We start from the raw sequence: 72,089 nt of genomic DNA on the forward strand, positions 1-72,089 counted from the left end.
AATATTTTTAACCTAGCTTCGTTAACATCGATGATATCGGCGATTAAAAATGATGCTCCTCCTCATCCCCCTCACCTCATACACGCCGACGCGCCAGAAAAAAAAAGAAAAAAAAAGAAAACAGGCCGGGCCTGCACCCCTGCACGCCCCATCCATGACATGAGTGGGCAGTGAAGTCTGTGGGCTCACCGAGACTGCCCACTGACGTCATCAGAGTAGGGGACGCACGGTGAGGTGTCGCCCTAATCGGTTGCCAGCTACTGCGATCAGAGGTTTTTCAAAATTATTTGTAAATTATAGGGTCCACGCAGAGCATTTTAATTTGACTCGGATACCCACAAAGACTACCTCTACAGATCTGTTGCACTAGAACAGGGGTTCTCAAACTTTTTTGCTTGGAGGAACACCAAAAGCCTTCAATAAATTCCAAGGACCCCCCCCCCCCCCCCCACACACACACACACACACCCCGCTTTCACTTACCAGCAATGTTGTCGAGTGCATTTTTGCAAAGAGAGAGTTGCAAAAGTTGAATGTTTATTGCACCGATTAATACAAATACTAATGTGATGGGTGGTACTGCTTCCCTTTTTAGAGCAAGTCAAAGTGTGGCTCAGCAGCACTCAGAGCCAGTCTCATATCAGCTGCCGGGTCAGGGACGGTGAGGGTTCTCGCGGAACACAAGAAGACAGCCCGCGGAACCCCTGTGTTCCGCGGAACCCAGTTTGAGAACCCCTGCACTAGAATATGACCATAGAATTCACTTCAGGGTCCCGTTAGCAAATCTGCAGACACCATCGATGCCAGAAGGAGCTGCCCTTTTTGTTTGAATCAAAGCACCTGAACTCACACCTAAACATTCTCCTTGGCGTCAACCTTCGATGAGAGGCTTAAGAAAATTGAACACCAGATTTATCGTTATTTGCACAGCCAAGTTACAAGACCTAGTATCAAGGCCTGCTTGAAAGAAGCTGAATCTGCCAAGCTTGCAAAGAGGCCTGCATCTGTTGAGTACGAAGCTGCGCATCTTCTACTGCTAGCCCTCCTGGGTGATTAAAGGAACTTCTGCAGGACGATGGAGGTAACCAGATTTTTTGGTAAAATTTTGTTGTTACTACTGTTTTGCAGTATGTTTCTATAAGCGGAGCACAATATACAGGTTACATTATTCATAACTCGTATCTATGCTCGATCATTCATGCTTCGCCGTTTACACTTTCTTTTCTAAGATTTTGCTTGCTGACAAGGGTAGCAAATTACAAACAGCAAAAATTATGCGCTGATGTACCAAAGGCATATATGTCTACGCATGTAGACACGCTTTCTTTTTGATGCAAGTCTCTTTGGCCACTTCATATAGGTTGTTCATGCAGTGTCATTCCCACGGTTGTTTCAGATGGCTGATTGTGTCTGTTACATATAAACGTTTCCTGACTTAAAAATTAGGTGGTTCTTATTCTGCATTTGCCAGGAAACAGTATACGATTCTGGTGATACACCATATACCCGTTGATCATTACAAAAGGTATAGGCCTCTCCATCGGCCGAGGAGGATGTCGAAATGCTCCACTCTGGGCTGTTGCAAACCGGTTCCGCTGTCATTGTGAACGCGTTACCCCGGGGTGTACACAACAGCCCACCCAGCATTGTGGCGACGCCCAAGGAGCGCTCATTGGAAAGGGCTATACCACTGGATGCTTGGTGCATACAGGTAGGAATCTGTAACAAAGAACTTACTGTATTGAGGAAAAGACTAATGCAGTTGCCCAGGAATCCGCTATCCACGTTGACAGCGAGCCGGTGTTCACTGCTACCCGACCTGTTTGACCTTTGAACTGATGTTTCAAGCTGACCCCGCCTTCTTCATTGACTACCGTCAGCAGACTGTACTGTTTGGAGTTCACACAACGGTAAGTATCTAGTTATCTAGGTTTAATTCAACTAGTTATCTACATTGTATTCTCTTCGAAAAGACGGCCCTTGCATGGTAAAAGCCGTATGATTGACCATATATCACCTCTGAAAGTTGAGCTGATTGCCTGTTTTCATTTGTTGTGCTACATATCTATTGCCAGTTCTTACTAACTCTTCTTGTAAGGCGGCATGAACACTTTATGTCCCTGAAACTGGTCGCTCACATTTGGGAAGTATTGAAAGTTTTTTACACCCAGGTGCTCTTAACATGTGAAGTATACAGAACACGAGACAGAGCACGCAGCAAGCATAGACAAACACAATTATGTGGAATAGCATGCTTTTGGCAAACGTTTCCTAACAGAACATCTATTTTCCAATTAGCAGTCGCTTTTTTAACGCAAGAAAATATTAGAGATAAAGGTTCTGGTTGTGTGTGTACTTGATATGTCTGCGCAAGCAGTGTGTTTTACGCATTTGTAATTGATTTGGTTGTATTTTGATGTTGACTATCTATCTCGAGTCTTTACGGCTGCGCTTCACAATAACAAATATGCAGACGCGCAAAGAATAGACTCGTTTCAGTTTGAGTAATATCTCAATCTGTGAAAACATTCAGCTTTGCAACAAACTGTCACTGTTCTTTCTTTCAGGGCAATTGCCAAAGTGAACCCGACTAAAGAACAAAAATCGAAGGTATCTCGACTGATTGATTCAGGAGTATGCCTTTTAATTCAGTCCTGATGGCATTAGCCAGTCATTCTATTTCAATAGAGGCGAAATGCTGAATACCCGTGCGCTGTGCGATGTCAGTGCACGTTAAAGAATCCCAGGTGGTCGAAATTACCGGAGCCCTTCACTCCGGCGTCCATCATTAAACATCCAGACACCATAAAATTTTTACGCACAGACTTTCTCAGAGTGAAGTTCATGGAACACCTTTAAACCTCATGAAATCATACTTGAATAATTGGAACCAATCTGTCTATATAGTAAGTCATCAGACTTCTTTCTTGCCGGTACAAAATGGTGGGCCTCAAGGTAGCATTCAGGGCCCGTTGCTTTTTAGCGTCTACATGAATGACATCGCCCATATTGATGTTACTGTGAAATTCATTATATACGCCGACGATAGCAGTATACTCATCTATGGCCCTGGTGTAAACAATTTAACAGAAAAGTGCAATGCAGTACTTACAAGACTGCAGAACTCGTCCTATTCTAATTGTCTCCAAATCCTGCAAATGGTAAGGTAATAATTTTCCATGCAAGAAACAAGCCAGCTCATCTACCACACGTTCTTAATACGCAGGTCAGGAAGTTCAAATTGTAGATAAGCACAAACTCCTTGGGGTTACCTTCTCAACCCACCTGAGTTGGGACTGGTATGCAGATAATATACGCAGAAGAAAAATGATTCGCTATCATTGCTAACCTTCCTTATCTCTCTCCGACGTGAATTGCTCCCAAGAATTACAAAATAATGCGCTTCGAGCATATCTATGTTTTTCAATTTTTGTGCTTGTTTTACCATTCTTCTCCTGGCTCTAGGAATTTTTTAATAAGTACTGCGCATTTAAGGTCACCATCAACTCAAATCTGCATCTAAAACACCGACGTGTGGTTTATACCATAGTTTAGAAATAATTACAAACTGCAAGCGCTAGAACACAACTTGCCGTCTGCTTTTAATCGGTAGCAATCTCTAGATAATGTTACCCAAAATTAGGTTAAAATGTACTTTGTTAATATATGCCGCCGCGGTGGCTCAGCGGTTATGGTGCTCGGCTGCTGACCCGAAAGACGCGGGTTCGATCCCGGCCGTGGCGGCTAGAATTTCTTTGGAGGAGAAATTCTTGAGGCCCGTGTACTGTGCGATGTCAGTGCACGTTAAAGAACCCCAGGTGGTCGAAATTTCCGGAGCCCTCCACTACGGCGTCTCTCATAGCCTTAGTCGCTTTGGGACGTTAAACCCCAGAAACCAAACCAAACTTTGTTAATATATAGCTGGGTTGCACTACGTGCCTATGTAAACTGATGTTATCACACCTGCATATTAAGTGTTCATTTTTGTTTTTTCGCTCTCTCTTTTCCCCTGCAATCTTGCAATCGACTAAGTCTGTCTGCATTTTCTTTGGTTTGTATGAATTGAGACCTATACAAGTCTGTTAAACATGTTCCTAATATCTGTTCACAATTTCACGCCGCTTTAAATATTCTTGTGCTAATCACATTGATCCAGTTATGGGCGTTTCGTCTTCTAGTGCCATTTGTAGGTTCTTGGGCCCAGTCAAGCTGTTTTACCGCAGCTTTTCGCCCTAGAATTTCTCCAGGATGTATAATTTTTTCCCGAAAAAATAAAGCGAATGGAACTGAAAGCTTTGGAACATACAGCTTTCGTGGCGATGGCTTAATCCCTAGCACTGAAACGAGTGAGCAGGTAACGAAACGCACAACTGCTGCCGCTATTGCTGCTGCTGTTGCTGCTGCTTTGCATGGTGCCTGCCGTTGTTCGTACCAGCTGTGTTGGAGAATTTCGAGCGCGGGGTACCTTTCCGCTGCTCAGCGATCAGACCGCAGCTCTAGGCGCCATTTTGCGGATTGTTGTCGCGTTAACGGCCGAGGTCTGTGTTCGACTTCGATAAACACGCCGGGAGGTCTTCGAACGCATAATCAGAACACCGTGCCCCGTCCTCTATTCCGGTCGGGGGCATCGAACTGCGCCTTCTCTCGCGCTGTGACATTACGATATACCATCGACGGCGCGAATGTTATCGCTCTTGTCAAAATACTTTTTGCACACACAGACAATCAGGGCGTCCGAATGAAAATCCCGGTCTCCTGCCGTGGCGTGTTCCCTTTCAGCACTCCGGGCTGTTCTACATCAGCAACTAATCCAAGGATAATAACAACAAATTTTCTTCCTACTGCCGCCGACGAAGCTGTGCGGTGCACACAGATCTTCGGCATCCGTCGTTGCGGCGACACTCAGCCCGCCACACGCACCAAACGGAATGAATTAACTGTTTATTGAGAGAGGAAGGCCCGTTGCCGTTTGTTAGAAGAGTTCGGTATTTAAGGAAACAAGCCGCATAGAACAAAGTACGGAAATTGCTACTATATCATCGCGCCATATGACACCAGTGACGGCTACCTTCGTTGCCATTTTTTTTTTGTTCCGATACCGCTCTGCAATCGCTAGTCCTGCGGCGGGGTCACCGCTGGCAGTGCACGAAGCTCTCCCATGCGTTCCGCGAAGGCTTTGTGACCAGTCGAGGTACTGAAGGACTCTGGTATGGCTGATAGCCCTGCATGTGCCATCTGCGAGTATGACAAGACTATGTCCCACATTCTTTGTGACAGTCCTGCCTACAGTGCCGAAAGGCAGTCTCTCAGCCGTGCGCTGGAGCGTCTAGATCCACGCCCGCTGACGGAAATGAAGATTTTCGGCCACTGGCCGCGGCGATCGTCGGTGGTGAAGGCCTCCAAAGCACTGCTCGGCTTCCTGCGAACTTCTGGCCTGCATGATAGGCTGTGACTTTAACGAACGCTGACTTCTCAGAGTAACTTCAATTTTTTGCTACTCTCCCTTTCATTTTTTTATCCCCTCACCCCTTTCCCCTTGTGTAGGGTAGCAAACCGATTATTCTTCCGGTTAACCTCCCTGCCTTTCCTCTTATTCCTCCTCCTCCTCCTGGTCATAATTTGTATATTGAGATGATGATTGTGATTTTTTTATGGGGCAAGGGCATCTGGGGCCAACGAGCGCCATGGGACAAGGTTTTTCTTCTCCTCAAGGCTGGTCAAAGACCCATTTCCCAAGCATTCACCCTAATGAAGCCGAGCACCAGGCCAGGGAAAGTTGGTTTACATAAGGAACCGCCACCGGCTTTGAAGTGGAGAGGACAATTCTTTCTTTGGGCACCTTTTCACAGGAGAGTTTCAGCGACTGCTAATATGAACGATCCAGGGAAGCCTGCTGTCAAGAGACGGGAAACCTGATCGTTCAAACTATCTCCCCTTTATACGCGGCGTGTGGCAACCTGAATAAGCAGTTCGTAGTAGCGCTCGTGAATAACGTGTGTCTTCTTGCGTCCCTCGTCTGGTTTTTGCTTTGAATTCATCCCATTAGCAGTCCACACTGTCCTAAGAACTGAAATTTCTCCTGACACAGAAGGTCCGTCAGCGCTTGCTACAAGGTACTCGAGACACAGACGGAAACACTTTCGTGGTGTTCAGTAGTAACTGTTCAGCCGATTTCAGATCCGTCAAGTGTTGAACGCGGATTGCGTTGCTTGCGACCCTCGTCCTATTCGCGGTTACCGCGGTACGCTGCGGCCAGCCTGAAATGCAGGCACATGCGTCGCAGGTGGTCTTCGCTACTACACATCTAGCTAGGGCCATCGGCCGCTTGTCTGGTCTCTGGGGACCCATGACGCATAAGTGCAGCGTTTAATCGTTCATGTGAACTCAAAACTAGTCATCTCTTCTTTGCGCTTCTTGATAACCTTTGCTTTCCTCCATGACACCAACCGGCGAGCGTCGCTCCTTGAAAATAAAAGCTGCCCCAGGCTGGCCCATTTGGCCCGGAGGAGAGAATGGCACGCTCAAAAGTTCACCTTCAAGACGGAAGTAATGCTCGGCATAGCGCATATCTGGGACCAGCTGAACGTTGGGCACACTACATCGCACGCACCACGCAGAGAATGGCCCGAAAGTTTCCAGTACGTGATGCCGAGAGAAATAGGAAAGCCTCGAAGGAGATGGCAGCTTTCACGAGAGGTTGTTATGGGCCTCCTTCGAACCCAGCCGCCGGCATTAGCTGAGATATAATGGGTCGTCCTCGGCTGTACGTTTCTTCAACGTCCCTGGTACGATTTAAACATCGCAAGGACGAAGGCCAAAGGAGAGAGCAGTGGAAAGGAGGAAACGCACAATACAGCGCTGAACTAACAACTAACATTTATTTGGCGCGCTATGCGTATAAATACACTTCGGCACCAAAATAGAAAACAACGCAAAGAGCTTATTCATGCACCCGGATCCCTGCAAGCCAACACAAGCTAAGATGTGCTATTCAGGAAGCGAAGTTCTTTTTGTGATAAAGATACTGATGGAGCACTTACACACGTATCACCATACTTCTTGATACTCGAAGCCTAATATCAAGAAATGTGGTGATACCAAACCTATATGGTGATACTAAAGCTAATAAACCGTTGCTACCATACAGTTCCGCGCGCTCGAAGCTTGTTAAAAGAGGAATTGTCATGTCAAGCTTCAGGAGTGCACTTATCAAATCCTGTCTACATCAAACCGAACGCAGCTTTAGTAACCACGAAGAGAGGCCTTCTGCTTGTGGCTATCCGCTTCACGTGCTTTCTTCTGTGGCCGAAGTTTTTTTGAAGAAATTGAAGTGCTCCCGCAGTTATGAATGTAAAACAAGAAAGCGAGTAGCAGCCAATCCCTATATACACAAGATATCACATAATTTGAAAAGTTTTGGAAAAAGAGTCGTAGTGGATGTTGTTTTTTCGGCCCCCGTTAAGTTATCAAGCTTGTGCATGCGTGTCAACAACCCAGGAAAAACTATCCCCGATTGCCCGAAAAATCATGAATGCAAATTCGTGAAGTGTCAAAAAAATGGCGTGTATTCCATTCCTCTAACTAGTAACAGGTTTTATATTGGCCAGACAGGACAATGCTTAAATGATAGGCTCAGGCAGCACCCCAACAATGTTGATAACAAAGAGTCTCGTAACCTCAGCATGCATTGCCGTGAGTGCGATTGCTACCCACGGTTTCATTTTTGCCGAGTTGTTGCTAGGAACAAAGACCAGCTGTGTCGTGAAATAATCGATGCTTCGAATATCAAGAAGTATGGTGATACATGTGTAAGTGCTCCATCAGTATCTATCACAAAAAGAACTTCGCTTCCTGAACTGAACATCTTAGATTGTGTTGGCTTGCAGGGATCCGGGTGCATGAATGAGCTCCTTGCGTTGTTTTCTATTTTGGTGCCTAAATGTATTTATACACACAGCGTGCCAAATAAATGTCAGTTGTTAGTTCAGCGCTGTGTTGTCCGTTTCCTCCTTTCCTCTGCTCTCTTCTTTGGCCTTCGGCCTTGCGCTGTTTCAATCACACCATGCATAACCAACTCGCCCATCATTTCGTGCTTTCAAGATTCAACGTCCTTGTTCGCTTTCTGCTGCTCAATTATACGGTAATGGGTAATTGAGAAATATATTTAGAGACTTTTAGTTCAGAAGCCGTGTGAGAAACGTCGGTGTGGTCTGTGCTGGTGGATTGCACAGCAATACAGACATTACCCACAGGTGCGGAGAAAAGCAAATGGAACAAGCTATTGGCTGCTAATATTTTTCACGCGTTGCTTATCATGGTATGGGCTTGCTGGTAGTGGACGCTAGAACGCTTTCTCATGGACGAGCAATGATGATTCATTTCCCATAAGGCAGGCGTGGATGCAATTAGAACGGAATAGCGCTCTCCGTTTGAGACCATTAGTTAGTATACGGGAGGTGCGGAGTTCGATCCCCAGTGCCACCAGGTACCCACCGGTGATGTAGTGGGGGCAAGCTTTTCTTGGCCTGGTGCTGGGCTTATTAGGGGTTTCACCCCACCTTGTGCAAGGAAAAATACCTTGCGCCTTCACGGTGTTTGACCAAAGCTACCTTTGCGCCATATAAATTCAACATCCTCATCAATTAATTAATTACAAACACTCATCAACCTTTTAATTTTTGGTTTTAGGACGCAAGATTCTACCGCCAAATTTAAGGCCGTCAACATCAAAGGCGACCTCAGTTTTGAAATTTTCTGATTCGGCAATCTGATTCGAATTATTGAGCGTGAAAGATACGTTTTTTTTATAGCTCGCTGAGTTGGCTTTTCCGCATTGCCTATTTATAAAATGGCGTCGATTTTCGCGATAGTGTGCTTGAAATCACGTTAACTTTTTCTACATCATAAATACAATGCGCGTGTAATTGCGTGTGTATCTTCTATGCTAGAAATGTGACCGACGCAATTTTATCGACTTCTTTGTTTACTATTCGTCTTTTATTTGCACTCTATCACGCGCATAATGTCAGCGTTGCTTTACGATTCACCTGCGCAGACAGCGAGGTATCTCTCACGGTTTTTATTAAAAAAAAAAAGTCTGTAAAGATCAGGCAAAAAGATTCACCCGGTATATTATTGTCTCCCTAGCAGTGGTCATCGCTTTACGCGACAGAGCAGATGAAGATGGGTCTTAACTTCCCCCGGCGGCATTTTGATCGTACATTTTCGTTCGGTCGTATAAAAAATTCAGGGGCACTTTGACTGTCTAATGTGCGTAGAGGCAAAAGCGTTTTCCGCGCCACTTTGACTGCCTGTGTGGCACTGGATGACGTCACACACGACGATGACTAATTACTAAGTGATGTCAAATTAATAATCAATTGTTAATTACTGATTAATGACTAAGCACTAATTAACTGATAATTAATGACGCTTAAGCTTCGCCTTTAGGAGCGGCACGCGACAGCGTGTTGTAGCGCTGCCAGGGAGCCCACGGAACGCCACCACCCGTTCGGCGCGATGCGTTGCCCTTTGAACGCAACGCTTTTTGAGGAAAGGAAATGGCGCAGTAATTCTCTGTCATCTAGGTGGACACCTGAACCGCACCGTAAAGGAAGGGAGGAAGTGGGAGTGAAAGAAGAAACAGAAAGAGGGGTCGTAATGAAGAAAATGAAAATTGTATTCGAGGAAAGGAAATTATGCAGTAACTGTCTCACATATCTCGAGACATCCAGAGGAAGGGAGGAAGTGGGAGTGAAAGAAGAAAGAGAAAGAGGGGCCGTAATGAAGAAAGTGAAAATTGTGTTTGAGGAAAGGAAACTGCGCAGTAACTGTCTCACATATCTCGGTGGACACCCGTCAAAAGCGAGACACCTCTGCTGACAAGCTTCTGCTGACAGCCTCCTGTCGACAACGATGAGGCATTAAAGGTTTTCGCCTTAAAACATATGTAAGCTTACCGGTTCAGCGCATTAAACCGCGAAAGCTGATTGGCATTAGCGGCTGTGATGTCTGGAGTGGCAGGCCCATTTGGAGGTTTTACAAGCGAGTGCCCGGTTGGGCGTGTCGCGGGCTGAGTTTTGGCTTTTATACTCTCACGCGCATACTAGGCCTTCCGCTTGCAGTCTTCGGTTCGATCGTGTTCCCAGCGCAATTCAAAGACTCTTGTGCCCGCCTGTACGAAGCGATTAGTCTATTAGTCCATACAATTAGTCCATACAAAAAATTGGTTTTGGTTTGAGGAAAGGAAATGACGCAGTAACTGTCTCGCATATCTCGATGGACAACCGAACAGTGCCGTAAGGGAAAGGAGGAAGATGGGAGTGAGTGAAGAAAGGAAGAACGTGGTGCCGTAGTGGAGGTCTCCGGCTAATATTTTTGACCATTTGGAGATCTTTAACATGCACTGACATCGTACAGTACACGGGCGTCTTTTGAGTTCCGCCTCCATAGAAACGCGGCTGTCGCGGTCGTGTTCGTATCTGGGTACTACGGCTCAGTAGACGACCGCCTTAACCACTAAATCTATCCCTTCCGTTGATTTTGAGGAAAGGAAAGGCCCGTAACTTGTTCACTGGGTCAGTGGGCACCTCAATCGCGCTATGAGGTGGCGGTGGTGTCCAGCTACTAATTGAGGCAGTTATGCCCCTTTCCTATTCTCGGAACCAACGCAGGATTTAGACTACGTTGATTTTGTAGAAAGGAAAGGCGCATAACTAGCTCCCTGGTTCAGCAGACACCTCAATCGTGCTTTGAGGTACAGGGTCAGTCAAAAGTTCCAAGGCCACAGGGTTTGCTTTTGACCAGCATAGTCGGGCAGTTGAGATACCCTCGAAGCTCAATATATCTGTAGAGAATAGAAGAAGGATCGTTCTACCATCTGAGAGAACCTTGATAGCTTTATCAGAATCTTAAGTGCCAGGATATACCAATGAAAAGCGGACCATGTGGCCTGGGAACTTTTGACCAACCCTGTACGTGGCAGAGGTGTCCTAGGCAGAGGTGTCCTAAAGAACTTAACGCGTAACGCGTTACACGGCTGCCGTAGTACCCCCTGAATTGCTTCTACTAATGGCTTGCACAAAGCTAATACATCTTTCGTTGTAAAAGCAGCGAGCGCAACGCGCTGTCGGTGGTGCAGCCAGGCACCCCACGCCGCCGCAGCAACACCACAAGGACGGGTCATGCCGCCCGCGGCGAGAGGACCGAGAAGCCGGTGACCTCTCGGAAGAAGAAAAGCGAGTCGGCAGCGTGACAGCAAAAGAGAGGAAGAGGCAGGGTGTCGTGTGCGCCGTGACAGGCGGCCTTTATTGAGGAGCGCGGCGTCCGGACGACGCGAGGCCGCGCGCGCAGCCGGTGTCCGCCGGTCGCGCACCTCGAATGCACGAAGAGGGGCGTCGGCGGAGCACCTTCGGGGCTGTCCCGGCGTCCGCTTGAGGGTCAGCCCGTCATATGCTGGCTGCGCACTGGGACCCCGCGCCGCGCGGCCACCGGCAGCCGCAGTCGGCGGCGTCACGTGACGATGGCGCGGTGATGCAGGGTGATGGAGACAGCGTGCGCGTCTCTACACAGTGATGACGCGTAGAGTGCGGCGAGCACGCAACTGTACAAACCCGGAAAAATAAGGAGGATAGAGAGCGAAAGAAGGGCGGGAGAACAAAGGCTGTGCAACGGCTCGCGTGTTGGTAGGAGAGCAATTTTGCGCCGCCGAAGGAGACGGCTTTAGGCTATGATTTTTCCGTACTCCCAAGAAATGAGGTGGGGTTAGGCAGCGTGACACTACTGCGGCAAAAAAAAAAAAAAAAGCAGGTGCTGAGAAATACTAGTTCGGCTCTGGCTTCGATTATGAGAGAGCAGCTACTTTTCTGCGTGCGCGTAGAAAAAAACAAAATGAACGAGAAAGCCAATAGTTCACCATTTGTCAACTCACTCAGCTTCGCTTTCCTCAGGGAACCGAGTGAAGCCTTGGTCAAATGTTTACAAAACAGGAAAACTTTCGCAAAGTGCACAACTCCTTGTGCAACTACTTGGTTCCCACAGCGAATTCTTGCATGCTACGCCACAGGGCAGGAATAACAAATATTCATCCTCCTCTACCAGCTGGCTCTTGGAAATTATCGAACGCTGCGGTGCCGCACACACAGCTGGCAGACCTAACGAGAAGCTCGCCGGGCGACACAATATTTATGATGAAAGCCCGAATCATGATGCAAAACGCACCTCAGAGCTGGGGAAATAATTCTGCCGGACCGAATCGGGGAGGACGCTTACACGAAGCACAGCCTATTTTTAAAATGGCCTAGTCTTGGGCTACATTACAGAGTTCAAAGAGTCACTCAGTCGTGATTAGGAGGTAGGAGAACGCGAAGGAAAAGCCGCACGAATGAGATGGCTAGTCCTGGATCGGCGGCAGCGATCCAGTGTTGATCAGGGCCTCGATGTCGTCGGTGATGTTGGCCGGCACAAAGCTCGGTTCGTAGCGGCGGAGCGGAGTGCCATCACGGCCGACGAGGATCTTCTCGAAGTTCCAGCGGATGTCGTTGTTGTCCTGCGGCGTGTAGAATAGCCGGTCCCGCGGGCGGAACTTGGACACAGGCGATGGGCATTGACACTGCGGGAACGGAGAAAAGGGACGCACAATTGTCAGATGATATGGCGGCCGCATCCAAAATCAGAACACTATGGTTAGAGCAGTTGGGAATCTCCCCGTGTGGCACAGGTATCAAAATCAGTCGCTCTGGCTGGGCAGAAATTTGAAGTTTAGGAGATTGTCACGCCACTTGCGGCGTTCAGATGAAGTGCCGAAGGTTGCTCAAAAGCCGCGAAGAAAGAAAATTCACAGGGCGCCACCATTAGTTGCTTGCTCAGGTGAACAGGTGGCGCCACAATCTCTTAAATTCCAAGACCTGACCAGCATTTTTGCTGGACCATTATTCGGAATCGCGTATCTGGCGAAGAGACGCTGGAAAGGGACGCTGGAACCGAGGATCCTTTTTGTCGAGGATCCGCCTCGACAAACGCCTTTACCCTCCCCCTCATCCATCACTCACAGTGCCGGAGGCTCGCCTTCTTCGGCACGTTCAAATGAATGCAGTCATCACCCCGTCTCGCCTCTTTCTCTATCGCTATCGATCGGACCCTTCCTGTCCCAACTGCCCCTGTATCTATGCAGACCTTGCCCATTGCCTCTTCTATTGCCCGGCTGCTCAGCAGTCGGGTTCCTTCCCCCCACCTTCTTTATCAATCACCACCTGGCTCGACTGGCTTGGCGCTGAAGGGGAGGAAGAACAGCGACTTCTGGTCGCCCAGGCGGTCGACATGCTCGGCCTGTAAATTTTGGCCGAATAAAGGTCTTCTACTACTATCTGGCGATAATAGAGCGTCTGTGTGTGTGTGTGGGGGGGGGGGGGGGAGGCGGTGAAACTTTATTTTTATTTCTTTTTCTTGCCCATTCTACTCACTGTCGACAAAACGGTGACTGGCATGCGACTCCACGTGTTACTACCATCCGGAGTGTTACTCGTAGGTGGTCAGTGGTCAAGAAGAAAGGAGAAATGTAGTGAGACGAAACGGGCGAGTGCATTATTCGTGCGCCCGCACGGCTGATCGCGTCGACTCTGTTTTCGGGAGGGCGTCGATCACACGCACGCCGGATTTTGCGCCCATTTCTCGGTTTTATTCGTATCCGTGCACACTGTCGTCTCGCCTGCTCCTGCGTTCCGCTCGCACTCCTCAACGCGTCCCTCATTATTCTTTCACACTGGTAACTGTATGAAGGACTTTCTCCGGGGATAAACGCAGCTCCATGATGTCAAAAACAAAAGCTACACCACCTGCAGTACAAAGACAATATAACCAAGGTAGCCATACGCTCTTCCTGAAATATTTCAGCAAAGTCCTATGGGACACCGGTGGTCGGTAGCAATGACGTGAAGAGTTGTTGCACGCTTAGAAATTGCAGCCAGGCAAACCACCCTGTACTTTCTCAACACTTTATGAAGTTTATGTCACGACGACATAACTGTGAAACCAGTTCTGGGGTCTAATCAGATAACTTCTGATGCTGAGTCTAACGATATAGCTGAAAAGACGAAACCATGCGAAATAGAGACGCGCCCGCGAAAGGGACTTTCCCAAAGCGTTCACGTTTGGATGAAGGGGGACATTTCCACGACTTTCTAGAGCGAATAAAAACCAGATGCTTCCTTTTCCTCAATAAAAGCGAGTTTGAAATATTGTCCGAAGGTAGTCATTGTGCACTACAAGGTGAACTCAACGTTGAAATAAAGGTTAAGCAATTCAAGGGAGAGAGAGTGAAGAAAAGCCTAGCCACACTGGTGTCCAGTGTGGCTGCCCTATACACGCGGAACAAGTGCAACGAAATACAACAGTCAGTTACAGTGACACCTTGTAAGTGATAGCTGATTGCTGTTGATGAAAAGCAGGGATCCCCTTCGTATTCGAATTTCCATTCCACAATTGTACACGCACTGTTCTCTATGTACTGCCGTGCCAGCCCGCCGGGCGAAGTCCCAGACTGATCTGACTTGGCAATATCTTTTAGCTTATCTTTGCGACAGACTGGGAAGAATTATTGTCTTTTGTCTTTGCACAATATATCCTCATCGTTGGAAGGACCAAACTATGCTTTCTACAGCCCGTTGTGACAATACGTATATCTTTAAGCACTTAGGTTTGCCGTCTTTCGAAACTATTTTTGATCAAACAGTTACTCCAAGACATTGAAATTCAGAATTCTTTTGAATTCTGAATTTAGAACGAGGTAAACGTCTTTCAAAGCGACACGCTGCGCACAACGTTGATGTACCGCGGCGCTGAATCAGGTGCGGACAACTGAGGAGGCGTGCCTACGTGCGGAAATTTGCAGTAGCTTTCCGGATGAAATCCTCTAAATAGACTCTAAAGATTAGCCCAGAAAGTTGCAGTCATTTTGATATATTTCTTGTTTTTTTTTTTGTCTTTGTGCCGCAATGTTAGCCGTTACATACTTTACGCGCGATTATGGGCGTTGTGCTTTTTTTTCCCCTCTAACCCTTACTGATTACCTAACGTTAATTTTACGCGATTCTTATGAGTTTCGTAATCTTTGGTGCTTACGATACTATCTGTGCGTTCCATAACACTGCACTTTCTCCTGTATTCCTGCTTTTGTTTTTGCTGCATTTAATCTATTCTTTTCCATACAAATGAAGCTACTTGTTCTTCATTCCCTGTGCTCAAATTAACATGTAACACTTAAGAGTGCGGTGAGGGGCTAGTTGGTACGACATTATGAGAACAAATAATAACTGCGCAAAAAAAGGACGGGACAAGAGAAAGAGAACCACACGGGACAAACGTGCTGTCCCGTGTGGTTCTCTTTCTCTTGTCCCGTCCTTTTTGCGCAGTTATTATTTGTTCTCATAATAACACTTAAGTCTGATTTTTTTTTCGTTCCGTGATTTCTTAAAGGACTGGTGTTCGTTTCTGCTGGTTTTCTCGGCGTCGTGTAGCCGATTTTGCCTGGCTTTGTACCTCAAGCCATTTTAGGCCTATCGCTGATAATGCAATTACGGAAACTGCCGTAAGGCATTATTATTACCGCAGATTTTTCCACGCTCTGCACTCCAGCTTTAATCAATGCAAACACACATGTTCCTTTTCAAAATTTCGGCTCGACGCTCATTGCGCCGTCTATTCGTGTGAGCGGCTTCGTCTGGCGCCCGTCATGGACATTCCGATTCGCAGCGCCCCGTGCGGGGTCAAGGATGGAACGTACAGAGCAACAAAAATAAGGCAATCTTATCCCAGAGAGCGCGATAGAACTGAGCTCAGTTTTCGCGAGTTATTTTGCAAGCATCCACGGAGAGACAGAGAAGAAAAAAGGGGGAGGGAGAAACCACGGCTGAGAGACTTGACGGCGACTCTTGGGTTGTGGCCAAAAACTGCGGGGCGTACAAAAACGCCGAAGCTTGCGTTCATTAGTTTCTTACTAAATGTATCGACGAACTGCGCGCGTCGAAATCCAGAGTATGATGGAATCCCGCCCGGTTGGTAAGAACCAGAGGAGAAGAAAATCGGTCGAGGAAAGTTTGCCGACAAAAACTAACGGAAGGCGTCGGCTCCCATCGCGACAGCCGCGGTCACAGGTCCGTGAGGCGGTTGCATGCACAGCAGAGCGTCCTCACCTTGAGAAACTCGAAGAGCGGATGCTGCGCGTCGCCGTTGACATCCAGCTTCTGGAACAGCGGGAAGTTGGGCTGGAAGTCGTTGCCCGGCCGCACGTAGCGGATGCCGTTCAGTATCTCCTCGCCCGAGCCGCCCGGCTCTTGCTGTATCGCAAAGAGAACAACAAAAGAAGGAATAAGTGACACGTGAGTGTGAACACCATCAATACGGACAATTAAACAAACCAGCCTGTTCACCTCTGCTCGCGGGTTGTGATTTCGTTTTTCAGCGCTCTGACTGAAATGAGCTTAATTCAATTAAAATGACGCTCTCTCTCTCTCTCTTGTTTTCTTTTTTTTTTTTTTTGCAGCGTGTTTTGCTATGAGCAGCACGGTACCTGTGCGAGTACCGTTCTGCTCACTGGGTTAGTAACATAAGCGTAGGCCCTCCATTTTCGTTAAAGCCGGGTTTCAATCCGTCCTTGAGCTCCGCCAAGATTTAACAAAAGCCGGGTCGAAAAATGCGCCTTCAAGGAAATGTAATTTGCCAGTACGCCAAGCTGATGGCATCGTACAGAGACAGGCGAATGTCTTGCACTTAAACCAGGGCGGTGTGGATAAGCAATGAAAGTACGTTTCAGGAGCGGGAGGGCAAAATACACGTACTGATATCAGGAATCATTATAGTAAGCGCTACCCATGAACGACGTCTTGCTCCAAAGCTCTTGCTGTTAGAAATTGCCGCTGTGATGTTGGATGAGTATGGTATTGCAATGCCTAACCCAGGCAGGTAGGTCTAGCACACACACGGAAATGACGGCCACGGGTAACGTAAGCGACGAAATAATTGTAATAAATGAGAACAAAGAACAAGTAGTTCATTAGTAAGGTTTCTTTGGCGCTATGATTTCAGATTGCATAAGAACATGACAAGCAAAAAAAAAATAGCATTTTCTGTCCCACTCAGAAACAAGCGTTAATAGTCAGGTGTACTTCTGAAAAAAAATAAATAAATAACCCAATTTAACCCGAATTATTGAACTGAAATAGTGCCCGAATTTCATCCCCATATTTCCGAAAAAAAAAAAAAAAAACTCCTGAGAACGAAGGGACCTATGCATGCTTCACAAATACGGTTACCGCATTACGAAATTAGTTTGTCTCTCGCGCAAACACTTGGAACTGTGTGCGCTGCGCCTTCTATACAGGCTGGGCGTGCCCGACATGTTACCCGTTATTCACAGGCCCATGGATTTGGAAGGGGTGAAGGCCAGGAGATGCGTGTGGACTTGCATGCGTTTGACTCCGGCATTTCGGCGTGTTCGAATTTACCGCGTCATCAAAAGAATATATAATATACCCGCCAGTATAAGAGCGCTTCCGTGCACCCGAGTTGACCAAGCGGGAAAGTAAAAAATGAGCACGGCGCACGAAAGAAGTTTCTCGGATGCTGACGTCGGTGACGCAAATAAAAAAAAAAGCTGGAGAATTTACTGGCTGTGAAGCGATTCCCACGAACCCTTCTCCATCTGGCCAGTAGTATAGCGGCCACTGCAGGGCCGGAAACGCCATCCCAGCTCCTACACGAACTTCGCCGCCCCTAGCCGGCAGGAGGGCACTGCTGGAGTCATTGCACTGAGCCCTCGCGTCATGCTTAAGCGCTTGTAAATATATTTCATAGAACTGACTCTGGAACGGGTTGACGTATTAAACAGAGACCACCTCGACCGTCCTAGCCGCATATACAGCACCACCAACCTGCTACTGACCGTTGCACGCGTGACCATAGACGCGGAAAACGCTGCTAGCACTCCCGGTGTCCTTGCTAAGGCAGCCGTAGTTAACTACGACGCTGGGAGGAAAACGGCAGCTGCACAATCTTCGCAAACTCACCTGCTGGCGTTCCGTTATTTCGCACTTACTTCCCTGAATGACGAGAGACGCGAAAGAAGGAAGGTTACGTCAGCTACAGTATGGACGACCAAAGAGTTATGGTGGGGCTGCATTTTAATAGAGCACTAACATCGCCGCTGCTTGTTTATACTTGAGCTTGCGGCAGAGCGTTTATGCCGCCTTGCACGTCGGCAGGCATCCTTTTGCCTAAGCGGCCTTGCTTTGCGCAATGTGGGCAAAAGGGGTCGGTGCCCGGCGTGAGTTCTTCATGCGCCAGGGACAGAGGAATATGCGCTGGAACCGCCGTTCACACCGAGAGGCCCAAGGACCGCAAAGGAAAAAAAAAAAAAATGTTGAGGCCGGACGGGGTCACTCGACTGCTCGTCACCGTAGAACTCTTTCCACGAAGCGCACTTGAGTTTCCCACTTGAGAGAGGAGACTAGACTAGCGAGACACTCTCTGCCTCCCTGGCATCCGTCACGTAAGAAATCGCAGCGAATGGATTTCGAATACCGCTGTCCTTGCTGAATATTGCTCTCTCTATCGGGTGTATGGATGCGAACTAAGCCGCGGCTGCAGTGCGTGCTAGCGTGCTAGGACAGATAGCGTGCTCCTATAGAAGATAAAGGCATCAAGATGGAAGATACGAACAGAGCGAACACAGGACGAAAAGATGAACGACACAAGCAAGAACTCATTTATTTTGTAGGGCGGACAATAAAAAGTGAACTTGCATCTAGCGGGATGGGGGTTGTATATAGCACAATGTTACATGCCTTTTCAAAGCGCAAGCCTGAATAAGGAAAGAGAAGGAAGCCTGACTCGGCCGACGAACATTTGGACAATGGGAGTTGCCTTCGCCTGAGCGAAGTCCCATTGTCGAAAAGTTGGTGAGCGGATGGAGCCCGCCCTCCCTTCCTTTGATGGTGCCCCCTTTCCGCTATTTTACTCTACTGTAAATCTTTGAAGACATACGAATACACTGGATCAGTTGTGCCAACATTCTTGCAAGCAAGGAAAGAGTGGGTTCACAGGAACACGCTCGCGCTGACGCACGAACACTTCAAAGAGTTTCGCGGAGAACTTGCGTCACGATTGCTATAGGCCATCACACGGCGCCGCCTCGGGGGTCGCATTCACACTCCCCCACCCTCTTCTCATATCGCGTCTGCTTCGACATAGGTACGCTATTTCAACCGGCCCGTTTATCGGGCACCCCCCAAACATGAAAGGCGCTAGGCATCAGCTGCGTCTGTTCGGTGCCGTATATGAAGAGGCAATCGAGTATCCTTGCTGCGTCTGCGACGATCGGCTATAAAGACACGAGATAGGTATGGCATTCGCAAGAAGCGATAGCAATGACTTGTGTCCTTGATGCACTGGGCAGTGGGAGCACGTCAAGCACATACGAGCACCTCTTAAATTTCACCGGACAGCCGATAGCATGTTTTGGACCGCCAGTAGAGAGCCCATTGAAGTGCTTCCAAGGACGATAACCTCTCTATACGGCGCCTTTTTTCGATATTTCAACGCGACGTGGCATTCGGTACCGCCTGACTTTCCGAAATGAGCCAGTAGGCTTTTCCACTCAGGGCGTGCGTGAAATTGTGTAGTAGTATCAATTAAACTATGGAAAGGGCGCATCAGAACGTAAAGTATCTACTCTTCGAACTGCATTGAACAAAGTGAGCTTTTTGGTTCACTGAAATAATGCTTCTGAATTAGGGATCCAAATATCGAGAAAAATGGCAGTTGTTCAACTGTATGTTACACGATAATGTTAGTGGCGTGGTCAATAAGGGAATTTTCTTTCCGCCCCACCTTGTTACCAGGCAGCTCCACACGAAGTGGACGGCCGCTATGTTCGCAGACAACTCAGTCACAAATAAACTCGAACTTCGGAACACTTCAAAAAGAAAATACTCGTATTCCCTCTTTTCGCGCCCACCTCAAAGCGCCTCTCAAATCGCGCACCACATTCGGTAATGGTGTGGAACGTGGGCAATTCCCGACTAGCTGAATACATGTTCAGGGCACTTCCTCTCCCCTCTCTTCACGCAATTGCAGGCTGCGTTCTGGTAACTAATAAGCATGCCAGCTGATCTCGAAAAGAAAAAAAAAAGAAATGTTATTCGGCGTAGAGAATGACGTGTGGAGAACGCGCTGCATGTTCAAGGGACGCAGCCCATCCGTTCCCGTTCGCCTCCAGGAAACGAAGGCGCATGCTTTAACGACAGCCGAGATATTTTATCTCTGAGTCACGGCTCAGTCTCGATTAGAAGAGGAAACGTGCTCTGGACGCTTTGGTAATGAGAAACGCTCGGCTATCTGCTCGGCAGTTACTCCGAGTCGGGGCTAGCTTCCACAACGCACCTTATTACGCAAGCTGAAAAGAAGTGGAAGAAAGATCCAGAGACACGTGCTTGTTGACGTGCGCACCCTAGCTGGCTGGGAACGGGAAGGAGAGAGACAGGAAGGAAAAGAATAAAGTGACGAGGCGTCAGAGGCTCGCATGTCGCAATCTAGAACTGCTTCGTGCAACAGCCGCCTCAGCCGTCGGGCCGCTTCCGAGAAGACCCGGGCGCCCGGCGGCTGTACGCTGAAAGCGAGGATCGCCGACAGACGAAGAATATCTTGACACGATCGTCGGCTAATCGGCCAACCGGCCGGCCACGCCGCCCTCTGCCAGTTCGGACAGCTAATTGCTGTCCAAGGGCGCGGTCGCGCTAGCTGTATTTTCCCTCCTCACAAGGCGAGCGTGCCAGCGTTCCGAGCGCGTCGTCCGGAGAACTGCGGCATTGATTTGTTTTTTTCTTTGTTCACTCTCTCTTTCGTCTTCAACCCTGTCTGACGCCATCGCGGCGTCCAGATGACGTCTCTTCTCGGCCGCACGCATTTCCTAGTCCCCGCGAGCCGGCTGGCGTGTAAGCCGGCGCGGAAAATCATTAGCAGCTCAGTCAACACTGCTGTCGGCGTCAAACTTGTGCAAGGCGCTTGGGCTGCGCGCAGCGAAATGAAGCAGAAGCTGAGAGTTGGGTAACGCCTTCCTGCACATCTGCGGCTCTTCTTTTTTTTTTTTTTTTTTGGGGGGGGGGTCGGGGGGGAGGGAGGGGGGGGGGGGGCGCAATCGTTTCCTTTGCCGTGTATCGCTTTGGATGGGGCAGGGCGCCGCTCGAGCGCTCTACGCTGGTTTGACGTCGACTGCATTTCTTTCCTTTTTTGTCATTCATAGCATCCAGAGCATTCTATGAACTCTGCGCACCTGCTGCTCAAACTTTAGAATGCCAAAAGGACGGTGATACACGTTAAGCACAGGGTAAGCTTAAAATCGCGCAACCGAGCCACCGCGTGTCTCTATATGCTCGTAAGGGCCAAAAATGCATCGCTTTCTCCAGCAACTGGATGCGACGACGCTAGAGCGACGGCCGACGAGTCTTGCAGCTGAGATCACTAGCTTCGGCTCAATCCATGGAAGTCGCTGCCGCTGCAATCACGAACAAGTCGTCCGCCATGAATCGTCTGCCGATTCGGCATCTGCTGCACGTATCACACAAAAGCGAGGTAAAACTATCATCGCTGGAGGCCGATACGCAAAAAAAAAAAAAGAAAACGGAGGGTACGAGAAGAGCATATACGTCCTGCGCCCTTCTATACACGTCTTGTGCCTGCGCCTTCTTCGCTGGTTTGCATCACATTCACGCATCAGCTGCCCGGCTCGTAAGCCCAGCGACACGTCGCATAGCATGCCTCTGCAATTGCTCCGCATGAACAGAGAGCAAAAACAGCCCGAGAGGAGACCTGCACAGCTGCCACAGCAACCTATACTGCACATTGCCTCGAGATCGCAATTCATCACATACGACCCACATTCGGTGGCCTGAAGGAGCAGCCATGAACTGTTCGCCGCACCTGATCGCCGGGAACAAGCTGTAGAGTGGCTGCACTGCATGATGAGGCTTGCGTTACGCTACCGCTGCTTAATACAGGAGTAGGTCGACATATACAGACTCGGCATTTTAGAATTTCATTTAACGTAATAAAAAAAAAAAGATTCACGCTTGGAGGCAGAAATAGTTCCACTGCAGCGCTACCTACGCGGGCAAATAAATGCGAGTGTAAGATGAGTAAAGATGTACAGTCTTTGTCAAAAGTAACCCGGCTCCATGGTTTGCTTCTCATTCGTATAACAGAGCCCTCACGGCTTCCCTAAAAATAAAAAAGTTCTTTGAAGGTGAGAGCAGGGGTTCTTCTTACCATACAGAGATTTCGAGCTTGAGGGCTGGCACAATAGCTTTAATATACGACTGAGAAGAAAGACGTGCAGCCTGGTTACTTTTGACAAAGACTGTACAGTCGCGGACAAAATAATATGAACCGCTCTTCCGCGTCCCAGTTCTTCCCTAGTGCTGCGTAACGGGAAAAGAAAAGTTTGCTGCGTTTACGCAAAAGCGTACAAACGGCCTTCCCGCGCGTGTATAATCATCAAGCGCTCAATAATTCTCGCTAGACGCGACTCGTCAGAAGAATTTCACTGCCCAAACGTGGTCCGTATCATAATCTCCGCGAGATGCGTACGAAACAACGCTAAAAAGAGAGAAAAGTTAGTGTGAAGAGAAGACAAATTAAGAAGGAGATATGTGCCAGCCGGCGCTGAACCACTGTGTGTTCCCAGATAAGAATTAATAGACGCAACTATAAAACCTGCGCATTACGTGGAGTCGCCAGCTGCGCGGAAAGCCGACGAGTGTATAGAAGGAATATTTTACGGAGAGGATGAAGCAACGCTTTGCGAGAACCGCGGTAGAGCGTCCTTGGCGAAGAAATCTCCCACGGGGCGACGTAAAATCCCTGCACTGGAAAACAACGCCGTGGCGGAGAGCTCCGCGATAGTTAAGTCACGCGGAACTTAGCAATCAGACCAAACATGTGCTCAGTGCTCCTGCCTTCTTCCCGCTCACCCTCGCCCCCGCTTTCCCGCGTACACTTGATGAGCGCGCTTTGAATGAGCGCGCACTCATTTCGAGCGCGCACTTGCGACGGCATCAGGCAGGTTGTTGGCATAATAGCCCCATTCACCGCCTCTGTTTTTAGAGTCAGCTGTCGTGCCATTTGCGCTACGGCCGGCACGGAACGTTTATGCTGTCTCGCTCGTGAAATAACCGCAGCGAAAGCGCGGCTACCTTCAAGTCTAAAAACATCTGCTCGGCAGGATGCGAATATATAGTGTAAAGGTGAAAAGCGAGCCGTGTAGGATCCTCGTGCAGACGTCAGAAATGGGCTGCGAACGTCAGGTTTGGCGTTGCGACAGCACCACCAACTCCTTAGAGTGCCTTCAATGCCATCGGTCGCTAGCTGCGGCGCGCCTCACTTTGAGTGCGTCACAGAAGTGTGTCGTGGTTTCTTCTTCAGCGTCCTCGTAACTGCCGCGGCTCTCTCGACACCGTGAGGCCTAATCAAAAACTATCGCTACCAGCGACCGCAGAGTGCGCTGATTGCTTGCGCGGGGTGCACCGCATGGCCGAGGTTGCGACGTTTAAAACGCTGACGTCTATGCACGGGCTTACGAAGCTTGTGAGCGTGAACTTGCAGCGGCGTTGAACGGCACACGACAGCCCGTTTCTATGGGCTCCATTTTTTACCAAGGCAGAGTTTCTGTCTGCAGAGGTTCTGTACGCAGTAAGGAATGATGACACCTTGGCAGCACAGATCCACAGCGTTGATCATAAAAGAAGACAACAACAACAACAACAACAACAAAAAAAAACGTTGAGACGTCACCCAACCACGCAGGGGCAAATACGTATAAGGCAGAGGTACGTTCCTTCATTAGTGCTACGCACTTGAAATGACCCGTCCTTAATAAACATCTCAGAGTGCTTCGATCGCTTCGGGCATTAGAAACGGTGGAGCGTGTCTGAACGTGCGGGATCTCTGTTGCCCCAAGCGCGAAACAAGGTGGCAAGCGGAAGAAAGTCTTTAAAGATGCTGGCGGGGCCCCCTACGCCGTCAGAGAAATTGCACGCCTCTACTACCGGTTTAATTCAGCTACGCGATTGCCTCAGACCGAATCGCCGAATGTGCTTATGCAATATAAGTGCATGAAAGAACAAGGTCGCGGCGAATCTGATAAACCAGTACAGGGCATCATTTAGCCGCTCCTGTAGCTGCGAGTCTTGATGCAGCTAATACAGCTGTAAACACAAGAGTGACCCACTAGCCAAGATGGCGCATCGTGGTCAACTATTAGGCGCCAGATAACTTGTTCTCTGCTACAGGTTGCAATACTGACAGAAGCACAGCCTATGGCCGGTCTCAATTTAGCTTTGTAAACGAGGTAAAGATGACGCGGCTTTCCTGTTAAAGGGCTTTTTACGTGACGAAGCAACTCTGTGGGCTCCGAGGTTCGCCGTAGTGGAAGCCTCGGGGTTAATTTCAATCCGGAGTCCAGGACATCGGGATGGAATCGGGATCGAATCCACGAACTCCTGCACCGTAACCTAACGCCACAGCCACTGACCCACCGCGGCAGGTGAAGCCATGGCATCTGGAAACGTGTTTCACTGGAAGGGGACATGTCGGTAACTCCTTCATGTGGTATACAAAAAGATCCAACTGTAATTCCGATGGCTATATAGCGGCAGTATGCGATGGCGCACAACATGTGGAAAATATGACAAAGCAAAGCTGACAAAGCAATAGCGACCGGACACCATACTGCACTTTGCGAACGAGTTTCGCCTCGGACGTAATATTTTGCTATCGCCGACAAACAACGCGAAATGCTGCAGCTTGACACGCGGAAGCCCATTGTCGAGGCGAGCCCGCACCGGAGATCGATGCACTGTGCACACACAGCGAAGGCTATACAGACAGTGAAATGGACGATTACACGCGCAGCTTGAAATCAACGCGACTAGGCGGTGACAATAGCGCATCACTGGCAGACACCGCAAGCAGCATACAAACACTCGAGCGCTACTTCACTCTGTTGTTTCATGACAGACTGGCCTTGATCTGCGCCGGCCTTATCGCAGGAGTGGAGGCGCGCTTGGAGAGGTGTTTGCATTTGACATACAAGCGGCTTACTTTCATTTCAGCTACACAAGAGGCATTGTCCGCCGAGACAAGTTAGAAACATTAGTGTTTCGAGACAAATATATTGCTCCTGCCTCCGCGGAACCGACACATCAAGTGCACCCGATAGGCGTGCGCTGCTGAGCATGGGGCCCCGAAGTATATGTGCAAGCGCGACTGTTGCATATGCACACTTCCTGCCCTGTCGCTGCCCCAACAATGGGGCACTGCCGCACCATTGTGACGGATACGCCGCACACATTAATTCAGTCCCGTGAGCTTGCAGTAGGTGATGCCCCGCAGTTCTGGTCAGAGAGAAAAATGAAATCCCCAGGAAGGCTACCGACGGCATGCGTTCGATCAGGCGGGTAAAAATTTGGGTGGTAAAGCGAAATCATGTACAAGTGAGAACGCTGAGCCCCGTCTACACAACACCTTGCGTTAACTATCCCTGCGGTGTCTACAAACGGAGGCAGTGAAGACGTTGTTAGTTAATCATTGTTTCAATGCAGAATGTCATGGTGCTGCCCGACCAGCGTTTAAGGCAAAATGCAGGCAAAATACTGTTTCGTTTTGTTCTTAAGCCCTTGTAAAGACTTAGCATTCAAGGCGCCTTTTTCCGTGCAGCCTTTTGGCCTTCTGCGAATATGCCACCTACGATACGAAGACAGAACAGGCTTTGTTACGTCTTCGCCTCGTGTCCCCGTGCACGTTCTGCGCTGTAAGCATCATCGCTGTAAACATCATGAAATCCAACAAGCCCAAACTGCTCTGGCCAACAACGCTGCATTCCTCACCTGCTCTCCGTGAGAGAGAGAGACAAAATGAAGGGCACGGAGGTGAAGGCTACACGAGATAACAATGTGAAAAGGCGCTAAAGTTAGCTTACAACTACTGCGAATTTAATTAAAGATTCATCGTCACGTCAACTAGCGATGTTAGGGTGCGAACATAAAGGTGGTTAAGGTTTTTGAAAGCGGGCAGTTCTGCAGCTTGATCACGTGCCGTAAGGAGTTGCGCAAATTACCTGCTTTGCCTCGCGCGCTCCCTGCCAGCGTGGTTATGCGGCTAGATTTAGACGCACCTGAAGGACGCAGTTTGTTCAGTGCCCTCTGCTCCTTTGCGTTGGCGCGCAGTGAAGCATGCAGGAAGCAAGGTGAGCAAGACGATGCGCGCTGTGCCGCCTCTGGTTTCCAACCTTGGCATAAGCCGCCTAACAACAGCTGTGCACGACGCTGCGTTGGGATGTCAGAGGTCAGCGCAATATACGCTCGCACAGTGCCGACCAGCGTTAAAATCTCATCGCTTAATCCCTGTTCGCCGCTGAGCATTCCATCTTTCTCCCTGTGGAGTCCTCATCGTTGTTACCTGTCAAAGTCACCGCGGAAGAGCTTTGCGCGGTTTAAATGCAGACCTAACTCGGCCCTTCAAGCCTCCGCCTGCAGCACTGCAGGGGAACTCCGAGCGCGTGCTTTGTCGTCACCGGCGTGCAGCGCCAACTGGCACATGCCCACTTCTTGGGTCACAGCGCCGGTGCGGGCCGGAATATACACCGTGAGAGCGCGAAGACAATACCGCCTCGATACTGCCCAGCCGGTGTTGGCGAGGCCCGTTTAGCTTGAGCAGAACGTTTTGGTTTGCGTATTACCGCTACAATTTATGAGAAGTTCCAGTGCAGTGACTCGGGTAATTTAAACCAGTAACAGCACGACGCTCACAGATTGGCACGGACCAAGAGCCGACATTCATTTAGCGCAAAGCAAAATGTGAGGAGGTACAGCGTGCAGCTGCAGAAAAGTTGTATCGTGTTTGCTGTTTTGGTGTTCTTTGCCGACCGCCGTATAGGGGCACGGCCTAATCATTTTACGGTCGAACGACGCGACTATGGCTCGTTGGCAGAGGGTCGCGATATCGTGCGTTAAACTCTAAAACAACCAGGACTGCTCGCGAGGGCGAATGCGGGTCGTCCCGAAAGTTCGGTTTAATGTTTAAAAAGAGCACGGCCGAGAGACACGCGCATTTTTCATAATTTCGATGCCTATCTTATCTCTCACTTTTGTGGCCGCAAGTTGCTCGCATGGACGGCTTGCTTTGGAAGGCTTCGTCTATCTACCAGCTTGCCGTCAGAGCTCACGATGCCTATAGCAGCGCGTAAGATAGGACGACAGAAGAGAAGTTAACTGGACTAGCGCTAACCCGCAAATAAATTTTTTTGTTAAAGGAGCACAGCTTTTAATGGCCAGAAGAGAAGTATAAAAACTGAAACAAAAACCAGTTGTAAAACGCGATTACACGTCAAATCGTGGCACATGCGTCCTGCGAGAATTCCCATGACAGCGTTTTGGAAACGACTTTCATACCTGCGTGTGATCACTGCAAAAGATTTCAAAAATCTACACAAGAAACGAAGAAGTAAGGATCAAAAATACAGGCTGTGACATGTTTGCTGGAAGAGAACTTTCACTGTCAACATTTCACATACAGTGCAAATGTGGAAAGCGTCAAATAACTAGCGCGTCAGCTGGCGTATGCGGCTGAAAACGATGACCGAATATTAGAAAACGGGAATCCTCTTCCAGCAGCGGCAAGATTACAGTGGTCGTCCTCTCTTGCATGTGTACATATGTATAGCTAGTATGAATGTGAACCAACTTGTTACACTTTCCGTATCGGTTTGTCGTCGCCGCAACCCAACGCAAAACATGGTGCGGAAATATGGGCAGTGGTCACATACGAAAACTGTGCACATTCCACGAATCATTCGAGGAAGTCCCTACAAAACACCGCCAGTTGCAGCGTAATCGCGCGAACTCCAAAGTGCAATTACCGCCTTCTTTACCGGTGTTCCCGAGAACTGACGCAATATTTTGAAGCAAGTGAGAAGTGGCAAGGCGCATCAGTAGAAGAGAGAAAAGGGGTAAAGTTTTGTGCAGGCTGTCCTGAAATTAAAGACACCTTCAGAACACGGTATGAGTTGTCGAAATGCATGGTGGGCATAAAATTTCGAACGTCCTCGCGAGAAACTCTATATCGAGGAGCATTTGATGAATTCGCGGTATCGTCAGACGGCGTAGTGTCCGTCTCGATGATGATGTTTTTGCAGGCGACTTAAAAGAGGGCACTCGGTACAAGCAGTTTCGCTTCTGTACAGCTACCCTGCACCAGCACCAGGACTGATATGGTTGAATTAAGCGGAAAACAACTTGGCTGTTTATACGGTTCACGCATTAGTCTTATTGTAGAAGCATGGTGGCCGCGGTAAGAGCCGAATCTTAGGTACACCTCACACACAGACAAAAAAAAAGAGTGAAGGGAGGGCGGAGAACGGCTAGCGAGTCAGCAAGGGAGCACGAGAATAACAGGATGGGCGTCTGTCCCATCATGTTTTTCATCGCGCCTTTTGCCGCCTCGTTCTTCTCTTTCCTCACGTTGAGCCGCCCGCGAATGACGCTTGGCGCATCATGTTCAAAAAATACATCAAGTGCGGCATGAGGCTCTTCAAGCCACCTCTTTTAAAAGTCGCCCTTTCTTGCACTGTGCATGAGAAGCGCGCGCGCAGATTTCCCGATTCGAGTCCTCTCAGGATGTGTGATCGGTGCAGCAGCCCTGTGGCTATACCGCCGGATCCAACATCACTCAAGGTGCACGGCCGTCGCACCAGCAACTCTCCTGTTTTTTTTAAGGCACCTCTATGGAGCAACGCAGGTGGACGGTTGACTTACCTTGCCGAACTGGTTACAGGGGAAGCCGAGGATGGTGAAGTTCCTGGCCCCGAACCTATCTTGGAGTGCATTCAGTTGTGTGTAGGACCAGGTGAACCCTCAGTAGGTCGCCACGTTCACCACGAGCAGCACGTGGCCCCGGTACTGGTCCAGGGTGACGTTGCGTTTGCCCAGGACATCGGGCACCTGGAAGTTGTACAGCTTGCCGGCGGGCTCGCCGTGCCGGTGGCAGTCGGCCTTCCGCGGCTGCGCCCCCGCAGCCCCGGCTGCGGCGCACGTTAGCGCCAAGAGGAGTTGCGCCAGCATCTTGTGCCGTCGCCCTCCGCGTCCGGCGGCTCCGGCGCGAGACTGCGGCTTTTATCCGGCCGCGCTTCCTCCCCTTCCTCAGCCGCCGCCACGTCACGATCCCTTCCCGCGCGCTCTGCGCCGCTGCTAGTGCGCGCCGGAGTCTCGCGACGGCGGCCGTGCCTGTTACCCATGCCGCGGCCTGCCTCAACATAATGGACGCTGCTGTAACTGGCGGCGTTACGATCAGTCGTGAACGTAAATCTGCGGGATCAGCTAGCTGCACGCAGTGATGTGACTGGGGCTCCGCAGCCGTTCTCCGAGCGACACCTGTAAGCCTTTTAAGGTTCGTTATGGAGGCACCTGGATGATTGACTCAGGAGCGTAAGCCGAAGCTGTTATTTGTTACTGATGTTCGACAGGGCGTGTTGGAATGCAGTCTGATAGGAAGGAGTCTGAAATGCTCGGCTTTTGAAAGCGCCTCTTTGCTCGCGTTTAATAAAGACGCGGATTCTTTCAGCGGATCTTTGCGTGTATGTCTGTCTGTCACCGCTTCAGGGCGTGCCACTGTTCAGACGCTGAAATGTGGCCGCTGAGAACGTAAGCCCCAATCTGCCGGGAAAGGGGGGGGGGGGGCAATTAGTACCCACTCTCCCTTTGCCTCCCCCTACCCTGCGCATGTTGCTTGACAAAAGATATATACAGGCGGAGAAGTTATATGTGCAAACATATCAGTTTTATTTGTCTCTAGTCGAGCGAATACGGTGAAAAGAATGACTCAATGGTTCTTAATATATTAATTAAATAAATGATGAAAATAAACTGAGAAATGCGTAAACTTTAGGCACAAATTCATAACGTCATTAGTCGAAGTGAAAGAAAACACTGGGCAACAAGAACCTATCCAGAACTAGCTAACCAATCAAATATTACAAACTCATTACAAATTCATCACTTGCAGCGACAACCTTCTTGCTATATTTTCGTCAACGTCAGGTTGCATGGTATGGCTGCAGCCTCGTCCCCGGAAGCAAGCCTTTGCTGAGCTTCAAGGCTGTGCTTAATGCTTTGCCGTCCTTTACACGCCCGCAGTCGGCGCATATGTTTGAAAACCAGACAGGGATTCAACGACGTGGAGCGAACAGCTCCACAGCAACCATTCTCCGCGCAACCCAATAGATTATCCATATACACGCCATAGTGCTGCCTCACACTATTAGCGAAGGGTGAAATGGCGGGCCGATCCCTGTGGAATAACAGAAGGGAAAAAACCAAACTGCTAGCGCACCTAATTCGTATTTGGCCTAACTGCTCAAATCGACCACCATTTTTTTTATTGCGCTTACTTCATTTCACTATTAATTTCATTCCTGACTTTTCACTTGTGCATTTCTTTAGCACGTCCAAGCAATCGGGCCAGTTGCAATTTTAGAGCGTTAGCTCTCATTAGCTCTTTCCCTAATTTCGCGCTGTCGTCGTACGTCGTCGTCGTCCGCAGCGCCACCTGCAGACTGCCTTTGTTGGCAGGTAGCAGAGTGAAGGGAGAGAAATTCGTCCTACATTATTCGGAGAAAGGAGGAAGAGAGAGAAAATTACTAGAGCTAAGCTTACCGGCTAGTGCATTAATCAGCTTTCGCTCATTAATGCGCTAGCCGACAGGTCTCCAGTGCCAGACCCATTTTGACGTTTCACAAGCGACTGCTCGGTCGGGCGTCTCACAGACCCATTTTGGCGTCCATACGCTCACGTGCATACTCGGCCTTCTTCCGCCTGCAGTCTTCGGCTCGATGATTGGTTATCGGGAAATGAAAGGCGCAGCAGTTGTCTCACATATCTCGGCGGACACCTGAACCGCGCCGTAAGGGAAGGGAGGAAGGTAGGAGTGTAAGAAGAAAGAGGGGCCGTAGTGGAGGTCTCCGGAATAATATCGACCACCAGGGGGTCTTTAACGTGCACTGACATCGCATAGCACACGGACGCCTCTTGCTTTTCGTCTCCGTCGAAACGCGGTCACCGCGTTCTCGGCACAATCCACGGGCTCCAGGGTCCGCTTGCACGAAGCAAATAGTCTTGTTCACAGTGTCGTCTTATTTGCAGTCTTAACCCTCCGCTGGTTTTGAGGAAATAAAAGGCGCATAACTGGCTCACTGGGTCAGTGGACACACTATCTCGCTATGAGGTGGCGGTGGACACCACCGCCACCTCATACCAACGCAGGGTTTAGACTCCGTTGGTTTTGAGGAAATAAAAAGCGCATAACTGGCTCACTGGGTCACTGGACATCTCAATCATACTTTTAGGTACTATAGGGGACAAAATTCTCCAAGACGCGCGACAAGCGATTTTGGCTAATAGCCGTCATGTTTGTTAGCGATCACCTGCTATCGCTAGCGCACACATCATAGCACGCGAGTCTGACTTTTGTCTTGACAAGTATAGCCTCCAGCCAGCGGCCAATCACAGAGCTATCAGCTTGGGTTCCCGATGACGCATCCTGGAGACTTTTGTCCCCGTCAGTGCGTGGCGGTGGGGTCCACCTAACGCGTTACGCGCAACGCGTTACTCATAATGCACTACACGGCTGCCGTTGTATACCCCCTAAAGTGCTTCTACCACAGATCTTCTACAAAATTCTTCTACAAAGCTATCCCAGCTTTCGCTGTAAAAGTGGACGAGAGAAGAGGGTGGGAGGTGAAGGGTGGTTCGGCGGCTCGGGCGTCCGCCTAGGTTCGAAACCCACCGCCGGACAAGGACGGCTCTCAGCGTCTCATTGCCTGGCGCCCAACTTCTTTCTTCGCTGTCACACCACAGTTAACGCTCAAATATTCGTGTTACACACTCGTAACCGTACTGTGGTTTTTTTTTCTCCGTCCCTTTTGCCTCGAAAAAAAGGTATCTTTTTTTAATCCGAAAAATTCGGAAAGACTTCGGAGAGCTGCCAAACTCGTGACGTTGAGAATGACTTCATGCAGTAGCGCGCCATGATTGGGCGGACTGCGCGTGAGAGCACCTCTGCAAATTCTTTTTATTTGTGCCCTTTTTGACATCGCACGCACCTCTTAAAATTTCGCCCTCACTGTTCATGTAACACAGCCCCCCAAAAATGCAGTTCATTCCTAAACCATATGGTATTTTTTTTTTTTTTTGTAAGAAGCAATTTACTAGACGCAACCAACGAACTTGCTCGCCTCCGGTATTGTATAACCACTCGTGCACTGAAAAAGAGAAAAAATAGTAATAATAAGAATCGTCCCTGACGCTCGCCGTTCACGCTGCTTTTCATTTTAAAGAAAGCCATGTCTGTATCGGCATCTGGATATACCTGGCGGTCTTGAAATGTGTACAGCGTTATCAATCTGTTCTGGGCTGGCCTTATTTTAGGGATTACAGTACGTTAATTATTCACCTTTGAGTGAGCCCTCCCTTTCGCCTCTACTGCACGTCACATAGGCTTCCCGTGCGAGCTGTGCTTCCTCTCATTGCAGTCACGCAGAGTGAGAATTGATTGGTCTCAGCTGTTGTCCTTAGAATCGGCTCGAAGGTTCAGAACCTCGAATGCCGTCGCCTTTGTCGGTACTACGCCTGAACGCGTGCTTCACTAAACACGAGCGCCATTAACGTCCAGACGTGAGCGCGCCCATCATCGCTCATTAGCCGGCTGTTTTCTCACGCTGGAATCACCGCTTCCAAGCAAAGCGATCGGCGGTGCAATAAAGCCTGGAGCGTTAATAAGTCTCTCCGTATAATGACGGGATTCCCTGGTTTCATTTTATTCTTTAATAAGTAATTATAAAGCAGATAATCAGAACGTTTATTAAAACAAGTAAATACATTATTGTTTACAAATGTTCTTTACCGATGCACCCTCCTGTTCCACAACTCAACCTGGAGTGCGCAGAATTAAAAAAAATAGACAAAGCTGTATCAAATAAAAATGAACTCGTTTGGTTGGTTTGTGGGGTTTAACGTCCCAAAGCGACTAAGGCTATGAGAGACGCCGTAGTGGAGGGCTCCGGAAATTTCGACCACCTGGGGTTCTTTAACGTGCACTGACATCGCACAGTACACGGGCCTCTAGAATTTCTCCTCCAAAGAAATTCCAGCCGCCGCGGCCGGGATCGAACCCGCGTCTTTTGGGTCAGCAGCCGAGCACCATAACCACTGAGCCACCGCGGCGGCTAAAAATGAACTGCGGTTTAAGTACTCTTAAACCTGGTTAGAGAGCGAAAGCTATGGCGAATCGGGCAACTATACGCGGCTTGGCGTCTGTAACGTTGAGTGCGTTCCGGAACTGGATATGCAGCGCGACCACCCTGCCACCCTGGCAGGTGGCAGTTCATGGTTGATCGCGAGAGTTTGCTCACCCAATGAACACTGCGGCCTATTGCTGCAGTGCCGCGTGTCTGCCAAAACGTTGTCAACGCTAACGCATGCAGCCCACATCTCTCTCTCACCACCCCACGTACCTCAAAGCGCGATTCAGGCGTCCACTGACCCAGGTAGCCAGTTATGCGTACTTCCTTTCCTTCGAATCATCGGAGTCTAAAACGTTGTCAATGCCAACTACAATGAACACCGACGGACTATGGCTTCAGTGCCGCGTTTCTGCCAGTGTTGTCAATGCCAACGCATGCAGCGCACATTTGTCACTACCGTTACATCGCTTAAAGCACGGCTGAGGTGTCCACTGTCCCAGGGTCCAGTTATGCGCCTTTCCTTTGCTTTGGAAGCTCCCGCTCTTCATCGGTTTCGTAGCTTACAGCGCGACTAAGGCTTACACTGTCCCAGGGGGCCAGTTATGCACATTTCCATTGCTTTCGAAGCTCCTCTCAGTTCCTTTTCTTTGACCTTTGACCTTGACCTTGGCCCTGACCTTTCACTCTGACCTTGAGCTTGGTGCCATGTGGTAGGACGCCATGCTTATACCACGGCTGCTTCTTGGTCTGACCTATACTCACTTCAAGGTCATAGTCCTCCTGTCCGCGACTTTGGTTTTACATGGAATAGTGAAGCTTTCGCTTCAAAATGATACGCCCTGTATATCAGTGGCGAGATAATTTACGTCTTTTAGAGATCTCAACTGACTTCGGCGCGTACAGTAGCTGTTCTCGTCGCCACCTTTAGTGACAGCAGCTGCTTTCATTCCACGGCGAGTTCATGAATGCCTTTTCCGGTGGGGGTGGGCGTTTAGAATAAGCCCGTTCAGACGTTGAAAAGACCGCTTTGCATGGCGTCTCTCGTATTCAGGAGGGGGCGTTGTTCGGCCGCAACTGTTGCGTGCGCTTATACGTTTATAAAAGTGGCGAAAAAAAAAAAACTGACAGTCCAGCTCACTGCCAAGAGTAGATGTAGATCTACCCTGCTGCTGGGCGCACGTGGCTGCAGCGCGACTCGCCTTGTTATTGAGTCCGACGCTGCGACGAGCTACGTGACCCGCGCATGCGCAGTAGCAGTGGCGTAGCGTACTCTAAAGAAGCTTTTGCTAACGTGTGCGTTGATCCGGCGGCAGCGCCGCACGCAGGCGCCAGGGGGTGACTGAAAATTTCTCCTAAGTTCGTTCAGGTTCGCCTCCGTGTTCTCCCTTTGTACTGGCGCCAAAGTCACCCCCGGCGCGCCAGAAACATGAACTAAAAGAATTTCATGCTTTAAAAAGCACACTTCTCGGTGAAGTGCTGTGAATAAAGCACTCTCAAAAGCCATGCATACAGCCAGCGCTCCGCGCCCACGTCTCAGGCATCCATTTCCCTGCATTTGTTTATTTCCCCGTTCTCCTCGCTTTCTGCCAGAGGTCGCCGCTATCAGTTTACTTCATTCCTTTCATCTCTTCTTTCTTTTTACGCCTTCTGAATAAACCGCTCCCGTGCGCAACCGCGTACAACGCGTAGCGGATTCAATGTTTTAAGGAATATACGACAGATATGAAGCCGCGTTCGGTGGCGTGCGTTTTTTATTTCCTGCTGGTTTATCCGCGCTCAGAGCTCGGTCATTCGATGTGTAAAACAAGAAGCACCGTGCAGGTTCACGAAGTTGGCGGGCGCAGAAACGCGTTCTCATAGCAGGGCGTGTGCGAGTATGTTGCTCCGTACTCACCCAGGCGTGAATCCGTTAACCGTTCGACTCGATTCACGCACCCTCTCGGCTTCTCGTATCGCACAGTGAAGAAATCGAGGACCGGCTTCATTTTTCTTCACTTTTTCCTCTGTTGCGAATAAACTGGCTCTAAACGCCCGATCTACCGAGGGATTATGGAGAGGAACTCTAGCTGCCACAAGAAGTCAACAACACAACGGCCCCTCACCACTGGCGGGGACATATAAGGAACGCGAACTGCAGATTGTGAAGATGCCAGTTCAGAGATACGAAATACTTGCATAATTGATTGTAGTTTCTAAATTGCGATGAGTCACTCTTCAGAAGCGATAAAGACCGGCGTTTGTAACTGTTTTCCTCCGTTGGCTTTGTTTTTGCGTTTTTATGGTCACATTTGATCTTAGCCGTCGTCTTCCATTTGCGCTCGACATCATGCGATGAAGCACGACACACTGGACGATACGTGTTTTGTAAAAAGGCCGCATCTGCAGTATACGTTGCCCAAGTGAGAGTTTCAAGCTTGAAATTGGCACAGTTGTGCTATAGACAATGTGCTGAGAAAACTCTCCAAAAGAGACATTGCATTATCGAACTTCTGGAGCCCGCGAACGTACTCTTTCAACAATGTGTGCTCATTCACAGGACAAACTGCAGATTTTAATCAATGGGTAGAGGTCTTAGCAGTTTATACCGACGTCGTATGTCACATGACGGTCATTCGGCTATATGCTGTCTGTCCTCGGAATTCCAGGCAGGCTTCAGACTTACCTCTCAGCAACTAATTAGAACAAAGGCGCCGCAAGGGTGACCTGGAGCCGTACCATTTCACGATTCTTGTGCCGATTTATTTCTTAACCTTTCTGCCACCCGTCGCCACATGCTGTGGCGACTGAGCTAGTAGCAAGTAAGCAACGTCATACGCCGGCTCTGGTATCAAAGCTTCGATAGCCGATGGCAGAGGAGCAAAGTAATGAGTCAGGAAAAGAAATGTTTCAGAATTAGGCAGCACGACAGGCTGTGCATGGGGTGCAGGTAAATGGTGCGTCCGCTTCATCGTGTAAGCTTTCGTTTCCGTGCTCATCAGCGACGAACCAACTCGCCCAAAAGAAGATTTCGGTTCAACCTTCCTCAGGCCCGCTTCCGATAGCCACTGTACTAGAGCAGTTCCGCTGGATAGGATACTGGGCTGCGCAAACTGGATACTGGATACTGCGCAGACGTCATCGGCGTCTGCTTGTCGCCGGACCCAGTGTAGCGCAGTGGCCTCAATCGCACGCTTGCGCGCCGCTCCGCAAGGCGCGTCTGGAGCGGGAGAACGGTCTAGTCGTCAACAGCTCCGGTGATGAGCTGGGATATCGAATTCCATCTCTCGTGCCAGACCAGTAACAGCCGCGTAGGCCGTGTGCCGCGGCAACAGCTGTTGCTGACGGGGAATGCGTCGTATACACGTGTTTAAACGGACAAGACTTCTTTTGCGCGCTGCAGTTATAACTACAGCACCATGCATACCGGAGAAGAAATGAGACGCATGAACAAGGCGCTGTCGATGACGAAAAACGCACGTAATGCCTGTTGCGCCAAACAAAAAAGGAAAGAGGGGAATTCTGTAAACGTCAGCTTTTTCGAGAGTTTCGTGAATGGCCTGTATATAGTCAGCGAAAAATTGGACCGACACCCGCCCTGTCTCGTGAATTTAATTTCGATATTCAAGCGGCTGCGTTCCATTTCGCGTAAGCTCGAAGACGGTAGCGTAGTTTCCGTCATCATTAACATGCCCGTAAATGCAAATAAGCATAGATATTATCTCGAGGGGTCTACTTGAAGTCGTACATAGTGACCGCCGGTATAATTATCGGCCGCCTCATTACGGCGATTTTTTTTTTTTTTAGTTTCGCTGCACTGACGAGAAAGAAAGTAGTGGAAAGAGAGGCACCGAGGTCAGCCTGACTTACGTCCGGTTTACTGGTTTACTGGTTTATTGGCGTTTAACGTCCCAAAGCGACTCAGGCTATGAGGGACGCCGTAGTGAAGGGCTCCGCAAATTTCGACCACATGGGGTTCTTTAACGTGCACTGACATCGCACAGTACACATTCCTCTAGAATTTCGCCTCCATCTAAATTCGGCCGCCGCGGTCGGGATCGAACCCGCACCTTTCGGGTCAGCAGCCGAGCGCCGTAACCACTGAGCCACCGCGGTGGGTGTGAGGAACGGAACGATTAAATCGAAGCTAAAAAAGAAGAGAAGACATCAGGTAAAGCGCATACAATGCAGTCAACATGAATTTCGTAAACGGGCCCTCGAGCCTCTCGACTATACAGGACCTGCTACAGCAGTCGAAGTGCTTTTTCCGTCATTGAGCGATGGTGCAACGGTGCACGTATCATCTTTTCCGGTAATGGTATGGCGTCCAGCTGACATAAGACCAAGCGCGAACGTAAGCGAGGGACATCGTATAGCGAGGACGGAGGCAGAGGATATGCCCGACGGTTTAAACACGTCCACAAATGCTGCAAACCGGACCGTGTCCCATTCCAAAGGACACACACAGCCACAAAAGCCGTACGAATGTTGTGTGAAGTAAATTATCACTAGCTACTATATAGATGCGCACGGTCATTCATTGCTATTAAATCTCCCGCGAACAGCTACGCACAATCACTTCATAAACCACTTTGGGCAGAAGCTCAGTGCCGGTGAATTCTGCGAATTTAGCTATACACGTACAGTAAACGCTGGCCACAAAGACATGCTTTACTAGTTAAAATTGTGCTCAGAGGGGATACAGTAAGTGGCTTTTCAACTCCTTTGCTACCACTGAAATGCCACTTGTATTTGAGCATATAAACGGTTCCCGGCATAACGTGGGGTCGCAGCTAGGTACTTAAATGACAGCTACAACGGCGGGACGTCATATCGCATGCCGAGGCAGCTCTGCGGATATATTCGCGATGCGCGCCTGAGTAAGATAGCATCCCTTGTTGTTTTGAAGCGAAAGCTCCGCGAGACCTTGGGCTTCAATCGCGGACCGTGGAAATTTGACAGTCAACTGAGTTAGAAGGTCAAACCATGAAAGAGAGAAAAAGAAATTGAATCAATATCCGTGACTGGGAGTCGAACCCGCGGCTACGCGAACAGATCTCTTTTTGAGGACTGCTCAGCAAGACCACTAGGCTATCGCCCCTTTTTTTTTTCTTTCGTGGTATTTATTCTTCACGGTTATTTGCAGACAGGATATATATATATATATATATATATATATATATATATATATATATGTGTGTGTGTGTATGTGTGTGTGTGTGTGTGTGTGGGTGTGTGTGTGTGTGTGTGTGTGTGTGTGTGTGTGTGTGTGTGTGTGTGTGTGTTACACTCGCCGCGCTGTGCATTGGAGAGCGTCATCTTCATCAACTTCCATCTCCTCCGTCCCGCGGCATTGCCTCCTCACCGTAGTCATCTACGTAGCACAAATCCGCCCTTTCGCTGCGATTCGAATGTAGTAAACACTCTCTGTAGTTTGTTTTGTTTTAGTTTTTCTTCTACGGCGATAACTCTACGGGGAACTTGTGTAAAAAGCGAAGCCGTCCGATATGTCGCAGCCGAAGAGTACCGCAATGACGCGTAGGCCGATGGGAATGCGATCGCTGGAGCAGTATTTTGTAAACTTTCATTTCGTCTCCCGTTCCGTTTGGCCGTGACGTCAATCGTGATGAAGCAACAGCACACGGAGGGGCAGCAAACGACCACTAACAGAGTTCGTGGTCCAATTTATCGTTTTTTTTCTTTTTTTGTAGGATCTCTGATGCGTCATCGTGATCGCTTACTCGGCGTCGGTCGACAAGCACCCACAAAGAGAACGCTGTGTACCGCAGTGAAACCCGTAGCCTCAACGGCGCCACAGTTTTCACTCTTTTATAATCAAGTTACCGGTATTCAACGGAGGAATTTCTTTTTGAACGGGATCGAGACGCGGATTCGATCCCGGCCGCGGCGGCCGAATTTCGATGGAGGCGAAATTCTAGCGGCCCGCGTACTGTGCGATGTCAGTCAGTGCGGGTGAAATTTTTTTACAGATTCATAACTTAAGAGCGACGTAATCGCCGTTTAAAATTACACGGTAGCTCCGCCCCCCGCGGTCCGCCGAGCGCTGCTGATGACCCTGACGATGCGAGCCAAAACCGGAAACCGCGGAGTGGTGACGTAAACACCGGTGATCCGTCGCTTCACAGCCTCCGCGGCCGTGCTTGTTTCTGCGTGCGTGCCACCATAAGCTGCTTCGAGCTGCTGTGTGTTTATTTATTTGTGCGTTTTTATGTTTGTGGTGAGGTAAAGAAAGGTGTGCAGCATCGAATGAAGCGGTGAACCGATCATGCCGGCGTTCTGCGCAGCCCTCGGCTGCACGAACATCCGCGGCCGCGACGATGTGATCTTTCATTATTACCCTCAAAAAAAAGAAGCTCTCCACGAAGCGAATCGCTGCTGTGAAGCGAAGTGATTTCAAGCCGTCAAAGGCAACAGTGCTATGCTCTGGCCACTTTCGTGATTAGAACTATCACCAGAGCCTGTCGACAATGCATTCACTGCGCCTGTCAACAGTTAGCTCGACTGAAACCCGGTGAAATACCGTCTGTTTTCTGATAATTTTATTAATTTCTTGGCAGCATCAGCAGTCTTCTTCATTCCCCTCAGGAATGCAGCGGACGGAGGAACACCTGTTCTGGAAGAAGAATGTTTACAATGACATCACTCAACTGCCAGGAATACATTTCTAATAACGCATGTAGTCGTAAAGAATTGCCGACTGCCGCATGGCTTCATACATTAATAATAATATTATATAATTGTGCGCCAAGTGTGCTACAGCCAGCCTTGCGATTCGTCCTGCTCGGTTGCAGCACGAGTCCATTTAGTTAGTGAAAAAATTTCTGGCCGCTAGATCTGAGAACAAGCACGATAAAGGGGGCGCAAACGGATGAAAGTACTCTTACAAGGACTTGTAACATGAACCAACTCGCCTAAACAAGGATTTTAATTTACTGCTAGCTCCCATCTTGGCACGCAAAACGGAAGGCGCGCGTTTGTCACCTAGACGAGTTTTTCGCAAAGCGCTGCGAACTTGTATCTTATGAATCGAGCCGGCATGCAGCTACTATGAAGTGGTGCAAGCATATAATTTGCGTGCAAAAAGAGCCGGATAACTTCTTGCGCATGCCAATGATCTTTGTGGATTACAAGCAGATTTGCGGCAGCACTAACAAGCGGCACGACAAAAATACCGATGATCGCATCCCGCTTACATTGTATTAGGAAAATTACGTCGGGCACTGCTATACTGCATTTGCTCGCCTCAAAATTCATCCATTGTATCTCTGAATGTAGTTTGGTAAGAAAAGTATACTTACCAAAGTAATTTCCAACACGTGGAGATGCTGACACTTCGCTTTCGTTCGAGTCAGAATCACATCTTGCGCCACCATCGTTTCTTCCTTGGAGAGGTTTGCTCTTTGCAATCGGTTCTAACATGTAGGGGATGACGCCACGATACTCCGGGTAATCTTCGATGTGTTCCATCGTCGTATAAACAAAATAACAACCTCTAACCCCTGAGCGCCGAGGTTCATGTGCAGCAGCGGCGGCCGAGCCGACCGAGCCAGCACCAATGTTGACGTCACGAGGCGCCCAACCAATCACAGGTGGCAACGAGGCGCGCGAGCTCGCCCGAGGCTGCCGCTGCACTTCTCGCCAAAATAAAGTAGGTTTGCGCTTTCCTTTGCCTAATTTCGACGAGAAATTCGAATTCCGAGGGTGGAAAACTGTAAAGTGCATCTCTCCACTCAATTTTTCTGGGAAACCTTTCAGCATCCCTTTAAGCCCCAATAAACCAATAAACCATTATCACAACCATGGTTACAAAAAAAAAAAAAACGGCACGGGCGTGTTTACGGAAATGCAAGCATGACGTCGGCCGCCACCGCACCGCCTATACGTCACAGGGAAGCCGCGGGCAATGACAGTCACGTGATCAAGGGGGCCTTGGCACTGCCCGCCCTTCCAGGACGCGCAGTGATGTTTTTTTTTGTTTTTTTATCTGTGACAGATATTTGACCAAACAGCGTGCCAAGAAAAATAGACCCTCTCAGGATGACATCCGAAGAGAGCAATCACAACACGAATTAAACTTTTATACTCGATTACACTTAATAAGCAGTGACAAGAAGCAAGGGCGTGCCCCTGGGTCCTTCCCAGCAATATGGAAGCCCATGCTCCAACAAAGACCGAGCATGAGTCGACGTATGGCTACAGTTCGAAGGCCAACTAATGCGAGTTTCCTTGCTTTTGTTCTTCGGCGAAAAATAGGTGGCACAATAAACACCAGCTAAGCTTTGTAGCGCATGTCCTTGCACTCAGTGAAGGAGGCAGCCCTAAGCGGATATCTGCTGCCGGATCTCGCAAGGGCGGTACGCACATACGGTGTTTCTGACAGCTACAGCTCCTCCCCATGCGCTTTACGGCTGGGCCAACCAACCTGCGCACTGTGTCGACATCGCGCACGTGTGTTGGGTTTAATATGTCACTCGTCTTGCCTTTGTGCACTTCGGGCGCAGTGGTCAGGTGCAGGCGCTCGCGCACTTGTCCACGGCGCTCAAGCGGCGTGCTCCGCAGTGCACCAGTGACACCTATATACCGTTGGCATCTGCGTTCAATTTCCGGTATACTGTCCGCACCCGGTGAACAGTGCGCAGGACTCAATTTTGGCTGAAAAAAAAAAAACTTTTTTTTTGTTGACCACGTTGTACGAACCCTGTAAATAAAATCGGGTTGGACATTTCATGATATTGTTACGTGGCCCGAAGTCTATGTCGGACGACCACACCACAAGGACACACCACAAGGACGACCGGAGCACAGGGTCCAGATCACAGCTAGCCCCGAGCGGCAAGCGCGCACACACCGGGCACTTCCTCTGCGTCGTCTTCACGGAGATTATCCGTTGCAATATTCTGGGGGGATATTTAAAATGGAAATGCTGCATAGTGCGTCCGCAACTATATACAGGGTGTTTCATCTAAGATTTTGCGCAATTTTTAAAAATATGCTTTTTGAGTTAGAAGAGCGCTTTTTTCGGCATAGCGTGTCATCGGTGTAGTACATCAGAATATAGTTAAGACGTGCTAACTAGCAATCTAGTTAACTAATACTGAATAGTTAACCTTTAACTGTCCCTGTTAGGCTTCTTGATTATTGAGAGGGGGGTAGCCCATCGTAAGTTTGGTTTGGTTTATGGGGTACGTTTAACGTCCCAAAGCGACTCAGGCTATGAGAGACGCCGTAGTGAAGGGCTCCGGAAATTTCGACCACCTGGGGTTCTTTAACGTGCACTGACATCACACAGTGCACGGGCCTCTAGAATTTCTCCTCCAAAGAAATTCAGCCACCGCGGCTGGGATCGAACCCGCGTCTTTCGGGTCAGCAGCCGAGCAGCATAACCACTGAGCCACCGCGGCGGCCCCATCGTAAGTAGTATCGAGATTAGTTTTTAGAATTTCGAAAACACGGTTGCCACCGATACTGTAGCCGAGGAAATTCTGGCTACATCGCGCCAAAATACAGGTGCTTTCCATAAGCTTGCAGGCAAAGCAATCTCTCCAGTGCACGTAGCTAGTTAAAATAGACTAAATTTGTTGTGACATAGCGCCGAGGGTAACCGCATATTCCAAATTCTGAAAACTGATATGGTTGTTACTTACGGCGGGCTACACGCCTCTCAATAATTAAGGAGCCTAAGAGTAATTAGTTAAAAAATTTAGTATTCAATATTAGTTAACCAGGCTGCTAGTTAGAATGTCTTAGTTGCATTGTGTTGTATTGCACAGCTGGCAATGCTATGCCAAAAAAAGCGCTCTTCAAACTCAAGAAGCCGATGTTTAAAAATTGTGTAATATCTTAGGTGAGACACCCTGTATATAGACAGTCCACAAAGCTCAAGTTTTGAACCATTAAACATGGCCGCCGCGGTGGCTCTGTGGCTATGGTGCTCGGCTGCTGACCCGAAAGACGCGGGTTCGATCCCGGCCTCGGCGGTTGAATTTCTTTGGAGGAGAAATTCTAGAGGCCCGTGTACTGTGCGATGTCAGTGCGCGTTAAAGAACCCCAGGTGGTCGAAATTTCCGGAGCCCTTCACTACGGTGTCTCTCACAGCCTTAGTCGCTTTGGGACGTTAAACCCCACAAAACCAAACCAAACCAACCCATTAAACATAGCCCGCCGGCTGTATACCGAAATTTACGGTACCGTGTCTGAGCGCATGTTGCATCAGCTAACTTATTGCCCTGCGTGCCGTTTGTCGGCAGTGTCTGTGCACTCCGTCCGCTGCCGCAGACTCTGTTTCTAGCGACGGCCATGGAGAAGCGGCGACGGGCCATGCATCGCGCAACAGCATGCCGGCATGGACGCGACAGGCATAGCGCGTCACCGCTGTCGCTCGAGCGCTCTTGACGAGTGCGGGCGCACCTGTGCGTCGACTTCTGAAGAGGAATTAACATTTCTGTCTGCTGCCGCTGATCGTGTTCGCCGTGTTCCAGGTGCCTAGCATTTCTGTTCTGACGGCCCCAAGCTGGGACATTTGGTACTCGATGACTAGGGGCACGTATTTGGCTTTACGTCGAACGCATTAAGCGTTGGCGTGTTTTTTTTTTTTTGCGTGACAAGTGACTCGTTGAAAAGAACTGGTCCCTAACACCATCAGTTTCCAAGTATATCCTCTTGCGCAGAGTTGTGCCTGAAGCCGTCAACGTGTTTACTGTATACCCCAATGAGCAAGTCCTATGCCCCACGAGTGCACTAGTCCCCGTCCAGAAAAAAACGCTATTGCACGGCCGAACTCGTTTGAAGTAGGGGCTATCCAACCCACGTGCCCGGATCACAATAATGCCAGTAATCCCAGGCCAGAAATAGAGAAGTCAGTTTGCCAAGAGTAAATCAAATGGATCTTATACTGCTACACAATACTCTGTGAAAGCATGCGTCTTCTTTTTTTATATTACTTCTCTCATACAGACGTGTACAGCAAGTTGGTTAGCGAATACACTCGCAATGAATTATTCTCATGACGTCTTGGCTGTGTGGTTATGTAATTATTAGGTTTATAGCATAGAAACCAGTACTACGTGCTCCACTGCACACCATGTGTCCTTATATAATTCTCTTCTTCCATCGTTTATTTTCTTCGTCACTTCATCCCCCCTTGTCTATGGTACAGCCAACCATGTCCTAATCTGGTTGACTTTTTGCCTTTCTCTTCTCATATTCGCTCTCAATGCAGTTAAGCTAACGCAAGGATAAAAAAAAATGCCCAGGCTTAGCTTGGTTAAGCCAAGAATGCGTTGCATATTGCGCGGTCTTTTTGCGCGAGGTATTGCTTGGCGGCACTCGATTTTCTCAGCAGCTTTTCCTCCGTGACGTATGGATGGATGGATAGGAGCGCCCCCTTTGAAACGGGGCGGTGGCAACCGCCACCATGCTCAGCCGTCCTTTCTTTTTTTATTTGTTTTTTTTTCTTTCTTTTTTGTTTCTTTCCTTTTTTTCTTTCTTTTTTTTTCTTTTTTTACGTGGTTTGGTGACGTGACGTCACCAAACCACGTGACGTCATGTCACGTGGTTTGGTGGCTGCCCGGCCACGCCCAAAGGCTGAACTGAGTGATTGCAATATGCTACGCATAAAAAAAAGCAGACAAAGTCGCGCAAGGACTTGCAGTATCGAATAGAGCAGTCGCCGCTATGAACTAACGAATTTTGCAGCAAATCAAGAGCGTGCTAAAACCACCGATGATCAGAACACTGTGTTTGTAACGAGATATGACCATTTCTTCAGAGGCGAACATGTCAGGTGTGATAATAGGAATATAATGCAGGATGGCTCAAGTAACCACCCCTTGCCAGCAGCGCAGTAAGTCTCAGTACAAATGTACTTTTGCTCCTAGCCTAAATCAAGGTGACGGTCACATCTTAAGTTGTCATTAGCTACAAAGACACCACTCCATTTTTTTTTCTTTGCTTACATGAGGAATATTTCGTGAACAGTGAAAAACATAACACAAGTGTGGGCATAAAATGGCGATGCTATAACTGGGCAGAGTCTGATTGCAAAGAGCATAATTTTTGCGGAGGAAAAAAAATGAAAATGACCTTTGAAGTGAACTCGTCCGCATTTGTCCGGAATACACGTACACGTAGATATTGCAAAGTTAATTGAAAATTATTCCTGTCTTTTGTGGCGCTGTAGTCAGAATAAATCATATTTTTGTGTACCTCAGTTTCAGAGGACCTGAAAATCATGAAGGAAGAAAACACATAAAACAGAGCGACGTCATGCACATAGCCTTTGCGAGCCAAGCACTCTCGATGGTGTCCGCGTTCCTCATCCAGGATGGCTAAGTCAGTCTCACGTGACGCCGAGACTCTGCCCTGCGCAATTGAACCCACCACAGACAGACACGTGGGGACAACTTTTTACCCTTTAGTTTTTATGAATAGACTTCGAAACTGTCACGTGACGTTCCCTCCGTGCTGGAAGGCAATGTGTTGTCATCCGATTTTCCTGCCAGATCTAGCGGATCTTGGACTATGGTAGCAGAAATGCGTTTTCAGCGGCTAGAAGGTTTTAATGACTTAACGAGTTATTCTTGGTAGATAACGGAACTTTTACCGTCATATGAATGGTAATAAGGGAGTAATTACTCATTGGCATCCACCCAAGAGCAGCCATACGGCTACAAAGGAAAGCTATACAGCTTTCTCAGAAACTTCGTAGTTAAAGAAAAATTCGTCCTGGTCCGGGGTTCGAACCCGGAACCACCGCCACACCGGAGCAGTCGCTCTACCAATTGAGCTAACCGGGACGGCAAGCTTATAGTAGGGCGAGAGCGAATTGATCAGTAACTCGAAGTGGGAAGAGTGTTGGTCAAATATTTAGGGGAATCCCCCAAGGTGGAGTAGATTTGTAATAAGGGAGTAATTACTCATTGGCATCCACCCAAGCGCAGCCATACGGCTACAAAGGAAAGCTATACAGCTTTCTCAGAAACTTCGTAGTTAAAGAAAAATTCGTCCTGGTCCGGGGTTCGAACCCGGAACCACCGCCACACCGGAGCAGTCGCTCTACCAATTGAGCTAACCGGGACGGCAAGCTTATAGTAGGGCGAGAGCGAATTGATCAGTAACTCGAAGTGGGAAGAGTGTTGGTCAAATATTTAGGGGAATCCCCCAAGGTGGAGTAGATTTGTAATAAGGGAGTAATTACTCATTGGCATCCACCCAAGCGCAGCCATACGGCTACAAAGGAAAGCTATACAGCTTTCTCAGAAACTTCGTAGTTAAAGAAAAATTCGTCCTGGTCCGGGGTTCGAACCCGGAACCACCGCCACACCGGAGCAGTCGCTCTACCAATTGAGCTAACCGGGACGGCAAGCTTATAGTAGGGCGAGAGCGAATTGATCAGTAACTCGAAGTGGGAAGAGTGTTGGTCAAATATTTAGGGGAATCCCCCAAGGTGGAGTAGATTTGTAATAAGGGAGTAATTACTCATTGGCATCCACCCAAGCGCAGCCATACGGCTACAAAGGAAAGCTATACAGCTTTCTCAGAAACTTCGTCAGAAACCCCGGACCAGGACGAATTTTTCTTTAACTACGAAGTTTCTGAGAAAGCTGTATAGCTTTCCTTTGTAGCCGTATGGCTGCGCTTGGGTGGATGCCAATGAGTAATTACTCCCTTATTACAAATCTACTCCACCTTGGGGGATTCCCCTAAATATTTGACCAACACTCTTCCCACTTCGAGTTACTGATCAATTCGCTCTCGCCCTACTATAAGCTTGCCGTCCCGGTTAGCTCAATTGGTAGAGCGACTGCTCCGGTGTGGCGGTGGTTCCGGGTTCGAACCCCGGACCAGGACGAATTTTTCTTTAACTACGAAGTTTCTGAGAAAGCTGTATAGCTTTCCTTTGTAGCCGTATGGCTGCGCTTGGGTGGATGCCAATGAGTAATTACTCCCTTATTACAAATCTACTCCACCTTGGGGGATTCCCCTAAATATTTGACCAACACTCTTCCCACTTCGAGTTACTGATCAATTCGCTCTCGCCCTACTATAAGCTTGCCGTCCCGGTTAGCTCAATTGGTAGAGCGACTGCTCCGGTGTGGCGGTGGTTCCGGGTTCGAACCCCGGACCAGGACGAATTTTTCTTTAACTACGAAGTTTCTGAGAAAGCTGTATAGCTTTCCTTTGTAGCCGTATGGCTGCGCTTGGGTGGATGCCAATGAGTAATTACTCCCTTATTACAAATCTACTCCACCTTGGGGGATTCCCCTAAATATTTGACCATCATATGAATGGTCTTTGCGATTTTATAGCGGATTACAAAGCATTCAACAGATTCCTTGTCGAAATTGTGCGAAGATAAAACGCGTGCGCCAGAGAGCACCCAGAGAGAGAGAGAACTCCGCAGACTCTGGATTGCTCAAGCACCTGGATACAGCCACATTTTGCAGATTCGATAGGGCAGCTGATAATTTCTACTTACGAACCGAGCCCTCCTCTTATCTCGGTGGCTGGGCCCGCATGTGGTCTGCATATTTTTTTTTTCCTTTCCGCCGTCGCTCGTCAGGCATCGCCCCACTCTTGAGCCGAGGTTGCAGCGCGCGGAGACAGTCGGATGAAAAACCTTGCAATGCGATAAGTACGGTCGTGCAAGCCAAGGTCGAGGTGAAATGTCTCGACGAGATCACGGGACAATCGCGGCTCGTACGACAGCCGCCACGGAGCGCTCCTTCCATTAGATACAGAGCACTCTTCAAAATGGCTTTCACAGAGCTCCCTGTCCGCGATACAGACAACTGCCACACGATAATAATGACTTCCCGCGTCTCAGATGGGCTCGCTATTGTTCGATGTTTCTAGGAGGCATCGCTGTCGCAATAATTGCGTCATCTTGAGATACCTGTCTTCTGCAGTGGACCTTATCTGCCTTTGAAATCACCTTTAGTTTGTTCTCAAGAAGCATATAACAGGCATTAGCAGATACTGAAGCGTCCATCAGCATAGTGTTCAGATAAAACTTGCCCAGCAATTCTGGACAAAAGCATTTTTCAACGCGAAAAAGTTAACGAAAACAATTTTTTCACATATTGTAAGGTTTCCCTGCAATAATCAATATATCAGGAGATCTCCCGTCGGCAGGTTTGCATTTTTTTTTTTGCTATTAACGTTTTTGCAATTATCAAAAACGTTCCCTATTGTATGGAAGTCTTAACCTCTCGATGCGAGCGATGGAAAGACTTTAAAAGAAAGATCTTGCTGCACATCGGAAGAATGGATCATTACCTTCAATATTTCCATAAGAGTGCATTATAATATTCAAATATTCAAAATTTTTGTCCTAGAATGCTGGACATGAAAAGTCAACGGACGTTTACCCTTGTGGTAATGCGAATTTCAGCGAAGGCTGACGTGTTGCCAATGCTGATGGCAGTCGGAGTGTTTAGTAACTCCGGGTAGGGTATGTGGGATGTAGGTTTCGCTTATGGCGCTGCACTCGCATCAGCGCCACGGGTAAGCTGCAGCGAATGCCTTTTGCTGACAGTGTGGGAGCAGCCGGATGCAGTGGTCATGCAGTGGATGCAGGGGCACGGAAAGCAGGGTCTTGCCGAGGTCGGTTGCGTTCTCGGTCTCGTAACCGGCGCAGCGCCTCTGCATCGGCATTAGAAGGTTCCGGCTGATCCATGCCGTTCGGCACCATAAATATTCGCGCTTCTCTGAGGTTCCCATTGACGCAGGACCGACTAATCCGCTTCTCTCTGCGCAATTTTACACACGTGTGACGCGCGGTTGCTATCGCCCGTAGCCCTTTTTCCTCGCTGCGCCTTATTCACGCCGGTGACGGATGGCCTATAGTCAGATAAGAAGGGCGTCTGGCGTGCCCGGTCGACATCGCCAACGACGGCAACCTGATTTCTCCCAGTCGTTTCATATACAGCTGTCGCTGTACAATGGCTACGCTGGCCATTTTACGTTGACAGCAGTTCTGTTTGAGTCGTGCTTGGTCGTTCGCCGTTCACGCGACAAAGGAAATGCACCTATAGTGGAAAGGTAAACTGCAAGCTGGGCTGACTTTGTACTGTTAGGCGTGAGCCTCGTGGCAAAGACTGCCCTTGGCGTGCAGGGTACGATTGCTATGTTTTTTGTGCGTACTTTTGCCGCCGTTGTTCAGGGATAATCTAGGGCAAATCTATCGTGCTAGAGGAAGTCGTGGTACCAAAACGACCTAAATCAGGAGAGGCATCTGTGCGGCAATTTTAAAACCCAGACGAAGAATACATGAAGTGGCATAAACGTACAACTCTAAGTAAATGCGAAAGTGAAAATCATCAGCACAAAACAAGCAATAGCAAACATGAGAACACTACTGAATGGTATAAAATTGAATATTTGTAGGCAAGACAAAAAACCAAAGTACCTTCTTGCGTTCATCTCCGGTGCCGCAAAAAGCGTTAAATTCGGGAGTCTATTATGGTTTGGTTTGGTTTGGTTTATGGGGTTTAACGTCCCAAAGCGACTAAGGCTATGAGAGACGCCGTAGTGGAGGGCTCCGGAAATTTCGACCACCTGGGGTTCTTTAACGTGCACTGACATCGCACAGTACACGGGCCTCGAATTTCTCCTCCAAAGAAATTCAACCGCCGCGGCCGGGATCGAACCCCGTCTTTCGGGACAGCAGCCGAGCACCATAGCCACTGAGCCACCGCGGCGGCTTAGGGAGTCTATTATGGTGGAGTGTGAATATTATGTTGCATTACAATGCAAACAACGGGAGTCTATTATGGTAGTCTCCGTTGTTTGCATTGTAATGCAACATAATATTCACACGCCACATGTGCAATGCTCATAAACTTGCGAAGAGCGGTTTACATTCGTTTAATGCGTGCCTAAGTGTTTCTCACCACCTCATGCGGTACACAGAGAAAGGCGTGAATGTCGTTACGTTTGCATGAATTCGATTGTCAGCACGGAGCATGTCAGGTAAATCGGTGTGACTATGGAGAAGCTTAAACAAAAATATAAGGTTCTTTTCATTGTGCCGACAGTTTAAAGACTCCAAAAGAGATGCAACAATAATGCGTGACAGAAGTCGATGCTTGTACCTTCTAATGAAGCGCTAATACTTCATCGTAGTTCCAGAGAGATTTTATCTGTACGCTGTGGATTCGTTCCTTGCGCACTGTGCGCACATCATTTTGCGCAACTCAGGTATAAAGTAGTAGTGGGAGGCACGCAAACAAACAAAAAATATTGGATCGTTGGTTATCTCTATGCGCCACCGCACCTCATCTGAATGTGAAAAGATACAACCCCTCCGGGTCCCTTGTCGCCATTTTCGCTCGGTTTTTCGCTGCAAGAAATGTTATAGCAAGGTGAGGAATAGCCTGACCATGATACATTAGGGTAAAGCCGAGCTCCATAAAAATCTACGCCTTGAGCGAGTGAAACTTTAGTAAAAAAAAGTAACTAATTTTGCAATTTAAACTCCGTGCCCGTTAAACTGCCTGATAAGCGGGCTAAACTTCGGTGGTTCGCCGGGCTGAAACGGTTCGAATACACGATTTCTTGGTTGTACAGCGGAGTTCTCTTTGTGCTGAAACGTTCCCTTGGCGACTGACACTGAATGATGTTTTGTCTTGTCTGCGTTTAGTCGTTGAAAAGGGTGCCCCATTCTGTGGGGGAAACTTCTTTGTCCCTGAGCACTGACATTCCTCCTCTTCCCCTTGCCTCTTCACTCCTTTAGTGCTCAAATTAGTAAAAATTTTGTGTTTTCGCTCCGAATGACATGTTTACCGTGAAACTAACGGACACCTCTTGGCGGCTGTGCATTATTATAAAATTGTTACAATGGGAACAAAGCAGGAGTTGACGCAGTTTGAAAGCAGGAGTTGACAGCCCCTTTAATACACACTTGCCGTGTGGCGCATTGACCACGGTGTAGATACTCTATGCCGGTGAGGTGCTTTGCGGAACGCACTACTTTAGTTCAGTGAGGAAAGGCTGGGGCAACGGCTAATCGTTTTCGCCCCTAGAAACAAAGGAAAGGTCGGAAAGCGCGTTCAGAGCTCAGAGGGAAAATTAGCGTCATCTAAAAGAGCTCGACAGAATTCTCGACACTTACTCGGTCAGCGGCAAGCAGCGAGATGTCGTTGCGTATGGGAGTTCTGTACAACCACTTCCTTTTAGTAAAGAAGCAGTGATCACTATAGTTTGACTCCTTTTTTTTCTCAGCCTTGTTTTTTTTTTTTTTCTGTGGCAGAAACGACGAGGAAAGTCGCGAGCCATGAAGGGACGAACGCGCTTACCTACCCGCTGGGTAATATTTAGCAAAGCGGACGCGGCCGAAATGGCTACGATGGACGGATTTGTTTGTCGAGCACGAGGCAAGTTTCAGGCTCCGTGCAAGGCCCGCGCGGGAAAGGATGGGAGTTCTCGATAACAGCTTTTGCGCCGGCCTCACCTAGCGCAACAAAGAGCAGCCAAACAAAGCCGGCTCCTCTCCGACTATACTCCCACAGATGGCGGTGTAAACACTCCTACTTATAAGCAGCTGCTAGCCGAGCGGTGAAATAGCTTAGTCGGTACAGTATAGCCGTTGGTTCTCTTTCCGTTCTACTCCGTCGTTCACGTCCACCACGCCGACCGACATATACCGCGGGGTAAGAGCCAACATAGAGTTGAGTCTTAACAGAAATGCTGCATCATCCCGTGACTGGTATCGGATGCACGGGGACGTTATCGAAATGCTCCTTCCTTATCATACAGCTCTTCGCTGAAGCGTCGAGGATGCGAAAACGCAGCTTCTGTGATTTTCCACCGACTCCACAGCTTCTAGCATTTACCAAGGGATCCGGCTATTTCATAAAGCCGCGGGTTGTTGATGTAGCCTTCTTTGGATTAGCCTTCCTGCACGGTGATCCTTCGAGAAAGCATGGAGTTTCGGTTTTCAAAAGCATGTGAGTAATCAGGATGACCTGATTTTGTGGATCATCCACAATCCACAATACATCCTGGGCGGTTGGAACTGCCTTCTGACACACATTCTGGACGGTGCAGCTGCATTCAGCCCTATCTTATCCGAAGTTAATGCGCTGAGCGAGAATTAGAACTTTCGGTAACGACTCAGTGCTTTCATTTGCTTACACAGAACATAGGAGTAGAGGAGATTCCTGGAGGTTTTGTCACCGCTCGCGTGAACTACTTCTAGCCTTAAGTGACAGCTTGAATGTCATTTTTACATTATATTACATTCTATAGGCCGAGTACGCTGGCGTAGTCAACGGTCAGCGCCTTTAGCTAAGCATACATGACCTAGCCGAGCCAAACTAACGGCTTCTGTCGCAGTGAGCATCAGTTGAGGCTTGCAAGTCAGGGTTTTTACATAAAAGCGACGGCACGGAGACAGAGGGGGAGAGGCAGAGGTAGCATGTTTAAAATAACCTACATGCCTCTTCGGTGAGAAAGGCTCCAAGAAGGCAAGACCGAGGGAAAATAAGGGAGAAAAAAAGTAATAGAAGAAAGCGGACACAACATCTCAAGATTGGTCAAATATTTAGGGGAATCCCCCAAGGTGACCAACACTGACCAACACTGACCAATTTGGCCAACACTGTTCCCACTTCGAGTTATTGATCAATTCGCTCTCGCCCTACCATAAGCTTGCCGTCCCGGTTAGCTCAGTTGGTAGAGCAACTTCTCCGGTGAAGCGGAGGTCCAGGGTTCGAACCCCGGACCAGGACGAATTTTTCTTTAATTGAGAAGTTTCTGAGAAAGCTGTATAGTAGGGGTGTGCGAATATTCGAAATTTTCGAATATAATTCGAATAGTATATTTTTAGTATTCGTATTCGATTCGAAATCTAAGTATTCGTGTTGTTTCGAATATTCGATCTGACGCGAATATTCGTACCCAGCCGAATATTCTATTGCGAGCACCGCCGTTCATTTCGGTCCGCAAGTCCTATCAAAAGAGGCATAACAATATAGCGGCGCCTAGAGCAATGCGTAACGTTGGGCCATGCAGTAGCTGACTACGCTGGTGAGCTTCTTTGTGGCTATGCCTGCAAAGATGGTATAGTCAGAGCTCTGCACGAAATACCTCGCAATACGTGCCAGTTCAGTGCCAAGTGAGAGGGCATTTTTGTGACTGAAGAAGTCGCTTCAGCTAGAAGGGAACTAACTACTTCTGCCTGACCGTGTGGAGCAGCTGGTTTTCCTTGACGACAACCTTTTATGTTCATCCCAGCAACGCGCTTTTGTACTTATGGCAAGCTAGCCTTAATGCTGTGTACGAGCCATCTTCTCGGATATTTCCACTCTTCTATGAATAATGTTCGAGACTTTGATACTTGTTGTGCAGCAACACACATCTTTTGTGTTCATCACTGATAGTTGAACTGTGATGTTCTTGGGTGCTCAAATAATGTTTTGTAGTGGTTGAATTCATCTGTCCTTGATTATTCGATATTCGATTCGATATTCGGAACCAAGTATTCGTATTCGATTCGTATTCGAAAAATTTGATATTCGCACACCCCTACTGTATAGCTTTCCTTTGTAGCCGTATGGCTGCGCTTGGGTGGATGTCAATGAGTAATTACTCCCTCATAACATTTCAAGATAAAAGTTTCACAGGGCGAATCAGGCAGGACATGTTTCTAAAGGAGGCCAGTGTCACTAAGTTATAGAGACACACAAATATAAAGGATTTTGCTAATTTGGGGCGGCAGAACAAGAAATCCAGCATGCTTCCTAGCATCAGCAAGGTTGATGAAATGTCCATGTGTTAATCTGTATTAAGAGGATCTTGTCTGTGTATTTACACTCGGGCGCAAAAAAAAAAAAATCTGCATTGTTTACATCGAAACCGCTTGTAGGAATCACTGACCTCCCATAAATGACGCCGTCAACTGCTCGTACATACGGCAACCTGATAGAGTGGAAGATAGAAGGCTTATGACGAGGAAGGAGATTCGGAAGCCGATTTTAGTAAGGCGAATGTAGGGATAGCGTGAGGACAGGGAGGTAAACCCCACAGGCGTTTCCATTTAGCACGTTACCTGCATGAGGGACAGTTCACTATTTTTATGACGATGTTGTTAGCGTAACGCAGATTACAATGCTATCCACCAAAATAAACATATAAATAAATAAAAATGCCAGTCTCTCTCGGTCTCGCCGAGAATAAGTGTAAGCGTGAAATGCACTGGAGGAATGGCGTAACATATTCTAGACCGGCTCATAGATGGGGGCCAGCCACGCACTTTGAATATGTCTAGACCAGCACCTTTCACTTCTGAATGTGCCCCGCTTTCACCTCCCTGTTTTGGTCGCGCTAGCCGCCGCGGTGGCTCAGTGGTTATGGTGCTCGGCTGCTGACCCGAAAGACGCGGGTTCGATCCCGGCCGCGGCAGACGCATTTCGATGGAGGCGAAATTCAGCAAAGCCGAAAGTTGGGCAAGTTGGATAATGGTTCATGATGTAACAATATCGCACAGGGAACACGAGGGACGGAAAGGAAACGACGCAGACAAGCGCTAACTAGCAACGGGGGTTTATTGCTTAAACACGCAATTTATAGAAGTCACTTTAAAAACACAAAAACATAAACCCGCAGCCCCTACTAGGAAGCCCAAGTCAGAGGGGGAAAAAAAGGAATTGTAAGCATCAGGGGCCACTCATTGCTGTGGAAGAATCAGTTAATGAATACGTTATCAAATAGGAAGTCAATGCAATGCGGAGCCTAAGAAATCAATTTCACAGTCTGCCATGGTAACAGAGGGCTCGCTGATACGCAGGTCCTGACATTTCCTAATATGATATGCCTCCATTATCTCGCGTACGCGCTGATCGCGATGTCTGAAAAGTATGACAGTACTAGAAAAAACCGGTGTTCAATTTTTCTTATTTTGCTCTTCTTTTTTGCTGCATTCTCGGCAATGCTCAGGATGATTCCCGTAATGATCTTTTAGGGAATTACGGTGCTCACCCAGCCTAACGTTGAGGCATCGCCCCGTTTGCTGTCTATATAGGGCATATAGCTGTCTATATAGGGTATATAGCTGTCTATATAGGTCTATATAGCTGTCTATATAGGGCAAATGGGGGGATGCCTCAACATTACTTCCTCCCTCCTCGTAGCTATCATGCAATAGTCTTCTTCGAGGATTTCCTATTTGGCAATCTTACATAAACTGCACAAATATTCAGGTCTGTTTTAACGTCGCCCAGCTAAAGATATGAGCGTCACTGTTAGAAGAATCCTTCATTAGGGTACTGTAATTTCACGTTGATAAGTAGCAGGAGCCGTAACGTAGTTGCCTGCCAGCTTCCTCGTGAATGAGATGCTCCAACCGACACATATAGAAGCGCGATGTGAGTAAGGAGAGTAAATGAAGGAGGGAATGAAATGGAGAAGGAGTAACGAACGCAAGGTGGGTATAAATTAAGACATTCGCGGGACCACTCGCCGTAATAGATGGAAGCAGCATTCCACGGGTGTTTGAAATTATTCAGTACTGATTTTTCTTTGAAAAGGCGTGAGAGATACGATAGTGCCCTTTGTGCATATGAAGTCTACAGCATGGCGGACATTATGTACTTGATAGAGTTTTATACTAAACCAATTAGCTAAATTTAACCAAGTAATTCTTTATTTTTCATTTTAGGGGCCAGGATTATACTGCGAAATTTTGAAGGCCGGCGAGGTCGAAGATGAGCTCAGTTTTTAAGTTTTCTTAATCGCCGATGAGGTTCGAAATATTGACAGTCAAAATTCTCATTTCTAGACTCACTGAGATGGCTTGCCTGCTTCGAAGATTTATAAAATGGTGTCGCTGCGCGTAGCATCGTCGCGGAAATCCCTTTGACTGTTTTTTGATTCATTAAAACGCAAAAAGCTTATTTGCATGCAATTCGACCAACGCCAATGCAGTAAAGCTAACTCAATGGGCTTTCAGATGTGTATTTGTAACGCTCACTTTCGATGTTGGCGGCCTTTAATTTCACAATATAATCTTAGCCTCTAAAGTCACAAAAAAAATTTAATGAGATAAATTTAGTTAATTCATGGTTTAGTTATACAGCTCTAGCCGGCACATAATCTCCGCCATGCTGTAGAATCCACCTGCACAAACCGCACTATCGTATGTCTCATGGCTTTTCAAAGAAAAATTTTCATTCAATAATTTGAAACACATGGTGTGTCTGGCGGAAAATGCAGAACGATGGTTTGCCTTTTGGGTGTTCACAGAAAAGAGGTCGCTTGCCTACCTTCTGCACTGCATGGGGCATGCGTCGCTCTACACGGAGGATACTCAGCTGTTCCCGCCACGTCACCTTCGCCGACCCTTAAACGCGCACAGAAGCATACGCGGAAAGCGGAAGAGAGGGAATGAGTTTCCCGGAAGCGGTTCTTGGCGGCGTGCGCACGCCTAATTGAGACACGAGTCGTCGACAGCTCAGCCTGCAGCGTGTATCCTTGTAGGACAGTTGGGAATATTGTTTCAGCGCAACGGAACCGCCGTGGTAGCGCTTCGAGAAGACGAGCTGCCGTAATTTACAGTTTCTTAGTTTCGACATGCTAGCCTGAAAAGCACGAAGAGAAACCATTAGTTCGCACTTAAGAAGCAGATTTTTACTGTATTTACCCATCGCACTTATCAAAGACACTGAAGAAATCATGAATCTGTAGGATAACTACACAGAAAGAAAAAAAACTAGCTGCCCCTTAAGTATGTCCCAGAGGAGTTCTAAATGCTCAGCATTTATGAAGAAACAGCAGAATTGGCATAAATGTACTCAAGAGTATGTTATGAGCCTATTTAGGTACTGGTGGTGAAAATTTTTCAGAAATAAATAATTGCCCCAGTGCTTCCTTCGGCCCGCGCTGCCTGCATCGTCGTCTTCTGTCTCGTAATACTGCTACTCCGAGGCAGCCAGCGATCCATTCTTTTCCTTCTACCGCTACTTATTTCGTGCCAACTCTCCTTCCTAAACAGGCCTCTTTGATGGCGGCGTTTCGGTAGCAGTACTCAAGCACGCATGCGACGGCATTTTATATTGCATGTTCCTATGCGCGAGTGATGGTGATGGCATGCTTTTGATGGGCAGCACGGGCCTGTAGTGATACAGTTTCTCCACCAACAAATCCACACGGTCATGAACATGGTACGACGCGTGTCCCGCAGACAACGCGGATTGGGAGACACAGACGATCTTCGATTTACACGGGCATCGTTCAATCGCGCCTCACATACCACCTCCCGTGCCGCAGCGTCATCAAGGAAAGGTAGAGCAAAATGGAGGCGGCTATCCGCAGCACAAAGAAGACCGTGCTTGAGCTACTGATTCTCACACGCACGACTGCAATCGTTTTTCTCGGAATGGACAACACGCTCGACGAAACGTTAGAAGGGCGGCGGGAAAGCCAAATACAGCGTCTGCGTGAAACCCCGCAAGGATGCGATGTCTTCGCGTGCCTCGGCTGCGCGGTGCCCGAGGCTACCATTAACCATTCAGTACGAATTCACCCATGACGAGTGCGCCCGGATCCGCGTCTCATCTGTACCACACACATCAAGCCAGAAGGCAACTCCGTGCACGTTTGATTCCGAAGCGCTACAGCTGAAGAAGACGGGTCCAAGTCTGGCTATGCGCAGTCGCGTTCCCGCATTCAAGATACGGGGCGGAAACCACTGCAGTAGCCGAAACCGACGGCTCTCCGGTACTCTTCGCAACCACCTTCTGTATAGTTTTGTCCATGTTCTGTTGTATTTAGTATAATAAAAAAAACTGATTATGATAGACAATGCCCAATACCCAGACCAATAATACTGAACAATCAGCTATAATTCTTAGAGACTCGGAGGCTGCGGTATGGCCGAGCCTTCTTTGTTTGAAGCGCCTACTCGCACGAAGCACGACGCTTCAAACAAAGCAGGCTCGACCATACCGCAACACGAGTAACGAGTCGGGCACTTCCTGCTTCCGCCTGCTGCTACCGCATCGTCTGGGTGCCAGGGCACTGGGCTGTCCCTGGCCTGGCAATGAGCGCGCACAATGGAACCAGGTCTAGGGGACAGTTAGGGTTTCATCCCAGAATACGGGGCAGGTTTTAAGCGGGCATTTCTCCTACCCGGTATATTTACGCAGGCGCCGTGAGGTCCGCTTCATGTGCACCCCCTCCCCCCCCCCCCCCCTTTCCCACCTCACTGCACACTCCCTCGAGAGAAATAAGCTGTCCTTGTATCGGCGACATTCCCTCGCCTCTAAAACCTACATGCCCGTCACCTCACTGACACCCTTTCAACAAGTAGCTTTTGCGCAGGCCTCCCAACACTCTACCACAAGGTCTGGGAATGTGCTTGCGCCCCCGACTGCCCCATCGCCACCCCTCAAGGGCCTCGCGGGACCACTGGCATGTGGCCCACCTAGGTCACGTGACCTTGCGGCGGTGTCACAACCTCCCCGCCGGATAGTGAGCAGAGTGGCCACCGTGGCGGATGTCAGTTAACTTAATGATTGATCGCTCGGGAAGAGCAACCTGGGTCGCACAAGGCCCACCGCTGGGAGCCCCTGCAATCGCAGGGTAGTGGCGCATCGCTGCGTAGGAAGTGGTATGAGGTCTCCCAGGGATCTATGAATGCAATGAAGAAAATGACCAATTCTGCATCTATGGGAATTAACCCACTACGCAATCACTTCGTACCCTTAAGGCGGTCTTAAGTATCCGCATCAGTTTTTTTTCCTTGTCTCGTTTTTCATTAAGTTTCCTTTCTCTGTCTCTCCTTCCGTTTCAAGCCACTAATGCTGATGATGATGATGATGTCCTCAGGCTTAATGGCATGCACCCACGGCGGGGAATTGGCCAGGGTGCATAGCGGATCAAGCCACTAGCCTGTGCCGTCGATTCCTCCTCTTCTTCTACGAAGCATATCTGCACAACTTCGCATTCTATCATCATATTCTTCTTGTTCATCCTTCCCGCCCGCCTGGACAGCATGGTACTCTGTCGAAGCTCCTGTTTTTCGCGCTTAAAAAGAAAAAAAAGTGCCTCTCACTCATGCTAGAAAAATAATCGTCGAATCCTTGTAACGAAGTGCAACTTTCATGCAGTTTCGAAATCCGTACCTTCACAAAGCTGTTCTCCCCCCCCCCCCCCCCCTCCCCTTGCCTGTACATTAGATATATTCGGGATTGGCAGGAATCTTAAGTACAGTTTTATTTTGTCATCGGGACAGGCGACGATAAAATGTGAAATATGTTGACGCTTCAGTTGTCATTAAAAATACAGCTCAATTTCAGTTTTGCTGCTGTTCTCATTAGCTTCACAGTTGATCATCGAAAGTAAACCAGAATGTCTTCAATTAACCCCCTTTAACAGCCATTCGACATTCATTAGTTCGTGAAAAAAGACCCAGTGAATCTGCCCTAGAGTTGGAAAGGATTATTACTTCAGACGGTATCTAAAATAAGAACATGAAATAAGGCTTATATGTTGATTTAAGTGTTTAAACAATTGCATTAAGACAAGCGCAAATGCGCCGGACACTCACGTACCGACGTTTCGTATACAAAGACGCATCCGAACAGGTTTGCGAACCAGGCTCAGAAGCTTTGCTATTTCCGTCCGCTGAATCTATTACGTTTCGCCGGAACAAAGGCCGAGGCCACGAAGGGTAGATGCGAAGTCAGGGATGACCCTGGTTTGCGTGCCAGCATGCAAACGCTTGGTGAAAACAAAGCTGAAACGATCCGCGGCTTAGGTTAGAGAATTTTATTCCTCTGACAAAAATGTTATTCGATACGGGTCAGTCTGTTCGCAAAGGGAGTACCCCGCCGTCTGCGAGGGACTTCCTTTCCAGTTAGTTTTTTTTTTGTTTGCCCAGATAAGAATGTGAAGCGTTTCCAAGTATCGGGTAGAAAGTTTCGCCACCCATATCACTCCGAGAAGATTGGTGTCTTGTTTGGACGGCTCGGGTTGTTTTTTAGACGCTGTCAGCAAGAGCGAAAGCGGCAGTCCGCTCTCGTCCGTTGTCATACGAGACGTCATGACGGAATGCATGGCCTAACGAGAGGGAGAAAGGAGGGAAGAGGCAAGCAGCAGGGGTCATGGACAACGGCGCACAACAGGCCTGGAAGAGAACAACGACAACAACACGCAGCAGAAGAGTTAAGAGACCGCGGAACGTTAATGGGAACCACGAGGCGTAAACGTAGTGGTACGACGCACGCAACTCCTCCCTGTCACTGCTGAGCTGCGCAGTAGTCAAGAATGACAGCAGCCAGATGTACTAAAGAGTCAGTCGTGATGTCTCAGTGTTAGTGGCATTCTGCTGCTCAGCACTCGATCGAAGTCGCGTATTCGACACCCAGCTTAGGCGGCTACATTTTTTATCAATGCGAAGTGTTCCGATGTTCGTGTACCTATATTTTGGCGCCAGTTAAGGAACCCCAGGTAGCCAAGCTTGGCGTGGAACCCTCTATTTCAACGCCGCTTACGTAAAAAGCATCTTTGAAATATAAAACTTCAGAAACGCTGTCTGGACTTCAACAAGTGCACTAAGCGGCATTATGTGTCTCAGTACGAGTCCTCATAAAAGCATTCAGTGTGCACTTGAGCATCGTCCTTACTTTTACAGTGACAGCCTATAAGGGCATGTTTCCCGGTTCTGCTTCGGCGGTGCAACGTCGCTCCACGCTGATTGGTCAGCATACGGTGACGTCACTGCAACGCGCCACGCTGACTGGTCCGTACGAAGTACCGTCACTATGGTCACAGCAGAGGGATGTCACGCGCACGCTAACAGAGAAGAAGACAAATTAGGCGTCTTTTTCTTTTTCGAAATGAGCTAAATCCAGTAACCGAAACTGTCAAATTTTGATGTAATGAAAAACTCCTCCAAAGATGTTACTTTTGCAAAACCTGTGAAGACGAAAGGTGCCTATAGTAACGCCTAGAAAACCTGTGCGCAAATCCTAACCCAAATCAAAAATGAGCCAGATCATGCTGATGTACGGACCAAAATAAGCCGAATCCACTCATGAGAGCCTTCTTTGTCACCTTGAGCCTGATAGGTCGGACTGTTTCGAGCGTGGTTTAATTTATTCCTTCGCCAGCGCTGCTTTCTCATCGACTGCGAAGGATATGAAGAGGTCGGCTGAAGATATGGACCAAGAAAACGGCGAAGTGGATGGAATCATTAGCCCCGTCACCGATGAGGCAAGGATGTGCCTCTGCTGCAGTGAACTTTAAAGCGATTTAGTTGGGCTAGTTGGCAGTGGCTTTCCCAATTCCTTATTACAGCCGCAGTACAGAGGCAGACAGGAAAAGACAGTACTAGGCATTGTTCTGTCGCTTTTCGTCCTGTACGCGTCTACCATTTCGCTACTACTCATGAACTTAGAATGCTACACTGAAGTAAAAGATATTTTAGATCCCATACATTCTACAGCTAGTGTCAACAAAATAAAAGTGTGAACAATTTTAAAGAAGGCTGTCAAGTCAGTGACAGAAGCCTGCTATTCTCCTTTACTTGCACATGTTGAAGCACAGCAGCCCTTATTGATTGCTTGATTGCACACAATGAATGTTCTTATCGTTTTTCTGCGGCATTCGTGCATAATGATTTCTAAGCATTATTTTCACAAACAGAGCTTGAAAACAACTGTAAAAATGGTTTTCTGAACGAAACTGTGTCTAATCCAGACCTTGACATGGAAAAAGTGAAATGCGAAGTTTACATGCTGTGTCTAAATTATTTGCATAATTTTTCATCGAATCGCGGTGTAAAGTTGCGCTAAATAACATGTAAAGCATATCGTATAGCAGTTTGCATAGTGGTAGTATTTGTACGGATAACAAACTTTCGCGTTTTTCTTGGTTTGCGTTTAGGCGGATTTAGCTCATTTCTAAAACAAAAAAGCTCTATAGATAATGGCGAAAAAACAATATTATATCCGCCACCGCACACTACTTTCACTGAATTTCGAGTTACAGTTTTTTACATTTCCCAAGAAAAGTTACCGTGGCGCCAAAACATGGGATGAAGCCACCGCTCGAAGTTGCAGCCAACACATGAGCGTGAACGGTGTCGCTCTTCATTGTTTTGTTGCCTTTAACAGCACAGTAAATGACCCCGCTGTTTTGTTCGAAATTTTCTTCGCCAGGTTGGGCGATCCAGGTACTCTAGATGACGGCACTGACACACCTCAACCTGATTGGCATGTCCCCCTTTCCTTGGTACTTAATTTGAACCGCCTCTGTGGTTGTTACGACTTCGAATATTGCATTAATTGTACTTGGTTTGTTAGTCAACAATGACACCATCATTTTTCTAGCCCTTCAATCATGTATTGATGATTTATTGAGCAGGGGCAACATGGTCCTCAATTCTCCAGACAGACATGGTCAGATCCCAATGACTCTCGGTCAGTATGAAGAAATAGAAAGCTATTTTCTTCTTGCCATTCAATTTTAAAGTCACTTCGCCTCCACTGCATTTACAAAATCATGATAGCTTTCACTCTCTGGGAGTTATCTTTAATGCATGAATGAAATGGACAGAGCATACCAAAATATACCGTAAAGAAACAGTTTTCTGAGTTATTTTGCAGATGCCAGTCAGAAATCTTCTGAATGTAAAGCGTTCAATTTATAGCGCAACATTTCAGTCATGTATTCACTACTATCCTTTGGTCTGGTCCATCAAGGACAAAATCAATAAGTTGTTACTGCTTTGAAAAAAGGTACGATTCATGGGGCCAGTTATGCCGCTCTCACTCAGGATCTTTTTCTGCAGTAAGCAATCATTCGTATTAATGCACTCATACAAAATCGGCTATTACACACTCCTAGGTTCTCTCCTTGCGCTGCAGCTGAATTTATTTATGCTCCTTGCCAAAATAAAACTAAATTAAAAATATGATTTTATCCGATACATAGATGGATCTTACCAGGCACACGAACAAACTATAGAAGACAGCGACTGCAGTTTTGTTTTTATACCGAAACTTGTTAGCAAATACAACACTGTTACACGCGATATTTATGCTTTACCTTCTATAAGGCTTCAAGTTATAATCTGTTTGGTAAACCAAGTAACCTAGAGTCAAATTTTTGTCTGTATGACTTTTGTGCTTTGTATTTATTTTTCTATTTCGCAGCTAAGTTCCGGCTTTGTACTGTACTTTGGTTGCCATTCGAAGTATGCATTTCTCGCTGTTATTATTATTTAAGGAGCATTTGTGCTTGCGCAGAGTCCTGTATGCCACTTTAATTTAGTATTCGCGTTTGTACTAGGCCACAAAGACGCTTCAAGGTGCATAATATAAGCGGCTTACATTCAGTGGTCACTCCTGTTGTTACAAGCGCAGAATGAACCTTCATTAATTCATTCATTCCACAATATCTTGTACGTGTCATATCACAGAGGGTTTTGCTAGTCGCGCGTTAATTTGAAGAATACGAAGATATACCGGAAACCTGCTGAGAAAGTCGTCTGGATCTGCCGGCACTGCAAGCGGTCACCCTGTGTGACATTATTTTAACACCAGGAAGTAAATGCAAGACGAAAGAACTCTTGCGAAGCGGAATTACTGAGTAAAAGCACTAAACGTGCTACACTGTCAGTTAACGTTTGCGTCACATTTTACTGTGTATGGATGACAACCAAGACATGGCCGGAATTGAGCGATCGCGCACACTGGTACGTGAAGTGTACTGCAAGCTCTTTCGGATCAGGCGGCCCGTCACTTATCACCTAATTATGAAAGGTCTCTCAGGTGCAGAATGGAGTCGTAGGCATCATCATTTATTAACACTTAACAACAAACTGCTTTCTGTAAAGCCGATTTTAGGAGAATGGAAGAATGGAAATCATGTAGACATCAAGAACGTTTTACAAAAGTTATTTTATGTCAGCTACGCATTGGACACACACCTTATACACAACTGACAGAACAAGACAAGCCTCTCTGCAAAATGTTGGGCAGTGAACTCACAGTAAACCACATTTTAATTTCGTGTATAAAACTTGAAGGACTGGGAAAAAATTTTTTGCATCATTTTACAATGAATGCATCCCATTACTCCCTATGTTGCTTCTAGGTGGTCAAGCACACATTTATTTTTCATGTATTTTTAAGTTTCTCAAGGAAGCCAGCGTTTTAAACAAACTATGGGTGTCTAAAGCTTCACCTTTAACCCAAGACACTCTAACCCTGTGTTTGGAGCATCATAGCCTTAGTTGCTTTTGCGCCATTAAACTCAGTATAACTAACTATTGACACTTAGGGGCCCCCAGGCGGGGTATATCATCAGGAAGGAGCGAGAAACATGAGTACAGTATGGGCATTCGGCATATATCACAATGAATCAGAAAGCGGACAAAATTTTTGACAGGTATTGCACAAGGGCAAAGCGAAGAACGTTGACCAGTACACTGCGGTCATTCGGCAATACTCTGCAGAAGAGAAAACGTGCAGAAAACTTCAGGTAAGGTGACAACAACTAGCTCTGAAAATATATAAGAAGTACAGCCGAGGTAAATCAGAAAAACCAGGCGATGCGCATAAATGGCGGCATGCCCTCATACACACATGTAGGTGTCTTGCACAACCTCAGCCAAGGGCTTGACGAGTAGCAAGCAGATGATGCTTGAATGAAACTGAACACATGCAGCTGCCGATCGAGTAGTGAGTGTTCTTTACTTATGCCTACCAAAATTAAGTAGCTAAAATTAATTACTGAGCTTTTAAAACCCTGAAGATTAGTGAAAAGTTTCAGTCAGGAAGGAACCACAAATGGTGCGATTTCTAAAGAGGTATTTTTTATTCTCAACTCTCTCTTCGACACTTTGACCCGAGTGCGCGAAACGCCCGAGGAGCAAAAAGTGATGCACATGTGTCGTGCAGTAAAAGGTTTCACTCCCTCGCTGCCTCACTCACTCACTCACTCACTCACTCACTCACTCACTCACTCACTCACTCACTCACTCACTCACTCACTCACTCACTCACTCACTCACTCACTCACTCACTCACTCACTCACTCACTCACTCACTCACTCACTCACTCAGTCAATCAATCAATCAGTCGCATGTGATAATAGCTACCACGGCCGCGTGAGCATGGGCTCGTTATGTCAAAGGCGAATAGGCGACGCTGCAGGCGCAAGATGTTCAGAACACCTGCTCCTACCGGGACAGTTAACATTTCGGGCGGTTTATTCGCAGTGTGGTAAACATGTTCGCAGATAGGATTAAAAATTCGCAACGTCTGTGGCTTCGTTTGCAACTTCGCAATTTCGTCATTAAAACTTTTCACGTATTTCCGGACATTTAGAAGTTCGGTGAGTCAATTTAAGTAATCTGGCACGCATGACGCAAAGAGTACCTCCGCGAGTTCTTGGCTGTCGGTGACAATACTACTTCAGTTGAATAATTGAAAAAGGTTGTCGGCTTAGTTTTTTTGTAAACCTTTTTATTATGTTACGTCAGGCTTACGCTACGTTGCGTGTATAATCCGAGGCCGTATGGCTTCCCAAGTGGCCCGAATTTATATGAATCAAGTGGACGTAAATGTGTAGAAAGACGCGAATTATTTTTTATTTTTTATTCATGAATATCTCCATCTCGATACATGATAATACCAGGAGGGAGCATAGCTCAGCCAAAACACAAAAATACATGCACATGCAAAGCAAAAACAAAAATGCATACACACAGTCTCAGCAAGGAGAATACCGCGACAAGCTAATTATATCACTTTAAATTACCTCCAAATAAACGTAATGACTTCTGCCTCACAACGTCATCAGTGAGACTGTTCCAGTCAGTGGTGGTCCTTAAAAAAGGAGAATTTAAAGCAACTAACCAGTGAAATTAATAGTGTTATGGCAAAAGAATGGCGATTTCTCGTTTGACACCGAGAATAGGTATAGATATTGGAAGTGTTCGCGTTATAAGCATCATTAATTAATTGAAAGAAAAACTTCAACCGAGATGTACGATTTCTGTTCAAAACAGACGGTAAGCCGCTTCTTTTAAAGGTCACTAACTGATGTACGCAGATAGGGAAGAGGAGGAGGAGGAGAGGAAACCGGATTGCTACACTGCACTAGGGGAAAGGGATGAGGGTATATAGAGATGAAGGAGAAAAGGAAGTAAAAGGAATATGAAGTCAGTATGCGAAGTAAGTAAGCGTGCGGCAAAGTCGTAGCCAGTCGAGCAGGCCTGAAGTTCTCAAGAAGCGCAGCAATGCCTGAGAGGCCTTCACCGCCGATGATCGCCGCGGCCAGTGGCCGAGATCCTTTTACAAAGAAAAGTATCCCAGACGATTACTGCGTATTCTAAGATGGGTCTATAAATACTGATATTTAAAAAAAAAAAATTATTTAATAAAGCGTTTAGGGCTCAAGTTTCTCTTAGAAGTTCGGCGAACGGTCGATCATGGCAGCACAATGGAAGTGAAAAGAAGCAAGCGTCCCTTTTTTGGTCGGTTCAGAATGGGAGGCACTCAGGCGTTGCTCGTCGTTTTTATCGAGTAATGCTTTTCTTCTCTGGAGACTGGACTCGTACGAGGGACGCACAAAAGCATTCACTGGGGAAAGAGCAACAACAATGGGGAAAAGGTGGATGTATTCCGATACTGAACAATGCCATTTACACATGTTCGTAATTGTAGGAGAGCGAATGCCGAACCTCGTTCCTTAAACTTTGTTTAAAGTAGCAACTCGTGCATGTGGGTTCTGCTTTGAAACAACATGGCTGTGGTGCTTTTTAATTTATTTATTTTTTATTATTACTGTCAGCCGTAAGTTATAAAGTGGATGCAGACAAACTCAACAAGCACACACAGCCACAAGTATAAAAGTAATACAAACTTAGATGAAACCAACAATTACCCTGACACAGTCATCTTGTCACGCAGGTACAGTCACAAGTACGTCAGACAGGACGAGCGTTCATAATAATATGTTCGGTGTCAGACCACCGAGAATCGGAATCGCAGGTGAAGGACATAATGAGTGACAAAAAAGGCAAAGGGTATTTATACGCTTAAGTAACGGGACAAACCAGTTTCAAATTGGTGTAGATTGCCTACTTGTAAAAGGTTCTGAGCAAGGAATTTCATTCAGCTATGGTTCTGGGGAAGCATTTAAAGAAATTCGGGCCGTCATTGGTGTAACCTGATCTTGGTGAGAAGATCTCACAGCTCTAGGGGAACGCTGCTTCAAGTAGAGGCTTGTGTTTAAGTTGAAGTGACTATTGTATAACCGATAAAACAATTTTAGCCTGGCAACCTTCTTTCGTTTTAAAAGTTTAGGTAAGTTTAGTTCACGCAGCATGTTAGTCATTGTATCTGCAGATCTGTATTTTGACAAAATGAACCTAGCCGCCCTTCTCGGAACTTTTTTGATCCTGTCAATTTGGTTTGTCCGATGCGGATCCCATATGACGCTCGCATATTAGAGTGCCGCTCGTACCAGCGAGAGATAGGTTGTTAGTTTTGCTTTTTTTTGGAAGCAAGCTTCAGTTTTCTTCTAATTAACCACAGTTTCGTGTCGGCCTTTGAGCATATGTTATTTATGTGTGTATACCAGTTTATATTTGAAGTTGTAGTTATTCCTAGATATTTGAAATGGTGGACGCGTGTTATAAAGTGCCCATCTATTTCATAATCAACGGAAAATATATGTTTGGTTTTATTTCTGATTTTAAAGTAAGAAGTTTCTACATAATCGATTTCCATTTTAGATGCTGTGCACCTTCGGTTAATAGCGCTCAATGGGGAATTTATCATTAACTGGTTTTTTTGGTTTGAAATAACAGAATAAATTAAACAATCGCCTGCAAAAAGCGGGACTGTAACCAATAAACTATCTACTAGTCACTGGCGTAGTTGCAAAATTTACTAAACTGCGGCAACCCTTTGTTTTTGTTTTTTTCAAGGGAATTGATAAGAACCTAGAATGAGACGTAAACAAGTATGAAGCCAGTGATGTTACATTCGGTGAACTTCTCCTCCTTCAGGAAATTTTAGGACCAAAATTTGGCGAAAAGGAAATCTTCATGGGTATTCACGGAAATTTAAAAACCAAAAATGTTTTCGCTTTTTCCGAACTGCTGTAAGTATTTTCTGAACTGCTGTAAGGAAGGTTAAAGGGCACAGAAGTTAGACTTTTTTGGTCTAATTTAGGGAATGTCCGGCTACGGCATGGAACATCAGTGGGTGACGCGTGTGTTCGTGCTCGTATATACAAGTTGTTCAACCTTGTTGTTCAAGTTGTTCAAGGCGAACCTTAATTTTTAAATATGGGATTTTTCAGCTATACAGATCGCTTTTGCGGCATTGAACGGGCACTGTTGGTGGACACCAGAAAACAGGTGAATCATTTTGGCTAGTAAACTGGTTAAATCATTTTTATTAGTTTTTCTTTCTTTTACCCGCCTGCGCTGTGGTTCTCGCGGCTGCTCACTGCTCCACAGAAAGCGCTTGAGCGGAGGTCATATGACAGCTGCGCCACGGAGTTATGTAAATTTTTTGGCGGTGCAACGAGCGCGATCTTTGAAACGCTCCCGTGGCGGCCAATCTTTGTTGAGTCACAGCACTGCGGGGAATCGCGTTTTCGACATTTTAAAAAGTGATATGGCTGTTAGAATGACGGTCAGCTACAAACCTCTGATTGCAACCAGGCGCCTAACTGTAATAGTCAATAGTAATTAGCCAGTTTACTAGTTTACATGATTCTCTTGTTTTCTGGTGGACCGGCCTCGCTGGCTCAGTGGCTTCGGTGTTTGATTGTTGATCCCAAGATCGCAGGCTCGATCATGGCCGTGGCAGCCGTATTTCGGTGTAGGCGAAATACAAGCCTGTGTGCTGTGAAACGTCAGTTGACGTTAAAGAGCCCGAAGTGGTCTAAATTAATCCGCAGCCCACCTCTCGGCGCCCCTCATTGCTCATGCGTCGCTTCGGGACGTTAAACCACATAAACCAAAGCATCCTACACGCTAGCGGTCACAAGCCAGATTTACGCCATGAAACGGCGTACAACGCGTTGCCTGTCCTGCGAGTGAAGGTGACTATGCTAAGAAAAACACCTCAGACTTCAGCTGTAAATTAATTATTCGTGAGGGCGTTTTCCCTCATTTCGCAGCAGCAAATTAATAAATGTAAATCTTTTACCGCTTATTCATTGAACAGCAAAATTGCGAACGGAACGTCCGAGTACTCCAGGGTAAGCGGAAAGCAGAGAGGAGTTATAAACGAATATAGACTACTGATTTTCGTTGCGTGTTTTGTTCTTTGTAATGATGCATATAAGGCATTAGAATACATGGACCACCACGTTTAGTATATTCACCTACGAACGCTAAATAAGTTTTAAATGAATTTCTCCTCTCACGCTGTTTCGGTTTCCTAACCTAACAATGGCTAATCATGAGCGTAAGGAGTGTTCAGGTCACGTGAGGTTCGAAAAAATTGCAATATAAACGCTGATACACCTCTTTTTTTTTCTTATTCCAACTCTTTGAACATGCTACCTTAAGCACTGTAGTGAATTAAAACTACGTACCAGCGATCGGATCGCAGGTTTTGCAGAATAGCTCTCAAACGTGGGCAGTGCCTGACACTCGACCCACTCGCTATGTCAGCGCAATGAACACGACTCAAAGAAACCCTGGAAAGGCTGTGCGAACACTCCTTTTATTATCGCCGTTTACTAGGAATGGAAGGGAGCGACCTAACCCACTTTTGATTGCAGCAACAGTTGGCCACCGTGCTCAACGTATTTCTTGCTTTCATCACCGCAGCTTCACAATTCTGCTATTCATGTACCAGGCATTCCCTTCCTTTCTCCTTTTTTCTACCTTTTCATCCAGTTTTCGCAATGGCTCGGTGCATCCGCCACTATTTACTTTGACCCTGCCGGCCATACGACCCCGACGCAGACTGATAACTTGAATTATGTTTCGAGCAACAAATTATAACCAACGAACACCGAAATTGAGCGCGCCTAAATAATTAAGGAATCGAACGTTTTTCTTTCCGAACCTCACCTAATGTAAAATTCTTCCTCGATTAACGAAGACTACAGCGCAAAAGAACATGCACGGGGAAAAAAATGAGCCCCACGAGTGCTGACTTTCAATAGCACTGTTTAAAGAAAGTCAGCATTGGCGGTGTCCGTTTATTTCTCGTTTCCGTATCCTTTTGCGCGGTTGTCGTTGATCATTAAAAGCCGGTGAGGCCAGGCAACCATTCCAGCAAAACTACGTTTCATCACTGAACTTAATGGCACCCGTCTACGTTGATGCGAAGCCGTGACATATGATGCCTCCTAGAAAGACAAAGGGAGCGACTCCACCGGGGCCATAACCACTCTGGCCTAAGCTGGTATCCCTGTCGGCTGAGCTCACTCTACACACGAGGGGATCCTGCTCCATCGGCGCACGCGCCCAAACGAAACCGTTTTAAATGCTTGAGGGCCATTCCCCTCACGTGTTGATCAAAGTGTGATGAATTGGAGGACTTATAGGGCGTAATCATAAGAACAAAAGACAATTTAATAAAACGAAGAGGGGAAGAAAGGTGGGCCAGAAAAGTGCTTGTTCTTCATCTTCATCTTGTCCTGTGTTCGCACACTTTCTCTCTTTTTCCTTTTCTTTCTTTTGTAGTGCTGAAGGTTGAAGATGATCGAGTCATTTTAGAGTCTGCAACTCCTTGTATGTCGTCCTGTGTTAACGCTGTTCTTTGTTTTCGAACACAGTATGCGACCAACCGGCCCACGTTTTCACCTTGTTTGAACATTTGAGCGCTCGTGCGTTCTTGTCAGGTGCCAAAGGCGGGCGAATTGAACGAATTTAAAAAACGGAGCACCTGCCTCTAAGATACGGCACTACTTTGGATGGGAAGTGGGGCAGGGAGGCAGGGAGGGCAAGAAAGAAAGACGGAAGGAAGGAAAGAAAGAAAGAAAGAAAGAAAGAAAGAAAGAAAGAAAGAAAGAAAGAAAGAAAGAAAGGAAGAAAGAAAGAAAGAAAGAAAGAAAAAGAAAGAAAGAAAGAAAGAAAGAAAGAAAGAAAGAAAGAAAGAAAGAAAGAAAGAAAGAAAGAAAGAAAGAAAGAAAGAAAGAAAGAAAGAAAGAAAGAAAGAAAGAAAGAAAGAAAGACGAATAGGTACGACGATACTGTCGGCGTACTTCACGGCTGAACAGGGCTTCTCCCGCGTTGTCTCGTCCCGACATAATAAATTAAGTACGCAATCGTGCGGCGGGAGTGCCACGCACGGCTCAATATACATATACCAGCTCCGTCCAACTGGAAAATATGAGGATTGTTCAGGCGAATTCTCCCCTGATTAATGAGATGCGCATGGCAGTTCCAGGGCACCCTACGAGGTCACAATGAGTAATGGTGGCGTATAGCACTTCCGCTCTCCTTTCTTATTTTTCTTGTTCTGTTAACCAACTGTGAGAAGTACAGACACGGAAGATCCGCTAGTCGCCGTCTGCAGCTTTTCAAACAGAGCGTGATGTGCGGTGTACACGCGCCTTCTATTCTCACAGCGAATGATATCAAAGGCTGCTACGGCGAAAATCATTACTGCTAAGAACAGAACAAGAAAAATAGAAAAAGGAGTGTTACCTGCACAGGTGGGTTATTTCTGCACACGCCAAGTTCCCCCTTCCCCTCACCATTTCAAAAAATTTCAGCGTTCGACGATTACGAGCGAGAAGATTATAATGCAGTGCTTGTTCCCGTTC

General features: G+C 47.6%; 1 pseudogene across 1 annotated transcript; it reads right to left on the reverse strand.

Annotated features, from left to right (window-relative positions):
* Nucleotides 1–11,281: 11,281 nt before the first annotated feature.
* On the reverse strand, nucleotides 11,282–29,214 carry LOC149353676 (glutathione peroxidase-like; annotated as a pseudogene). Its single transcript, XR_016291024.1, has 3 exons — nucleotides 28,857–29,214; nucleotides 16,188–16,331; nucleotides 11,282–12,610 (listed from the first exon to the last, which is right to left on the reverse strand). The product of XR_016291024.1 is annotated as a glutathione peroxidase-like (transcript).
* Nucleotides 29,215–72,089: the final 42,875 nt, after the last annotated feature.

The sequence above is a fragment of the Amblyomma mixtum genome, chromosome 3, assembly GCF_055824585.1.
Source record: "Amblyomma mixtum isolate Tamu chromosome 3, ASM5582458v1, whole genome shotgun sequence".
Classification (NCBI taxonomy): domain Eukaryota; kingdom Metazoa; phylum Arthropoda; class Arachnida; order Ixodida; family Ixodidae; genus Amblyomma; species Amblyomma mixtum.